Here is a 72089-nt window from a genome sequence, read left to right as displayed (position 1 = left end):
TCAAAAATAATATGCCAATCAACACATCTTTCTGGCCTAATACATAATGTAAAGGGAGAGTATCATTATACTTGTAAGGACTTTACAATGAATGATTTTGATAACTAAGGGAGAGTGCCAATCATCAATAAACAATTTGTTGCTTAAATATTCTGGACTGTCTGATGACATAGAGAGCAGCTTTTCTGATTACAATGCAGCTTGAGCTCTGAATCTGCTTGCAGCCCATGATCAGCCTCTCCCGCTGAGTCTGCTGTCTGATTGCCTTCTTAAAGGCATTTTATTGTTGATCACAATTTAAGTCAGTGTATTATTAATTTTGTTGGTAACTTGATTTGGACACGCCTTTCTGCCATTCTTGTTAAAATTCTCTGTAGTATTAACATGAAGGGAGCTAAATGGGGGGTGACAAATACATCTCAAGCATTAACTCCACAGGTGGTCTTGCTGAATGGCTTTCTTTAGTGTTCTCTGGAGAGTTATGTCACTTTAGTGATTGAAAGTTATTTTTTAGAAATGAGTTACCATTTCCAATGACTAAAATGTTATCTCTCACAAACAGTGCCACATCTGTAAATGATCTAATGCAGTATTGTATTCAAACAATATCAGATGGTACTGTTTTCAGCTTGAATATCAACTAAAAAGATATAATGGGGACTCCTTGATTAGTGAGACTATTAAGTGATTTTTTTATTACTATTGATCTATTTTTCTTGTTGAAATCAAAGTTAACTGCTAACTTTAATTTCATACTCAGTAAGAAATCTTTGTATTATGTCTACAAGTTATGTCAACTTCCATGAAACCCGGCAATAAAAATGTATAAAGATGTTATTATTTCATTTATTACTTTAATTTTAGAGGTAATACTAATTTAATAATTTTACCTTAAAAAGTTGAATAATATTAAGGAGCAAGTTAATGTTATAGTCAGGTCATTTTCTATCAGTCACTTTAGATTTATCTGTTATTTACCCTCCTCTTGCTTATATAAATAACAAAATAATTTCTAGTTACATACACATTTTCCCCTTGCATCAGCTGGTTTTCATATGTAAACTTGAATGTTAGGAATTATAGCAAATTATCATATTTTGGCCAATAAGTAAATATAAACTTACTTGTGAAATAATTTTTTACATGGATGTTAATAAGTAATATAAAAAGAAGAAAAAAGATCTTACCATCCATGATCTTGTGAAATCAAAGTTTCTGAGCTACATTTTCTTATCTTTAAAGTGGAGAGTTATCCTGTCACTAATTATGAAGATAAAGTTCCCCTAGAAGTACTTCATGAGATAAAATCACTATCTATGTGGGAATTCTTTTTAAATTTTTTTATTATTATTTAAATTTTTTTTATTTACATCTGCCATTTACCTTTATTTATAAATCTTTTGTTAGACAGACAGTAGCAAGCCAGAAGCTATATGGTTTTGATTCTTAAGTTGTCTTTTCACTGTTTATTTGTGAAACTAAACATGCTCTTTACTTGTGTTATATACTTGTGTTAAATATACTCTTTACTTGTTATATCGACTAAACATAGTCAGATATGTTCTGACTAAACAGATATATATCGACTAAACATAGTCAGATATGTTCTTTGTCAATGATGGATATAACTGAGTCCAAAGATAAAGTTATGTATGTTTAGTCAACTCTGTTCTTCCATGAAGGTGCTAAGATTTTCAAAACTAGCTATTATAAAAAAATGTTGTGAATGTAATTAGAAATGGAGACTAGTATATTATAGAGGTAATATAAATGATGCAGCTGCTATAGGAAACTCTAAGTTCCTCAAAAATTGAGAATAATACTAGTTGTTCAAGTTCCTGGTTCCAGTTGTTCTAAGAATTAACTGTGCCCCTAAAATTTCAGCTATAGTATTACTTACCACTGTACTCATATTAGGAAACTACTGTTCCATGTAGTGAATATGTATGCACTGGGTTTCTGCTATGTGAAAATAAGAACTTCAGTTAACATGATTCTCAAAATTTCTCTTGTGCTCAGATTGAAAAAAAAAAATTACTTCTGCTGGGAATGGAGGGAAGTCATTCTTATTCACTTAAAATGTGATTCCAGTTATTCTGCAAAAACAGCAAATTGAAATTGGAAGTCCGGTGTGATGCCTTATGTATAAATGATTGTATTGCAATTCAGAAAATGATGCTTATTGTTTGCATACATGGACAATGTCTACAGCTGTCTCATTTGGAAAAACACATACAAAGCAAAAAAGCAAAATCAACCAGTGAGGTAGGGAAAGTGATGGTCCCATACAACGCATCCACTTTCTAATCCCTAAAATCTTTAGATATGTTAGATTAAAATGTCAAAAGTAAATGGTCTTTGTAGATGGGACTGAAGTTGCTAATTATCTGACAGTAAGATACAAAGATTATCCTGGATTTTCCTGATGGGCCCAAACTAACTAAAAGAGACCTAAAAAATAAAAAAGAGAAAGATTCAGAAGAGGAAGAAGAGATATAACTATAGAAAAAAGTCCAGAAAGTTTCAACCTTGAAGTCTTTCAACATGGAGGAAGAGAACCTCTAAATTGGAAAAGGCAGGAAACTGATTCTTCCTAGGAAACTCCAGAAAAGAAAGCTGTCTGTCACCATATTGATATAAGTCAAATGAGACTTGTTTGTGACCTCTGATCTACAGAACTGTAAGGTTACAAAGATGAGTAGTTTTAAGCCAGTAATTTGGAGGTAATATATTATGGCAGTTTTAGAAAACTAATAAAACCAAGTAGTACAAATAATTCAGTGTAAATGTTGAGAAAGTTGAGTAATAACCATTATAGGAAATCATTTTTTTCTCTAATATTCAATGATAAAAAATAAATTTATTTTACCTTTTAAATAAAGTAGTATTTTTACAGTGTGGCAGAAATAAAATTATAAATGGAGAAAATTTGAACACTGAGATAGACACAAACATACAATGTGATATGTTAGTTGTAATAAACGGCATCATGGAATCTATAGAAAATTCACCTAACCCTAACTGAACAGAAAGAAAAGATACATGGAAACAGAAATAGTGATGTGAAAGTGGGGAATTTAACAGATGAAGAAATATTAGTCTGTAACATGAATGGGGATGGGATGTTGAAAGAAAACATGTGGAAAAATTGAGAGTTAAAATAAAACATTATCATCAAGAAATATGATAAGTTCAAAATAACTGCATCCAAATTGCAAAGTAGGATGACACTAATATGGAATCTTATAAAAAATGTATATTATAATCTTAAATCTTCACTAGTGCTTCATTGGTCCTTATTGGTTGCAAAATTAATTAAATATGGGTAGGTTAAACTAGAAGACAATGACTGATTTATTATAACAGATCATGAAGTTATCCAGTTTTCCTAACTGTGAATAGCTCACTCAAATTCCTACTGTCTGTATTTCCAAACATGTGTCTGTGCCAGAGTCCTATGAGATTGTGTCTATTTTAAGAAAGTGATGCCACCAAATTCATTTCTTTATAAACAAAATCAAAGCACATAATTATAATTTCAGAGATTTCCATCACATTAGCTATTCTGAACACTTATACCGTCATTCTGGAAATACCAGTTGCAACAGAAAAATAGTAACCCATTAAAATTGTGAGTCCCAAAATACCTGAAGCATCTGCCATTTAAGAAGATGAACTTGGAGGTGAAATTACACAGGAGATAGATTTGAATGACAATCCATCATCAACAGTAACCCAAACACATTAAGTGTTTTTATATATGTTTTTGAAATGTCAGGGAAGATGACACATTCCTGGGCCTAGTTAGGGCTGCCACCAATGGCAGCTGTCTTGTTTATCTTTCTTTCATGGTTCACTTTTCACTGACCAAAATTTTTGTAGCAGCAGATACTAGAAATCATTTAGAGAATGTCCCTGAGTACTTTATAAACATTGATTTCATGGGGAATGCTTTTCAATTTTGAGCATGCCCTTGGTATTTTTTAACTTGAAGCTACCCCATCTGTATGTCCACTTACACAAGCCATTTGATTGTCAAAATTTGTTAGTCAATATCAAAATGGATAATGCAAATGAAAGCTGGAAAGGAAGAACTGTGTGAGGTCAGGCAAATGTTAAGTTTGGGGCCAGTGTAGCATTATAGCAGTTATAAAAAAATCTAACAATGATTATGTGACCAAGAAATGAAACAATCTGACATCTGGAAGTGGATTTTTCTTTAACAACATCCATTCTAGAGATTATAATTTCATCCTTTCTCTTATTGCTAGGACTCTCCCAGCACGGGACCCTCCCAGAACTAGCAAAAAGAAAATTGTGACGAGGTATTTTCAGGGTAACTGGTGCTTTCCTTCTTTCCAAAATTTCTTTCTTTTTGGCCCTAATCTTTTAAGACTAGAGGTTGTATACTTCTTTGTATGTATCTTCTTCAGAAAAATACAAAAGAACCATTTTTTTCTTATTCTAATGCTTTATTTTCATTGAGCATATAAAAAGATTTTCTTGCTACTAAGCAAATTATTTATGGCATAACTGTTTGACAGAATAATATGATTTCAATGGCCAAAGGATGAGAAAACTGACCTTTTGTTAGAAGTAAAGGTTGGTGTATTATATCAACACTGTCAGCGGGATCCCTAGATCATTTCATGTATCTGTTTCTGTCTTCATTGAAAGCTTTTAATCTTGTCTTCTCATTGCAAATGACCACAACCTCAGCCCAGACATCATCATCATCAAAAATAACAACCTCTCTCTCTCTGTATATATGTATGTGTGTGTACTCATTTACGAATGATGGACTCTTAGATTGTTTCCGTATTTGACAATTGTAAGTAGTGCAACAATGAATGTAGGGGTATGTATCTTTTTGAAAAATAGCAACCATAACAATAGAAGTTCCACATACCTGGTGAATATTTTTTTACTGTTCTTTGGATTAATACCTGAAAGTGCAATATCTGGGTTCTATGACATTTATACTCTTAATTTTTTTTTGTATTACTTAAATTTCTTGGATATTCTAGTCTCTCTCTGTATGTATACATACACATATATTTTTCTTGCATTTCAGTTTTAGAAGTATCTATCCACACATATTTAAACTCATGATTCCTTCCTCCACTATGTCCAAACTACTGATGAACCCATTGAAGTCCTTCTTCATTGTTGTTGCTATGTTTTTAATTTTTCACATGCCATTTTGATTCCTTATTTGTTTTTCTATCTATTCTTCTTGCATGTTGCCCCCTTTTGCTGAATTAGAGCCATTAGCATATTGAGCATAATTAGTTTAAAGGCACAGTCTATTATTTTGAAAAGTTCTGCTGTTATTGTGACTGGCTCTGTTGCTCACTTTGTGACTTCAGGTGTGTTTTTGTCTTTTTGTTTACCTTGTGCTTCTTTTTCAAAAGCTAGAGGTGGTATACTGAGTAAAAGGAACTGAGGAAAATGGGACTTTCGTGTAGATTATTGTTTAGCTCGGCGTTAAACTGAGTTTATTGTTAGCAGTAGGTGTGTTGTCACAGACTAACATTCCCGATATTCTGTTTTAGCTTCTTTTTGTTTTAGGTTTCCCTTACACTTATTAAATAAAGCATGAGCCTGCAGCTCCTGTGTCTGTAACCCTCTGTTACTATACAGGCGATCTATGGGAACATTGTTTTGATAATTCAGTCTCCAATTTTTCAGTGAATTTAAGTTTTCTATTTCCCTTCCCAGTTTTAAAGGCCAGAGGGGTTAGGTTTGAGTATTTCTTTCCCTCTGGTTCGGTAGACTTTGGTAAAATTCCAGTTGTTTAGGTTCTGGTAAAAATCGTTGCCTTTGAAGGAAGGCCTTGTTAAGGAGAACTGAGAGTTCTGGGTATGTTTCAAAATAGTAACACTCCATGTAGGCCTGTCTGCTCTGCTGTTTTGAGGGCCGCAGTTTGTTGTGTAAGGACAATTCTCTGGAGTATCTAAGAAGAGTTGTTGATTTTCAGTTTTTCAGCTTTTTTCTTGTTGTGAGGAGTGAGGACCTGCAAATTCTTTACATGCCAGACTGGAAATCAAAAATCTATAATATATCTTAATGTTAAAAGTCACTATCCATCTCTGATAGTAGTTTGGACAGTTAGTTCAGCTGGCTAAGAAATGAGAGGAAATTCTGTGTGCTGAAGTACACCATATAAAAAATTACATGTATTTTTCACAAAGAGTATGCTAATGAAAGACTGTCTAGTGAGAAATATTTAGTGATCTGTTCAATGCATGATGCATATATGGAGTTGACTAATGCTTTCAATCTATTCATTCCCTAATTCTCTTCTACTTGCTGTATCACTTTGTAAGTGATTTCAAGTATGTGTAACTAGGCCTTTTATTATTAGCAGATTCAGGAGTACATAACTCTTTCTTTGGGTTTCCAACATAGGAACTTGAGGATATGGATTTATCTGAATTGCTTTCATTAGAATATGAACAGTCCACTGACAATATCATAGAATAAAAACTACACTGAGCACATTTTAAAATTAAAAATACATATTTGATTTGGTTATTCCTCTTTCAAGAATTTGCACTTGATACAAGTTCTCCAATAAGTTATTCTTAGTTTTTCAGAGAATCTGAGCTGGCTATTTCCCTTATCCTGATATAAAGGCTTGAAAGGGGTGAGATTTGAACATTTCCTTCCTTCCAGTTAATACATTGGCATATGAGTTCAATATTTAAGCATAAAGATATCTACAAGGATTGGCAACAATCTTGAAATTAATGTAAATGTAGTAAAAATGATCTAGTATTAATTCAAAACTGACTCGGTAAGTGTGCCATAGTCAAATTACTCTTACAACAAATCAACTGAAGAACCTGTTAAGTGATACCTAATGAGGTTAAGGGATATCTAACCTAGTCTTATTACTATAGTTGCCTATTCTTTAGACAGTTTATTAGGTTGTGTACTCCTAAACTAAATGTGTATTTATCCTATTATTTCAGTTCAAGTAAGACAATTTTCTTGTCTTCTTATTTCAATTTTTAAGTCTTTCATGTTCATTTCTCTCATAATGTGTTTAGGTTACCATTACATATCTATGAATAGTAAATTTGGATTTTTAATCTTCAAGCTTTCCTTCAGTCGATCTTAATGTTCTAGAACATGTGATTTGTTATTTTAATTACTGATGAATAGTATGAATTAAATTTGTTTCCTAAATATTATTTGTATTTATAATCTTTAGATTAACATACCTTCATGCTTTGGAAAAAGTAACATTTTATTTGACATTTTCAAAGAACAGAAATAGTTCTTTGCCTACTAACCTTTAAAAAATGATAAAGTGTAAGCTTGACGATGTCATGTTGACTAATCAAGCTTACATTCCAGCAATGACCCTTTCAATTTATATACTATTACCTTTAATCAGAACAAAGATGATCAGTCTTTACATTTTTAAAATAGACTTTTGAACTTTTTAAAACAATTTTTAACTTGTTTTTCCATCTAGACTCTTTCTAACATATTGTTTGACACTTCCATGTCTTTGAACAATATTATGTATAAAAGAATATTTATGATAAGGATTTATTTACATTATACCAAGTCAAAAAATGTTTAAGCTAAATGATCATAAAATGAAATAAAATGAAAATATATTGGGTGTTAGCTAGAAAGTCACAGCCTTCCATTTGTGACTTTTATTACTTTCATTAGCAAGTCAATGTTAATCATAAGATCACTTGATACTTCTTTCTTTCAAATGAACAATACAACAAACTAAACATTTTGAACAAGAACATTTAGTATATTTCCTTTCACTAGAATTTTTAAAATATTGGCATTTGAATGTAACAGCATATTGACCATAAAAGAGAAAAAGTGGAATATGGAGGTTCAGCGACTGAAGCTGATAATAATGAGTAGTAATAGTAATAACTCCAAAGAGACACAGAAGTTTAATATGAAATACTTTCTTAATAAGTACTTTATTCATTAACTCTTAAGAAAGAGTATAGATTGCAAGCATAGTAAGAAGCAAGGATCCAGAATCGTTCTTACTTTTTTTCTGATTCTCCAGTATATAAATAAACTCCACAGTAGCAGGAACAGAATGTGTTCTAGTCACAGCTGCTTCTCCAGTGTCTGACTCATAGAATGTTCTAAATAAAGCTCAGATAAATTAATGAAAGAAATTTTTACTAACCTGTTCTAATACCAGAAATTGTGATACTCAGTCTTCCCTGTCTCAAACTACCTTAATATTACACTAGAAGGTTTCTCTTTATTTATTGTTACTATTGAGTTTTTCCTAGAAGCTAGTCAAATTGTTAGGGTATATCAATTAATAACAGCCATAAAAAACTCAAAATTAACTCTCATGTCTTCCCTGGCCTTTGAACATATTCTTATTTTTTAAGATTTATTTATTTATGCATACAGAACTGTGGTGCAGGCCAGAGGTGCAGATGAGGTGAGAGGATTCACCAGGGACAGAATGGGGAGCAGAACAGACCTACTGACCAAATACATTGCTGAGGGGAGCAGTGGGCTGGTCAGGTGAGATCTGCCGCACCATGTGGATCACCATTGGGGTGGGGATGGAACTCATGCTGAAGTGGCTTTAGCTTTGCCAACAGGGAGGGCCCAGAACATATTATTTTTATTCAAGTGCAACTATTTCTCAGCCACTTGTCTTCTTTAAAACCTTCCAAAGTGTTTCTCTGTGGCACTGTCTGAACCTACTCATTACTCACTTTTTCATATATTTACTCCTTTGTAAGTGTGATCATATTGCTGGTTGGTTTAGGGTTGATTGACCCTTTTGCATGTGATTTGTTAGCACTTTTCAGAGATATACAAAGAATCAGAGTGAAACTATGTGTTTCTCTTCTACTGTGCCAACTAGTCTATTCTGGAAACAAAACAAACAGGACAGCAATACTATTTTGTGCAGATTTTATGTACAAAGGATCCCAACATCTTCACTGCAGTGGTCACAGTTTTCTCATATATTTAGGATAAATGTTTTCTATCCTATTTATTGCTGAGCTGGTATATACAGCTGGTTGCTTTTCCAGTTTAACCTGCTCATATACTCTTGTCTTTTACAAGATTTCATGGCTGTTCTTTCATTCCACTACATTTATACTAATACCAGGTGTTTTGAGTGGCAGACCTTTCTCAAGGTTTGGGAGCAGCAGAATGCAATTACCACATAGGGCTGGAAGTCATTGTAAATCCAGTGTTATACATCACTCTTTCTCGAAATGCACCATACATTTCTCAGAGAAGGTGATTTTTCAGTGCCCATTTGTTCTCTTTCACTCTGATCCCTTGTCAGTTACTAAAGTCTCTCTTTTTCTTTGCTTAGTTCTAGCCTATACAGTACTTATTCAGCAAAGTGTTTCTAGAATTCTTATGCTGAACCATGTGTCTAAACTGTATATCCTTATTTGAAAAGTCATAAGTGATTATTTTCTTACTTACAAATAAGACCAAGATTTATTTCCTTGCTCTGAGTACCTTAAAAATACAAGGAAACTTAAAACTCTTCTTAGAAAAACATTTCTAGGCAAAATGCTTTCGGAGGAAAGAGGAGAATAAGATCCTTTTCTTCCAGGTAAAATTAATGGCAATGATAGCATCAATGAAGTGTAGAAACATAGGTTCTCCTTCTTCTGTCATTCTTTTCATGCACTGTCAAGTATATTGAGTGCAAACATTTGAAAGATAATAAAGGACTACAAGAGAAGAAAAAGACTTGATTACCTGCTAGAAATTTACTCTGTGATTCCAGTTAATACTGGAATTGTTGAAGTGTCCCTGAGTAGAAACTCAATATTCTTATTCTCCAACTATCATTATCAGCTAAAAATCTGAGATAGAAAAAATACTTTGTAGAAATTTCCTTCCCAGATTATGTAGTTGAAGATAAAAGGAGTAGAGGATGATTCTAAAGTTTAAAAATGGTAATATTTATTAATTTACATGAATGAAAATATTATAAAGTCTTAGTCTCAAGTTTTAATATAATACCACATCCTTTTATTAATGTTTGCATATAGTGCAAGGAGAAAATCACTCCCTAGCCTTAATATACTTCTTTTTACACCAAGTTCTAACTTCTGAAATTGTAAAAGCTGTACAAGACAAAAAGCTTTTGATCTACTTGATGAAGTAGATCTGTGACCCTCAGTTTAAAGAAGAAACTGTTAGATCACCCAACTCCAAACATACTATTCACATCTTAGTTATAAACAGAAGTCTTTTTATAACAGCCTTTAATAACATTTGAATTAGATAATATTGCTAGTAAAATAAAACATTAATCATCTATTGGTTTTGGGGAATTAATGTCCTTTCTCTAGTTAGATGCTTACCTGACATGTCCCTCTATGATGGAAACAAATTTCTTCATTAATATCCACTAGATGACTCATAGTACTAAGTCTGCATTAATCAGTATCAATATGTAATGAAGAGGGAGAAAAGACAAAATAAGATTTGTTGAATCTGAATTGTAACTTCGTATGTTAACATTAAAAATACATTTTCCAAAATAAAGAGAATGTATTTCTTGAGAAAACCCCTATTTTTCTAAATAAAAGGAATATGTTAAGATTTTCAACTTTCTCTTCCCACCTGTACACATTTATTTCCCTATATCTGTACCCAAACTTCATTTTTTATGTGCCCTAAAATCATTAGTTCATCCTGCAGTGCTATTTTTCTTACCGAAGTGCTACCCATTTCTTAAATATTTTTAACTTCTCCCAAGCTCCTTACTCTCTTTATCATGAAATCTTCACAAATTCCTCATTTGAATATGTCCTTCTAAACATAACAAAAGAAAACATCCTCTTTTTATTTACATACTTTAGTTACCACCATTTAAGTAAACATCCATACAGTGCTAATCTTTTGCGTACATTTTAGATTTATTTTCCTATGCTTCATTTTTCAAATCACAATAATTTTTATTTCTTCCTTCCTAATTCTACTCAGTCCACCTTCATCAAGAACATTCATTCTCTAATCTCTGTGTATGTGACTCTACCTTGATCCTAGATAATATTCACAGAACTTGGCACTGTGAACCAATAACAAAATTTTCCCCATTACACTGTACTCCTTTTCCTTTCCAACAAGAGAGGTCACGAATGGCATTCTCTCTCTCTCTCTCTCTCTCTCCTCTCTCCATCCCTCAATGATTTTGCCCACTTCTACACTACTTTCATGAACCATTTATATGCCAAATGCATGAGACATTTCTACGTTTCTTGGTAAAGCATGAGGTAATGCTTTAAGTTTCCTGAAACCACTCATATGAGAAATGGTACAAATTGCTTATGAAACCCATTGAAAGAAAAATGAACCATTTGTTCAGAGTATTAAAGTGTGCAGGGGCAAGTATATTAACCATGGTCTTTCTAACAGAAGACTAATATATCTCTTTTATACAGAAAATGAATTTTGGATTAAAATCAGGTACATTTTCTATGTGTGTACTATACTTTTACTGACCTTTTGATGAGAGTTTCCACATGTTTTCTTTCATGTTATAGAAATACAGAACCTCAATATAAAACAACTTCACTTACGAGTTTAAGATTAAACAGAGGGGCCCAAAGTGTATGCAAAAGCAATAGTTTTTTTTTTTTTAAAGATTTATTTATTTATTCTTATTCATATAGAACTGGGGTACAGGCCAGAGATGCGGAGGGTGAGAGGATTCACCAGAGACAGAGTGGGGTGCAGAACAGGCAGATCGACAAAGTACACTGCTGAGGCGAGCAGCGGGCGGGTCAGGAGAGGTCTGCCACGCCATGTGGTCTCCTCCAGGGGCAGGCGGGAATCGAACTCATGCGGAAGTGGCTTAAGCTTCTCAGTGCTGTGCTTTAACCCGCTGCGCCACCAAGGAGGGCCAGCAATAGTTTGTTTTTAATATAATTCCTTATTATCTTAATTTTGCCTTTCCAAACACAGCATGCTTTTGATGAATTTCCAAATAGATAATCTATCAAGCAGTATTCAAACAGATAGTTTAAAAAACAACAAAATAATGATCCTAATCATGGAACACTTTCTTGATAAACAAAGATATGTTGCACCCATACATGAGTAAAATGAACAGAAAAGGTATGGTATGAAGTAAATATAGAAATCCAGAACCAGATCTTTCTGGCAGAGAATTATAAAACTTCAGCATTAGAATGGGTCATTTTATAGAGAATGAAACTGGGTAACATGACCTTGCCAATTCCATACTCACTCTGAAAAGCAGTGAAGTTTATATCCATTGAATCCTAGTTCATTGCTTAAATCTCAATAAGCAGTTACCAATGAGTAATAGTAATTTTTCTATTTCCCTACCAACATAAATTTAATCTTATGTGAACCAAAGTTACAAAAACTACCCTTTATGAATTTTATCTTGTGTGGTGGAACTATATTGATCCAATTAAGACAGTTGAGAAATGTCTGCAATTTTCAAAACATAAAAGTTGTGAAAGCTAGCATACTTTGTACTTTTGTTTCCATAGAGTACCTATCACTGTGCAAGCTATAATGAATGTTTATTCTCTTTGAGATTCGACTTCAAATTAGATGTTGCAATAGCCAAATTTTTTTTTACTAAACTGATCTGTAAACATGATAACTTTTATCATAAAATAAATATATTATTTTTATAATTTACTCTACATTGACAGATAGTATGAGCAGAAATTGATAAGGAAACATGATATAAAACGGAAACTTTACAGCTGTTTTGATCATCCAAATTCTAGGTGCTCATACACATTTTTATTTATAATTAGAATTAATTAAATTGAATTGACACATAAAAATATTTTAATGCCATCTCTTTTTTTTTTGTCTGTTTTTCATAAATGCCATTTTGTTCTATAGCCTTTCTGTACTCATCAGGATGAAATTACAACCTTATGATGCTCTCAAACATTATTTCATCATGGATTTGGCCACTTGACATGGAATAAGATAACATGTTTTACTTAATTGAATCCCAATTAACTGATAATCTATAATTAACTGATGTGTGTGTGTGTGTGTATTCACACACACACACACTTTATATACCTCTCAAATGATACAGCAGGACATAGGCATGCTTAAAAAAAACTGCAAAAGAAGACAACAAGACTTTCTGTAGGAATGTAAAATTCAAGAAGTTTATATCTTGTTATAATGTGTATACCTATTTATGGTTCAGTCAATCCCAGAAAGAAGCAGGAAAAAAAGTGCATGCCAAGTCTGTAGGTAATAAAGCATGTCTAGAAATAGTAAAATAAATCACCACAGGAAGATGAATTGTTGAATGAAAGGTGAGAGAACTTTTCCTTGTACAACAATCAGGAATTCACTGAACAAAACAAATTATCCCCTGTCAGCTATTTGAATAGTGGCCTTAGAGAAATAAAAGGATTTTAAATATAAAAGATGCCTATAAAATGTGTAGCAGCAACTGCTCTGCACATCAGCTGGCGTGATAATCAATTCCATATTTCTTAAGCTTACTCTGAAAAACATTTCATCACTGTACCAATTCTATTAAAGTAAAAAGACGCTAAAGCTTTTTGCTGGATGAGAGCATTTCCTTAAATTTGATTTATCTTGAATAAATAGATCAACATGGATTTGGAAGAAAGACCTCATTATTCTGTGAAGGTAATAGGAAGATGACCTAACTCAGAATTCCAGCTAACAGAAGTAGTACAGCTTTTATCTATGGATATTCCTCACAGATCAAATACATTGAGTTAGATTGCTTAAAATCACAGAATGTGCATTTCTTAAAAGATGCTCTGGCAATACTTTGACCACAGTTTTAATAAATATAGTGAAATTAGAATTTCTACACAGGATAAAACAAGTGCAAAAACCTTTGGATTGAAATACCAATGAATTCATGTCAGTTTCCATTTTTGTATATTGATGAATCCCTCATTTCAATGCTCTCAAACCACCGTTTGTTTCTTTGATACTAAAAAAAATAAGTCTCATTTTGTACCTATGAAGGACGGATACGACTTATGCTTGATTCATAAACTAAACTCACTGATCGCCCAGATTTGCCCCCATGGGTTTGGATAAATCTGAGCTTTGTGGCAAGCATTCAGTCACTGCAAAATAGATCTGGGTTTTCTGCCTCAGATTTAGTCTGACCTTGAGTTCTGTAGGACTCCTGAATTGACGAATCAATTATAGTGCTCCAAAATCACCTTGGCTCCCTTTCACACTCTCCTCCTTTCCCTCTTGTTTATGCTCAAATATACACAGGCAGCGAGACGGTGCACCGTGAGAGCCAGACAGGATGTCAGCCAGCCATGACTCTTTGAGCTAAGCTTCGAAATATGAAAGAGAAAAGATATATCTCCTGAATACTGTAAATGTCCTGCCAACAACCTCTTCCAGCTTCCTTAGTCCTGAAATCCACAATAATGTTTCCCTTTTTAGACTTTCTATAAAATAGGTTGCCAGGCCAATACTTCCCAACATTTCTGATATCCTAAAACACATGCTATGTAGATAGCACAATAGGACTTACAGAAGATCAAAAGCTTCCCAAAGCTTGAAGAATTGTCTCACTCAGTTTGAAATGTTCTGACTTAGACAAATGATTGAATGATATTTAAAATTTTATTTCATATATAGTGATTTTATATTTTGTGAGAGAATCTTCTATATTTTTGTCATTTCCAATATTTACCTATACACTACAATTTCTATGGGAGGAAGAGAGGGAGACAAGGTAGAAGGAAGGAAGGGAGAGATAGAAAGACAGAGAGAAACAGAGAGAACAAAAGAAAGGGATAACCAAGCTCCTATATTAACTGATTCTGTTTGATGAACAAATTATCAATTTTGATTGCTCCCTATAACCAAGATCTTTAATGTAATTTAGGATCATGTATTTTGTGTGAGTGTTAATCAGAGTGCAAAATAAAAAAAAAAAATACATAGTTCTCATTTGCTTAAAATTATCATAATTGCATTCTTAAAAGAGAATTCAGTACATACCCTATACCCCAAATTCCTACAAAACAGTATTATAACTGAGTGGAATGATTTTGCCATAGTCATAAAATGTTACCTCCTCTCCCCTCCTCAGTAAAGCTTCTGATAAATGCCTTCACTGAATGGTCATGAAATTTACACCTTTGATCCTTCTATCACAACTGATTATATAGTTTGTGTTCTGCAGAACAATTTCCATCTAATTATTACAATGGCATTTATCAGAATAATGTTCTTTGACATTTACCTCAAATTGTACTCTTTAGAATCTGTACCCTGTATCTGTTTTTTTTTTTACAATAACCTCAAAGTATTTGCTGTCATAGTAAATTTGTACATACTGTACATGCACTTTGAATAGTTTAGCAATTTCCTTTTTGAAGTTTGATAACTTTTTATAGGAATCTACAATACCGGTTTAAATAGTGTTTTTATTGACACTGACATACCTGTGCTAAGCTTCTCCATTAGGTAGAATGTGGGCAATTTTCTCATATACATTAATTGTAAAAATGTCTATGAACTTACAAGTATAGAATACATTTGAATTCTCCCTAAAAATATCATTATTTCAGAAAGAAATAATGAGAACCAACTTAATAGTTCCTGCTCTGTATAACAGGATTTTAAAGCTTGTTGCTTTGGGTTGTGCTGCTGCTGTTTTAAAAATGGCAATAAAAACATGCTTTGTCTTTTTATTACAATAGTATAAAAGAATGGTAGCATTCTGAATACTTCATAAATTTATTCTTTTGCAATAACAGAATTTCACAAAGAATCTTAGTCATTAAGAATATTTTCTAGCTAATAGTAAACTGCATGGACAACTGAAAGTCAAGAAGGTAGAGAAAGAACCATGAGAGTTCACAAGATTTGAATTCAACATACAGAATTACATTACTGAACACTTGTAATTGTAGCAGAAAGATAAACATTTGCCATGTGGTCTCTATAGTCCTTACAACTGTAAACAGAATGAGTACCTTTTTTAGAGGTCAAAATAATCAGATATTATTGATCAAATAACCAAAATGAATCATAGGTATGTAATTGCTATTTAAGGGGATGTGGAAAATAGCTATATCAGTATGAATAAACAACTTGGTCCATAGATCTGGGAAGATAATTTAGTTGAGCAAATGCTTACTTACATTATCCTATGTACTTAGTGTGATCTGAGTTATGACATTTTTCTAAACTGCTGTTTCAGGGTCCTGGCGAAATTCATGGCTTTACATAAACCTGGTGGAAAATTTATATAAATGACTTTTTTTTTTTTGCTGATTTCATTTCTTAAAGATAAAGGAAAAATATCAACTTCTAAATGTTCACCAGCAATGTTATGAAAATTCAGTGAAATGATGCTGTAAAAAAATTTGAAATGCATAATAAAACAATTTGAAATGCACTATTGAAAATTGAACTGCAAATTAAAATTATTTTGCTCAGTACAAATACTTAAAATTCTCATTCTTAGCATTTTCTCCCAGCATTATAGAAAAAATATATTTGGATTTTAAAAAAGGAATCAAAATCCAAGCTTTCCACTTGCCAAGTCTATTTAATTTACCTAAGCCTCATTTCCTATAGTTGCAGTAAATGCTAATAAAAACATATTCATCACATGGGTTGACATAAAATAGAAACATGTATGTAGAGCTGCTTACACTTAGTACGTAGCCAGTAAAAGTTTCATCTCTTCCTTGAATTAAAAAAGAAATTATGAGGAATCAGAATTAAACTAAACATGCCCTAGATATCTGCCTGTGGAATTGAGTTTATCAGACAGCAAAGTGGGGGGTGGAGAGCAAAGGTAGGGGGGTCGCAGTGGACTATGGGGGAGACTCTGGTGCCTTTGGTGGTGGCATAGCATGGTGCTATTCATTGGAAAATCTGTGAACCTGTACCCCTAAATAACTACGAAAAAATGTTCTTTTGACTAGGTGTGTGTACGTGTGTGTGTGTAGGAAGGCAACAAAGGACTTTTACAATTTGTCTCCACTTCACAGCAATATAAGGGAAATCACTCCCATACTGAATGTAGTTTAGAAACTTCTAGGGGTAGGTCTTGCACACCCATAATCACTTATTCCTATTTATCAACTTTATAAGTAAGCAGATCATGTTTATGCCTACAACATATTGTAGATAGAATTTTTTTTCTTCTTACATTTGCTCTTAATGACTGGTGCTATTCACCTAAGGATCCATTTTTACACATTATCTTGTATAGGACCAAGTAAATTCTTGAGATGATAAACAGAAGCAGTCATTAGATAATTCAAGCATCTTCTATATTTAGTCTTAGATCCCATTGTTTTTGTTTTACTGCTTTTCTTCAGATTTGCATACTTAATTATGTTTTGCTCAAGCTAATATTCAAATTATTGAATTATCAAGGGAAGGGGAAGTCACTTAGATTGTTATGTGACGTAAAGGAAGTCAGGACACCAAGACTAATAAGAAGCTGGTTTATTATACTGGTCTGTACATCATCAGATCAATATCCAAAGGCTGAGAGCCCTTTCAAAGACAGTGAGCACCCCTTTAAGGACATTATGGGCTTAGGTACATTTAGGTTTGTGCTAGATGGGTTAACTTTGTACTTGTTCAAGATCAGACATGACCTTGTAACATGAGTTACAGTCCAAGAAATGTAGCAAGTTGCTTATCACAGCACCCTGTGCTGTCTGGCCTATCACATCTTGCTTCAAGATGAGTGCTGGTTATTAAAAAATAACTGAAATTTTCACCAATAACATAAACATAAAAAATACAATTACATGCAATCTGTACATTATTTCACCCATGTGTAGTAAATGAAAGTTGAAATACCATTTATCAAAATACCATTTATCAAAAGTAATATATACATTTTAGCATTTTACTACTCAAACTCAGAAAGAATATCATGAGGTACTACAATTATGCCATTAAAGTAAAAACCCACCCTCACAAGGAAAAATCAGTTATTTGTGACAATGGAAAGCAGTGTTACATATATGTGTTTGTTTCACTGCTGTGGTCATTTCATGTGAAAAATCCTATCACAGTTGGAAATTCAGAATCAAGTTTTCAATTCCCAAGTTTTTGTACTGCTGTAGGAAAGGTATTTTGAAAAGGTGAGGACTGATGGAAAAAATAGAAAAGGGTGAATGGTTTTAATATCTGAATGGATTTTTGCATTCAAAATTCTGGTTTGAAAATTGGCTATGTGTTGAGTTATATGTTGCTATAACTAAGGTTCATATTGGTGTCCACTGGCCTGTACTCTAATCGACCTATGATCTAGCCAATAACACCATGGTATATCACAGAAAGCAAAACACATTTTTAATTCCAGGATTGTGAGAGTCATTTCACACTTAGTTAAAATTCCTCTGCCCAAAGTACAAAGTGATTGGGCAAATTTCCCTGTCAGCTTTCATTGTTTTTCCATGAATTACTCTGACTTTATTTCAATGTCCTTGAATACTATCCTTTGTTCTTGCTCTTATCTTAATTGTTCTCAAAGGCACTGCAATAAATAATCACATCTAAATAGCAGTAGCAAAGAAAGAATTGAATTCATAATGAAAAGTTAGAGTTGAGAGCACTGACATGAGGTACTTTGGTCTTCAGAAACAGAGGCTTCAGTTCTACTTCTTTGCCTCAAGTAGGATTGGAATTTTGTTCTCTTCTAGTTTCATTAGTTGTATCACTAACATAGGTAAGAACTGAGTTAAGGTCTCATAATTAGTTAATTACAAAAAATTCAAGTGACAAAGTACAATTATGTTTTCCCATAGATTCGAGTTAACCTAACTTTCAACATTCTACCCAATAGCTCTGGACCAGGAGCTCAAAGTAAATTTGGTGAAGTTCCATTGAGGCAGAACTAATTAAATTTTGTCCCAGGTTGTAGGTGCATCAAATATATTGATTCCTTCAAGCACTGAGGATTCTGGAGAAGGTCTGAGGTAATAGAGTTTGAAGTTCACTAATATATTGGTAAACTCTATGAGCTTTAACAATTTCTACCTGTGCTTCAATACAATAATATTTCAGAAAGTTCTGGGCTAAAGATTTTATTGTTGCTCTTTCCTAATAAGATTTAATGTTATGGTTCACGCACCAAAAAATCAGGATAAAATTTGTGCAAACTTATGAACTTCTTAGCAACTTGTGGAGAAATTGGGGGTAATGACTAATGGTGAGAGAGTGTAGGGATTTACAAAGGATGGAATGAGAGCTAGAAAAGGGAGATTAATTGGATACACTGCTAAGAGGCAAGCAGTGGATAAGATGTGTTTATCTGCAACTGAAGAAGGCTTTGGGGTTCTCCTTTAAGGCCTGTTTCTGCCAACTTTTCATAACTTTGGGATTTGGTCTCTGCCAGTTGTTATATGCTGGGACATCAAGCTTCATCCACCTTTGACACAGGACGTGTACTCGTTCTCTCTGCCCTTTTTCCACAGTCTTTGGAACTCTCAATAGACCCCTTTTGGTCATAAGGACCCATGTTCTGGTTCCTACGGTGACTTCATTGGTTCCTTTTTATCTTGTTATGGCAGATTTACATTAGGGAACTAGGCAGAACTCAGAGAGAAAGATCTTTATTTATACCAGCAGACCCAGAGGAGATCTTTCTCCAAAGTCTGAGCCCCAAGCAATTAGGTAACAGTATTTATTGCCTTAGCAGAGGTAAGTTTGCCCTTTGAAGCAAGCAGGGAGTACAGAAGCAGGAGACTCATAAGCAGTTATATAGGGTGCATAGGTAAGGTGTATGGCCTTGAGAACATTTATCAGCTACTCCCTGGAACTTTTAGTCTACGTTGAGACATTGTCTCAACATAGCTTCAGCTAATTAAAAGGTCAGCCTATATTTTTCTACTTCAAGCTATTTATGAGCCCCAGCATTTTCTGCTTGGGTACTAAAATTTAACCATACTGAATAATACCCTAACACAAGTCACATGGTGAAATCAGAAATTAGTTTATAATCACCAGTCATCTTCATTAATCTTTGAATTGTGGCATAGGTCTATGAACCAACTATTCTCATACATGTATTCAGATAAAGGAATTTTATAGCATAAAAACAAGCTTGTAATTCATTGAAGACAGTGTTAACTTTTTGATAACTACCAAGTTGGAAATTTCTGAACTAAATGTAGTGTCTGCATCATTTTTTTTTAAATCAATCTATTTATATTTGATCACTTATCGTATTTTGAAATAAGCCACAAATTAAAGCCTTGAATAAGTCAACTCTGTTATACTGAAGTTCAAACAGCTATGTAATCTTTTGTTGAGTAATTGTAGAGAAATACAGACTACCTTATGATAAGATTATTAGAGAAGCTTAGTAAGTAAGGTCAAATAAAAGACTGCTATTTTAGTTAGAAAAATAGTTAATGTCTTAATTTTGGAGTAAGTTAACAAAATTTTGGGGGGCACTTTGAATCCTTTTTATGAAAATGTGATTTCAAGAGAGACAAAAAGGTGCTAAAATTTTGCCCTTATCAAAATAAATTCCCCTTGATTAATTTAGTTGGCAATTTATAGATTAGGTTATACTTATAAACTCAATCTTATTATTTTTCAGACCACTATAAAAATTTGCTAATGTTTTAACGTAATTTTGCAAAATGATAGGTTATAAACACATGAGCATCTACGAGAAGGGAAAAACCTTATTGTCATACACTTGAGAAAATAACTCAAAATGCTACATAGATAAGTCTGAGCCCCCAAAAGGCATACATTGAATTTTTTTATTCATTTCTCAATACACATGAACTGTATTTTAGTTTTTAAATATATTACTTTGTTGCATTTGGACTTTGTTTAGTAGTCATTTTCAGCAAAATGGAAAGCTAGAATTTTCTTATCCTCAAATAATGTCAGTGCATAAGTATGAATTTCTTAATACAACAACAAATATATCAGCTCTATTTGAAGTACAATCATTGGATGCATTACTAGTGATAGAAGTTGGTTCAATTAGGAAAGTATCATTTTACTAAATAATGTTTGTAAAAACTCTTTTCTTTAGCAGTTATGTTTTTATTACAGATTTAGGAGATCTACCTGAATTAGCCATGATTACAATCCAAGAGAAAAATTAGCAACTTTGATTTTCCTTTTTACCATCTTCGCTCAGAAATGTATTTTACTCTCAAAGGAAGAAAAGTATACTCTTGTTTATGTGAATATGTTTTATATATACAAATCCATTCCCATTTTATGAAGTGTATCCTGTATCCCAGATTCCTAGAAAACACTAAAAATGAGTCAATGCATTTACTTGAACTTTTGAGTAGATAAAATAGGACATTGAATAATAGAAACAACTTAAATCATTGGACATTTAAACAATTACTAAAGTAAGAAAGAATAATATGGGCACTATTTAATTGAAATTCATCATTCTGTTCATTTATATTGTTGTTCCTATTATCACAGTGTGTGGTGTTAATGTTATATAAATTGAAAAATTTATTTGCTTAAGACCTAAAATGATGGCGGTGACTAGTTTACATTCATCAATCTCCATTTTCATTACTTTTGAGTTTCAGATAAATTTGATTCATGATCAGTAACCTACAGCAATTTCACTTGGATAGAAAAGATGAAAATAGAGAGATGAAAAATTGAGCTGCCAATGGTGTGTGGAAAGTTTCTTATGTACAGTTACTAGATCTTGTTGGATTGCATGAACAGCACACAAAAGAGGTGTCTAATAAAAATTGAGCAACATTGACTTATTGATTCTTAGTTTATGCTTCAACAATGTAATATTTAAATATATGGGTGACCTTATTTCAAGCATCTTTGGTATATGTAGAACAAATTTGTATTAAGAATCCTATTCAAAATGAATGCCATTCCTAGCTCATTAGAACATAAATGAAATGTTTCATTTAGATAATAATTAGAATTGGCAAGATGCTGGCATGAGGTAAGGCATTTAGTTAAAACATGTGTTCATATAGTCATTTAAAGAAGTTTTAAAGGTGTAAAAATTATGAAACAAATGAATATAATGCAGTAATTTGTTCATTTAGTCAACCAACATTTACAAAATGTTTAACGCATGAGAAATACATGGATACTTAGGTTAAGTGGTCAAAAATGACACTTCCCTTGCCACCATGATCTCTCAGTTTAATAAGAATTATAGAAAATAAACTATCAATTATTATCAAGTAAGATTAGTAAGGAAGAGATTTATGTGATGCTAGAAGAGAAGGTCAGATTACCTACCTGTAATTTTAGTTGTCAGAGGAATGTCAAGGACATTCCCTTATGAAAATGATTTCTACTCTAGACTAAAATAAGAGTAAATATCAACCAGACAAAGTAACATGTTTGTGTGTTTCAAGCAGTAGGATGAAATTGTGGGGCTTTAGGTCAGGGTAATAGAAAACTTGAGTGGGAAAAATTGAAACATGCTCTTCTTTCTAAAGGACAGAAGAAAATAAGACAATTAGAGAATGGAGAATGAAATTATGTCAGATCATGGGGAATTTATAAGCTACAATTCTTTTTTTTGTAACATTAAGTAGAGAGCACATCTTTAGAAATGTTAAAAGCTGACTTATGTCATTATTTTATAAAAATTATTTTGACTGCAATTTATAAATGAGGAGGTAGTAAACTCAGAGAGTGCAGGGAGATCAATGAGATGTGGTGAAAATTTGAAAGATGATTGTTATTAATATTTGGAAAGTAAACTAGAGATGAGATAAACAAATTTAAATAATAAACAGGTATTGAATAGACAAGGCATGGGTATATTTCAATAGAAGTGAAAGCTATGATCAACTTGATTTTTCTTCAGATGTTAAGAAGGTCAGTTATATAGATTTTTTTTTTTCTGGACTAAATTTTTGGGTTTATTCTCTGAGATTATCAGTGAGCTTAGAACTTTGAGTGTTTCCTAACCTGTCCTTGCCTTGTTTTTGAAGTTGGGATATTGAAAGTTACAAAATTACCAGTTTACTGTGATATTTTTAAAGAAAGAAATAATTGTGTAAAGCATATAGGTTAGTGCCAAGTATGTAATAAGAATTCAACGCATTTTAATTCTGTCATGTTTAGGCAGCTAAAGAACATGCAAGAAGATGTTCTCAAAAGTAGAATGAACATATGATTTAGGAGAGTAGCATTTTTCTGGTGATAGAAGTATTAATCGGAACATAGTTATTATTTGTTGTAACATTATGAAAGAATATATAAAGATATAGAAAATAAAAGTAAGATTTCCTGGAATGGCACTTTTAGAAGCACTGAATATGGAAGGAACAAAAGAGAAATAACAAAAGTCTAGATTAAAAATAAGCAATTGAATCTTTAGATGATAAAGAATATGAAAATAAAAACAAACATATCAAGAAAGATATGTTGCAAAGCTAAAATTCTAGATTTTCTGAATAAATATGTGTTTATCTCAAGGTACATTTAAAAAAATCACACAGGCTAATAAATGGCAGTTATTTTTAAAATATTTATTTATTTATGCATACAGAATTGGAGTACAGGCCAGAGGTGCAAGGGTGGTGAGAGGATTCACCAGAGACAGAGTGGGCAGCAGAACAGGCTGACAGTCGGATCACACTGTTGAGGGGAGCAGCGGGCGGGTCAGGAGAGCTCTACCGCGCCATGTGGTCACCTCCAGGGCAGGCGGGGATGGAACTCATGCTAAGGTGGCTTTAGCTTCCTAGCGCTGTGCTTTAACCTGCTGTGCCACCAGGGAAGGCCTTGGCAGTGTTATTTTTTAAGGTTTGGAATAAAATAAAATCAGTAATCAGTATCTTTTTTTTTTTTTTTTAAGATGTATTTATTTGTGTATACAGAACGGGGGTATAGGCCAGAGGCTCAGGGGCGGTGAGAGGCTTCACCAGAGACAGAGCGGGGAGCAGAACAGGCAGATCCACGAAGTACACTGCTGAGGGGAGTAGCGGGCGGGTCAGGAGAGGTCTGTCGCGCCATGTGATCACCTCCGGGGCAGGCGGGAATCGAACTCATGAGGAAGAGGCTTTAGATTCTCAGTGCTGTGCTTTGACCCGCTGTGCCACCAGGGAGGCCCCAAAATCAATATCCTTTTAATACATATATTTTTTTCTCTTGATAAAAATGTACTGCTAACTCATTTTAAATTACTTATCTTTAGTAATAATATTTTGCACTTCATACATTAGTCCAATCAAAATGAGAGAAAGAAAAATATAGAATTAATTACAATCCATATTTTTCTTTGTTCAATTGGAGAACACATTAAGATATATACCATTATCTTGACACACTTGAAACATTTTTTTTTTTTAGATTTTAGTGATTTATTTTTGGTTGGAAAAGCTGAGGTATAGACCAGAAGACAGGGGTGAGAAGATTCACCAGAAACAGAGTGGGGAGGAAAACAGATTTACTGAAATACACCACTGAAGGTTCAGCAGCAAGACAGGAACGGTCTCCTGTGTCATATGTGAGTTCGCTTCATGATCAGGGATGGAACTCAGGTCATGGCGATGATCATACTGATAATTAACCCCTAGGCTATCAGGAGGACCTCAAAACTCATCATTTCAATATGTCACTTTACCAAAATAATAATAATAATAATTCATCTTATACATTTTAGCATATGTGAACTACTTTAATGTACAAAATGTAAACAACTGTATGTACGTATATGCAGGAAAGGATACATGCAATCCAAAATGATAAAATTCTGCTTGTTAAAATAAAAAGAGACATGAAACCTAACAATGTTTTCTGAAGCGACTATGTAAGTTATTGATAGGTAAACATCGTAGTATGAGTTGCTGGTGGAAATTAAAATAGGCCATATAATTGCTAACATAATCAGGTTAATGGGTTAAATTCTCTCCTTGTTTATATGATAAAATGATACTACATCCTCATAATGTACTGCACATTGCAAAGCAAAATTCATTATAGACCATAACATAGCTCTGTTGTCCTAATTATAACTGAGTAACAGTGCATCTATAACAATGGGTACTCACTTACATACATCACTTAAGATCTATATGTTTAAATCGAGAACCTAAACAACAACATTTACAAAATAGGTTTTCAGTTAGACTGGGCCTCTTTTTAAAAGCACTTTTACTTTTTTACATAATCTTCACTTGAATTTAGCCAAAAGATCCAGGAAAGCTATTTTCCATATTCTTCAAAATTTCCATTATGTTTTGTGTTCTTTCACTAAGCAAGATAAATCAAGAGTCATGACCTGAAAACCTTTCCAAGTAAAAAGCTATGAATTTGTATTTTTTCAGATGAATTCTCTAGCTTGAAGAAAATATTGACAATACCATTTCCATCCTTATTTTACAACTTGTTTTCAATGATCTCTATTTTCATCATCTGGTTTTAAATTTTTAGAAAGGATAAGATGAATGTTTTGTGTTTCTGATCTTCTGAGAAATATTATTGTCTAACATGTTAGCCTTATGTGTATTTCCCTTTGATTAGTCAATCATAAGCCAGTTTTATGCTAAATTGATTTTTGGTCTATCTCTTGGTATATCACAATATTGTTGATCATGCAGTTTTCTCAATTAGACATGCTGTGCCTCTCTGTCCTACTGTTTTTCACTTTACTTATTGTACACACTTAAAAGATAATTATTAAGCAAAACAAAATGCTTTTGCTTCCCATAACAAATCAAAAGTGAAGTTAGGTATCTGTGATGAGAAAATGTGGGTATGCACCATAACTTTATTATATTCTATATTTAATAACTGTAGCTTTTCCCCATATGAAATAAAATAATTACTTATTCATTACCAAATCTGTGTTAAATATTTCATATTTTATATGTTTATGATGATCACATAAAATGTATGAGAATAAATCCACAAAAATTGATTATTAAACATATTATATTATGTACTGTTTTTATTAGTATGTTTCTATGCTATGGATATTTCCTAGAAGATTATGACAATAATGTAATAATGATTTTGTGTATATGATAAATTTTAATCTTTCCACCAGTAGCTGAACTGTTATTCTTAAATATTCTTTAAGAATTAATTGTACCCCCATGTTTATTGCTGCTTTATTTACAACTAGAAAGACATGGAAACAGTCCAAATGCCCAAAAGTGGATGACTGGATTAAAAGGATGTGGTACATATACACAATATATACACAATGGAATATTACTCAGCAACCAAAAAAAAAAAAAAAAGAAAGAAACACATGCCTTTTGTAGCAACATGGATGGAGCTAGAAAAGATCATGCTTAGTTAAATAAGAAAAGAAAAAAAAATACTGGATGATTTCTCTCATAGCAGGAATATAACAGACCAGGCGAGAAAATAATAATGATGAGTAGCTATATACCATAGATATTTTGTGGGGGTGGAGTGGGGAATGGGATCAAAACTAGTGGGGAGAGGGACATGCGCTGGACTATGGTGATGGCACATGGGTGATTTGGTGATGTGAAGTCCAACGGGATTGCAACTGAGATGGAAAAATACACAAAATGATGTAAAAATAAACTTATATTATAAAAAGTCAATTATAATATATATTTTTACAATCCACTGATTATATTAAAAATGATTAATCTGTTTAAAAAATCAGAAACAAGTTGCCTCTCTCCAATATATCAGTCTTAATTTTTAGTTAACAAGAATAATATGTGCCCTGTTACTTAAGCCAAAATCTCTTTTCTTCCCAGCTCTTAAAACAAATTCATATCCAAATGTATTTCATTTACCTATTTCATAACTATCAGGGGACCTCTTCCATTAGACCTTGAATATATGACATACAAACTGCTGTCGAGCTCACTGGTCCAGAGTCAGATGTCAGCCGGTTGTTGTCTATAATTCTAGCATAGGAACCCTTCTCTTATTAATAGAATGAATAGAAAGAGATTAAATATGACATGTTACATGCAGATTTAGTACAACAAGGAAGTAAATATGTAATATTACACATTGTGCATCCAGATTTTTTCTATAGCACATTCAGTGCAAATGTACATAACCAAAATTAACACAAGTTGAGTAGCAGAAAGAAACACTTAGAATTAGAATTACAGTATCTTTTACTACATTTTGAGAATAATGTTATACCTCAGCATTGCTTCTTAGTAAACTCTCCCTTAAATTCTCCCACCATCACTAGTTCTCGTCTTCATGTCCACACATTTTTGTGTTAAAAAACCCTTAAAATTTCAGTGCTTTTACTAAGTACTGAAAAAAAAATGAAATGCGCTACTTCAAATCAATTTACCTAAGGGTTACATTTTTACTAACATAACCAAAATATAAAAAGAGTGCAACATGGTTCCCATCTGAAAAATAATCCTGTATCACTGCATTACTTTTGCCATTGACAGTGATTTTTTAAAAAAACACTTCCTTGAGTATTAAACTATATAATGAGAACCTCTTTCCTGGACCATCCACAGAAGGGGAATCTGTATCACATTAGTTATAGCCTGTGGTCCAATGACTGGGCATAGGTCACTTCATTGGAAGAGAAAGAGTTTGGAGTTTGGTACAGAGAGGAGACTGTCAGTCTGCTGTCCTTTATGGCTTGCTGTGCAACTTCTTGTGAGTTAGACCAAACTTATCCCACAACAATGCAGAGGAGGGAATTCAGAAGGGAGCTAAATGGACACAGCTGAGAAATCCCACAATCAATTTCTTCTTTCCTGAGCTAAAAGGACTAATTTTTAACTATATAGAACTTCCAAATTAGAGTTATGGCAAAAGGATGTTTCACTTACAATGATGCAGCTATCTATACTACCCCTTATAGTAACCAGGCTAACACTACTGTAAAAACCAGGTGAACATTATTTGAAAAAGAGAATACAGAATCACTTTGACTATCTTGGAATGAAATATATTCCTCTTCTATCTGAACTACATTCATCTTTGATTTCTTTTAGCTCAAATATTGAAGAATGGCATCAACTGTATTAATTTTTTATCATTGATATGAGGGGAATAGGAGATTAAAAAAATGTATATATACCCAAATGTTTTTACATCAATATGAGAGAGCTATATAAATACCTACCATGCTTGTTGAGTCTACAGCTGTGTCTGGGCAGAGCTGATGCTTATATTTTTCTTCTTTTGCCATCCATTCTTGACACTCGGCTCTCAGTTCCATCATGGCTGGCTGTATTTTCCCATGTGATCGGGAGATCCAAGCTTCATTGCTAAATCATTCTAGATCATTAGCAGTACTATTCTATTTGGGTTATTACAATTTTAACGTGACATTCAGTACTTTGGAGATTTTCAAATAAAGTACTATAAAGAAAATATGAAAGGAGAATACTCTAAAGAAAGCACTTTGAATATAAAGCATCATTGAAGGCATTTGAAAACATAGGAAAATGATTGACAGGGTGGAGACCACTATAGGACAAATCTAATTGTAGAAAATGCTAATATGAGACTAGAGGAAGAGCAAGCCTTGGCTTGTTGGAGGATAAGACAAAACAGTACAAATAGTACATAATGAGAAGGGGGAAATGATGCTGTATGAGGTGTGAAAAATAAACTCTACCCAGAATGAGTAGGGTTTCCTATACCAGGATAAATAATCAATAATTGTTATATAAAATTTATAGGGAGATACTATTTTTTAAGCATGTGAATGGCATGATGCAATTTACAGTTTAAAAAGCCCTTTTATGATTGGATTCAGTAATCTAAATTTTATCAAATTTAGAGACATAGAGACTAGTCAAGAAACACAATACTTAGTAGATTCTAAAAGAAGTGATGATGGTTTAATTGGATGTTATTCTTTGAATTGCAAAAGTATCGTATACAAGATAGATTAGAGGTAGAAAAAATAAAGCTTATTAATGTAATGAACTTAGATGTGAGAGGAAAATGAGTCAAACACCCTCATTAGTTTTTGCCATGGGTAACTTTTTGTTTTGATATTTACTGAGTCTGGATTTAGAATAGTTTTGATAAAGAATTAAAGGGATGACATATGTTTGGGGAAGTAGGTTATTATATAGCATCCCAGTGAGTATATTCATTCACTTGAATCATATAGAAGTTTTACAGGATGAAAACTGTCAAAAATTTCAATTTCATGTCATTCTGTTACCTAATAGTGTGTTGTTGTGTATATGAGTTCTGTAGTTCAAAGAAAACTCCAGATTAAGAGAGATTTGAGAAGCAGTGGCATATTGAAGTTATATAAAGCCATAAAACTAGATGAGATCATATAAGAACAAAGTGTCAAATAAATAAAAAAAAAAAGCCCGTAGGTGTGTTAGGAGCATAATAATATTTATAGATCAAGAGTAGATGGAGAAAGAAACTCAGAGAGAAGAACTGAAATGAGTAATTTTTTTTTTCCTAAACAAAGAACAAAACATATTTAGGAGTCTGATTTTTGGCATTGTTATTTTTCCATTCCCTGTCACATTAATAAGATAAGTATAATTTTTGAGCCATTTTGATTCTGAAAAGTTGGTTCTTTAACAAAAGAGCCTTAGTAAGACTTTTCAGATTTTCACAGCCCTAGAATTTATCTAGCTGAAATATTCAATATTTTATATGTTATTCTAACTTCTACCATGTATTCCATAAAGTATTTACAGTTTAGGTTATATTATCTTCCTATATTATATGAAACAATGAATTTGACATAGTTTCCATTGATAAATGATACAGTGTCAACTGAGCATTTCACTTTTCTCTTAGTTTCATAAGGTGTTGACATTTTTATCTTTAACTTCAATAACTCCATCTCGGGCAAGTGTTTACTTAATTATCTTTATTTAGACAGCATATTTCAAATTCCTTATATTGGATTATTAAAAATAGAAATGGAAACTAGGAATGACAATAATTTATTGAAATGACATAAAATGTCCCTATGTTAAATCTGGATAACCAGACTTCAAAATAAGCAGGAACAAGGTAACTATTTAGCAGACAACAGGCTACTGAAACAAATGGGTAGCGATCACTGAGGTATTCCCGCATTGGAAATGCAACACTACCATTTCCTATAAAGGCCATCTGTCACATTAAGTAACATCTAACTTTTCTTGAAATGTGGTCTGTCTTGATATCCCATGCCTGAGAAAGAAATATTTGACTCATCAATACAAGCTCTTATATCTATGACTACTAATTGTAGGATAGTTCTTTTTCCTACTAGATATACCATTAAAGTTGGGTTCTCTTCTAAATTCAAGATGATGTATTTAAATGATGAATGATCATTAAGTGAACAATCAACACAATCAGTAATTTCCCCAACATTTGCACCAATTCCTCCTTTGAAACTAGTGGATGCCCCAGGGCATTATTTGGCTCCATGCACATGTGTTCCTCCTATGTACTCATGTTCTCTGAGAGTGAAGATTAATAATCTCAGTCTTTTTGCTGTTTGACCAATTTGTGTGAGAAGCTATGTTGGCCAAGAGGCTATCTCAGCTTACAAATCAACACAAAGATGGTCAATTAAGCAGTTCAATTAGCATTTTTGAAAGATTCTTTTGAAGCCAGACTTTGAAATCAATAGTCTAGAATCATAGGGGTAAGAATTAATTAGTCCCCAAGTATATATAGTATAATTAATTTTCGATCCTTTGTTACCTACTGTATTTTACTGTAGAAACAAATTTTCCAAATATTGATTGCTGGTTTAAAATATATTTTACAGTCTTCCAGAGCATCACCATAACCTTGGTAGGGCCCTGTCTCACATACTAAAACTTCAAAAATTCAAGGGTGTATAAAGTCATTCATTCCTCTGTAACAGAGTATGCAAGAGAACTTCTTTCACTATGAAAATAATTATTTGGTTAGGAATGTATTTAAGATAATATAAAAGACATATGTATGAAGTAAATAGTGCTTGATGAGTGATAATGGGCTGAAAAATAAAGGAAATATAAATTTCACCATCAGACTGGTATGTTGGTACCAGTTTGGAGATATCTAAATCTGGGGCCTAAACCCAGCTGTAGTGAGGTATAGGAAGTAAAATATGAAGAACTGCTCTATATACTTTTTAATATTTATTTATTTATGCACCTCTTATTTATATCACCTCTGAGGCAGGGATGAACTCAAATGAAGCGGTAGAGGGCAGCTTTCTAGTGCAACACTTTAACCTGCTGTGCCTCCAGGGAGGGCTCCAGGAGCTTTATTTTATTTATTTTTAAATTTTTTTTATAAAGATTTATTCATTCATACAGAACTGGGGTACAGTCCAGAGATGGGGAGGGTGAGAGGATGCACCAGAGACAGAATGGGGAGCAGAACAGGCAGATTGACGAAGTACACTGCTGAGGGGAGCAGCGGGCAGGTCAGGAGAGGTCTGCCACGCCATGTGGTCACCTCCCAGGCAAGCGGGGATCAAACTCATGCGGAAGTGGCTTAAGCTTAGTGCTGTGCTTTAACCCGCTGAGCTACCAGGGAGGGCCTAGAGCTGTTATATTTTATTACAATTTTGGTATTGAATGGGAAAGGAAGAGATGTTAAATACAAGAACTATTCAAATTGGGTAGTATTATGCAGTTCCCCTAATTAATTTAAGCAACAGATAAAATAATTCCTATAAATAATGAAGAAGTCACCAAATGGGAAAATAGTAAGACAAAAACACTGTATTTCTTTATTTCTTCTTCCTCCCTCCCTCCCTCCCTCCTTCTCTCCCTCCCTTCCTTCCTTCCTTCCTTCTTTCCTTCCTTTCTTTCTTTATCTGTTTGTTTGTTTATCTATTGTTTGTTTATTTAGGTCCATTGCTTTTATGAGATAACTGAAGAGCACTTAAAAATAAAATTTAGTTGGGCCCTCCCTGGTGGCACAGCGGGTTAAAGCACAGCACTAAGAAGCTAAAGCCACTTCCCCATAGTTCTATTCCCGCCTGCCCCGGAGGTGACCACATGGCGTGGCAGACCTCTCCTGACCCACCCACTGCTCCCCTCAGCAGTGTACTTCGTCGATCTGCGTGTTCTGCTCCCCACTCTGTCTCTGGTGAATCCTCTCACCTTCCACATCTCTGGCCTGTACCCCAGTTCTGTACAAATAAATAAATCTTAAAAAAAAAAAATTGAGTTGTCAAATAACAAGTAGTCTATGCTTATCAGTGTTATCTCTGTGGTTACAGAGCTCCTAAATGATCTCTATTTCCCCCCACCTCTTGAAGTTCATATCAGTAAGCATCCCACTCGCAGCTTGTTCTAGGGCTGACTTGTATAACCAATAGAATAGGATAGATAGTCTATGAAAGATATATTGACTCCATATTGGTTTATCTCCCTTTTTTTACATTGCTCATTGAACAAAGGTCAGCCATGAGAATAGCTCTATGCTGGAACCCATATGATGAACAAGTGCTTCTGATACTGACAGAATGAATGTTCATATCTCAATTGACTGTAGTCAAATGATATTGGCTGACAGCCTAATGAAACTTTTTAAGAGATCATGAATTGGTGTCAGTTATCTAAAGTACTTTTGGAATCCCCAGTCTTAGAAATTGTGAGATAACGTGTTCATTGTTTTAAACTGATAAATTTTGGGACAGTTTAATGAAGCAACAGTTAATAAGTATATCTTTTGAAACTCAATTAAGCTTTATTGGTAACTGTTGCTATGGGCCCGTAGCTTTCTGATCTTTGACTATTGTCTCTTTATAATACCAACTTTAATAATGATGATAAAATTATCAGCAGTAAGTCAAAGGAGGTGGAGTAAATCTTTTATAGAAGTTTTAGTATATCACAACAAGAAAAAAAAATCAAAGCATAATTAATGCCTCCTCAGATAAACAGAGGGCCTTGAAAATATACTATAAAATTATTTGATATAATTTATTTAAAATTGAGCTAATGGGTTCATACTGGCTTAGAAACATAACTAGGTGCTAAATGCCCCTACTAATATACCAAATTAGATCTAAAATATGGTTTTTATCCATGAATTATTTAATGCCAGTATTATATTTTTTATATTTTATGTGAGTTGAATTTTCTTTTACACTGAGCTTGAACATTTGTAGGACAGTGCATACAAATGTTTGCATTGTTTTGACATACAAAAATAAAATTGTCTGTACTTTTTTCCTGTTACTAATGAAGCACCTTAATTAAGTTCTTCTGTTGTGGATGCATAAGTTGTTGTGTAGGGCAGTTATTTACCACCCAATGAAGTTTTGCAAAGTATACCAGTAATTCAGTTCAGTAAATCAATCTGTTCAGTGCTTTACTCTATATAGGCCCACTGTAAATACTTTCTGAATGGAGTTTAATTATATTGCTAACTCCTAATTGACAAAGTTTTTTTTTTTTTTTCTTTTCTTATTTTTTAAGTTGCCATAACACCTGAAATGTCTTTAGGGAGAATTTGTTTTCCCAAAGACTGTGTGAAAGAAAAATCACCTAAGAGAGAGGGTGAATTCCAAATGCCAACTCCTACAGTTTCTGTTTTAAAGATATTTTAATCATTATAAAGAACCACTTAGGACAGATATAAATACATTTATCTCTTCTGCCATGTCTACTAAACAAATTAGCTCTAAAATACCTAAAGTCCCCCTCAACTGAATTATGATAACTAAATAATTTACAAGTAGGTGTAGGTGTATGTGTGTTTATAATATAAAAGCTGAGGTAATGAAAAAAGCCCTTTATTGAATTTTTTTTCTTGTACATTTTAATGTGTGTTTTAGAAATTGGGTAATATACATGAGGAAGTACCTGTAAGTAGCAAAGAGGCCCAGAATCCTTGATAAGTTTAATATATTTAGGGAGAAACATATTTCAATGATAATGGCACATAAGAGATCATAGCACACATGTATAATATACTTGAACATAATAGAATACACACACACAAATACCTTGCATACTTTAAGACAAGTGAGAGAAGAGAGCACACTAGACAACTAGTGTTTATTCGTCCAATCTAGTCTTTGACCAAATACAAAAATTTGATGCAAATTGGATGGGTGGACTAGAATGCATGGGTGGAAATGAAGACGGGTCCAACAAAACAGCTACCTTTCATCTTGCTGTAAGTCTACTTTTATGAAGGATGTAAGTATAGGGAAAACTTATAGACAAATGTTTCCTATAATTATATGATCATAGCATATAGGATCATAGCATATAGGATCTGGCCTTCGGAAACAATGGCTTCATGTATTTCCATTTGATAATGCTAATTTTATATTCCCCTTGAAATACATAACTGAAGAGAAAATGCTAGATATTGCAATCAATAGGATTTACCAGTACTCCCAATAGCATAAGACATAAGATCATTTCAGTTTTTATTTGCTCACCTGTCAGGGTTTTCAGGTACAGCTATTGTTTTTTTAAACATGACACCTGCTTCTAAAATTTTACAGAATGTTTGCTATGCTAAATATACTTAAGCTTTTCAGGTTTCTGCATGTACACTGAAGATATGTGTTCTGTGGTAAATAGCACTAGGGACAGGTGTCCCAAATTAGCTTGGTAAGTTTGTCAGGTTGAAAACAAAATACTACCATGTGCCTTTTGCATTTTAAAAACCTGACATGGGCTATGCTTCAACATGATTAAATCTGGAAATCTATTTTTAAGTGCTTCCCTTCTCTTGCTTTTCATTCTGATGGAAACCCTTTTTGCTCCCATTTCTAGCAGTACTATTCCTTACAGGCTCATGAATGAGAATGTTTTCTACCTAAAAAAAAAAAGTTTTTTATTTTTTTAGAGAACTTTTGGCTTGAGATTGCCATTACTCTTTTTTTTTTTTTTTTAAATAAGGGTTTCTAAAATTCATTTTGCATAGATCTGGGGTGTAAGCCAGAGTATGACATAGGGTGGGGCTGTGGTAAAAGGATTCATCTGAGACAGAGTGGGGAGCAGAACAGATATACTGAAATACACTGAGGGGAGCAGCAGGTGAACAGGAGGGGTCTACTGCACCATTGAGGGTCAGCTTGGAATCAAACTCGGACCCTGGTGGTGACAGCAATGAAACTTAATCCTGTGCCACCAAAAAGACTCTTGCCTTAGCTCTTTGAATAACTGATTGTAGTTGAAGTTATGTTAATAACTTTTATTGACCTACCAATTCACATTTTAATTTCTGCTTGTATTTCTTTTATATTTTATTTGGACACTTATGTGTCTGCTTCTTTAACTAGGGAAGATTTGCCAACAGCAACACAAGCAGACCATTAACAAGGATTTTTACATTCAACCAGTAGTCTGCATTCTGTGTTCCTAACAAATTAGAATTATGTGCCTTTGAGGCAAAAGCTGATAGAATTGTCTGTATATCTCTGTTATAGCACCATGTGATTGGATTTTATATGTGTGTGTGTGTGTGTGTTAAAGGACTATATATATATTCAATATATGACAAGATCTGGAGCTAATTCATGATACAAATTTTAAACTTTTAACTTGTCATTTTCCTTTACTCTTTTTTATTCATTATTGCTGAATCCTTTATATATTTTCCATTTCAGGTATCATTCATATATATATTTGACCTGAATATACACTTCTGAAACCATTAAGTGCTGGCCTTATTTAAACCTTGTTTTTATTTACGACTCAAAATGAACAAGATTATTTTTTAATTGAAAATAACAGAGAAGAGGGCCCTCCCTGGTGGCGCAGTGGGTTAAAGCACAGCACTGAGAATCTAAAGCCGCTTTCGCATGAGTTCGATTCCCGCCTGCCCCGGAGGTGACCACATGGCGTGGCAGACCTCTCCTGACCCTCCCGCTGCTCCCCTCAGCAGTGTACTTCATCGATCTGCCTGTTCTGCACCCCACTCTGTCTCTGGTGAAGCCTCTCACCACCCCTGAGTCTCTGGCCTGCACCCTAGTTCTGTATGCACAAATAAATAAATCTTTAAAAAAAATAACAGAAAAGAAAATGTTTTAACTATAATTTGTTTATTTGACCTCAGCTGGCCTTTTCCCATATAGGTGAAGTAAGATAAAACTTAATTGTTGAGCTGTTGGGTTTGAAAGCTTCTCACCTGGAATGGCATTAGAGACAATAAAAAAACAGAAAACAAAACTTTAGCATGTAATATTGTGCATTTGTATTCCCTTTCAATACACATTACTTTATGTTGGGGACTCTTTGTTCCCCGATCACGGATTATCGGGGTCAGAACAGGCAGGGTCTCTAGGTGGGAGCAGCGTTGGTGTCCGCACCAGTGAGCAGAGATTCCTAAAAAAAAAGGGGGAAAGGAGAAAAAGGGGAAAGGGAAGCGAGGAAGACACGGTAAAAGGAGTTGGGTGCAAGTCTTCCTGCTCTGCCTTCAGCAGAGGTTTATTTTATACATTAGGAGCAAGCAGTGGGATGACATCAGCACATGAACTGGGCTGAGAGATTACAATCATCTCTCTCTCTCTCTCTCTTTTTTTTTTTTTTCTAACAATAGTTTAGGGTCGTATTGCCCTTTAGCTGAGATATAACATTTATTATTCTTAAAATCAATCTATTGAAGTTAAGATAGGTACATAAATTCATAAAATTTAAGGTTAACATTGTTATATTTACTACAGTGTGGATTGGCTAAAACAAAGTCCCTTTAAACCTTAAATGCTATTTAATGATCTTCATTCTTATTGAGACATCCTAGAGGGTAAATAAAGTTGAGGACTAGTAAAGGTGGAGGCTGAGCTGGAGATGTGAAGGGGGATAAGGTGAGGTCATGGGTCAAGGAGAAGTTGTGAAAGAGGGTAAAGTAAGGTCGAAGACTAGGCTGGATGAGTTTTCTGATAGATAAATCACTAAGGGAGATAATAAGATTCCTTATTTAAAGACTGAGCAATACAAGCTTAAGTAAGAGAGTAGAGTGATAAGATTTGGGTTCTGGTCCGGGCAGTAAAATAACTTTAATTATTTTTTAGCATGTTCTAGTACTGCCTTGTCTTACAATGTTGATTGTGTTAGAATTGTTTTTATTAATCAGCCAGTTGTAATATTATTTTTTGGTTTCTAGAGGAATTTTCTGTCTCACCTGAGCCAGGCAGGCCTTATGAGGCTAAGGCAATCTGGTTGTAAGCTGATGGTTGCTTAGAATATTTTGATATTACAAAAAAGGGAGGTAATAACATAAGTTAGCACTGAAATTCTGATTTTTAAGAGCACTTCTGTCTTTATCCAGAATATGTCAGTCGATAGAGATTGCATAGCATGTGTCAACTTTATAAAATGCAAATATTTCTAATATATCCAATTATTTCTAAGATAGGAAATGTTAATTCAATTAGGTATAGTTAGAACCAAGACATTTACAAAAATAAATAAATAAAAGCACTTGCAAAATTGTAAACAATGAGGAGAAAAACAAGGGATTTGTAAAGGTAAATTTAAAAGTGAGCACACTTGAAAGTTGAGAAAGACAGAAGGAAAATTATTTTCAAGGATCAAAATAGAAACAACCATGTGTACTTTGTTTTTGGAGCTCTAGATAGTGGAAAAGAAAAGCACTAAGAAAGCAGGTGTTGAATTAGACAAAGAAGTGAAAAAAAATCTGGAAGCATGAGACTTTCACTAATTTCAACCCATACATGAATGCCTGGATAATTTGGGATTCTAGCCAAATGGAATGGAACAAGGCAACAGAAACGAATCACGCTGTGCTTCACTGAGGATATTAGCAGCTTGATAATTGTGCCTGAAATGCTTTCCTTTGTTTCTGTCTAATTGCCATTAAATTCATCATTTCACACAGAAGTGAAAGCCAAAACTCAAGGAACACTTTGAGTAGTGTCAGTTCATTTTAGGACTTGTTTTGTCTGCTTAAAATCAAGCCAATTTTTCCACCTTATAAATCACCCATCTAAAGGAAATTATTTCAAATGACCTGAAAAATTGTAGGAATGCTAGGAGATTACTACTACTGCCCATTTTCTATTAACTTTTTATTCCTGTTGTGAATTTTGAGAAACATTTTTCCCTTTTGAAAAATGGGGCTATAAGTGGGGAATAATGCCACTTTTAATGTAATTATAGTGAATGGCCATTGAACTCAACATTTCTGATTCTGTGTTCTTTCAGTCATTCAGTATTATGGTAATAATTAATTTCTCATTCACAGACAAGTCTTTAAATTCTGGTTGAGGAAGGGCTTTGGCTATATCTCCAAGGCTTAGATGGGAGAGATGGTGCTCTCTTTCCACTGGTGTTGCCACCAGATAAAGATGGTATATATACTCAGTATATGTGCACAGCTTCATCCTGGAAATTCTAGACGTGGGAAGAAGGTTGTGGTAGCAGTTAATAACAGAAAAACAAAGTGAATTTTTTCCATCTCAGGTCTACTCCTATTTTCCTACCTTTTGGCAAGAAATATAGCTGTAGCCTTAGTAAGAGAACTGAAACTTTAGTTGTTATTTCTAGCTGGCAGCAATACAAAATAACACATCTATGCTAAACAACAGTGTGGCCAAGTAAGTCTCCACATTCCTTCAAATCTTCAGATTTTCTCTGCCAGTTCTGGCACCTGCACCACGTACAGACCAACTAGCCCTCAAACTGAGCCCTTTGCAATTTGAGTTAAACATGTTACAAACCCAAAGGATTTAGCAATTATTTATTTGCCTAAAAAGAAACTGACTTATTAGCTCTTATTGAATATGCTTATCTAGTTAAGTTGTTAGTTTGGAAATATGGTATTTTTCTTTATTTGAATCCAGTAAACCATATTGCTCTCCTTTGCAATTTACTCAATTTGTGGTATTGCTCTCTGCATATGATCTGGTTTAGAACTGAAGATCATGAAAATTGGAGAGTTTACACCGTAAGCTACTTACAAGAAAGGAATCAATATTTTCACAGTGTTAAACATACTTGGAGATTTTCTGCCCTATCAAATTCTTGTGTCCCTATAAACCTTTTGATGAAAATGACTTTTATAAGACCATAATTGACTCATACGGAAACCTCTCTCAAATAGTACACTGTGTTATGGCCAGCAGTTTCTGAAATGTGTGTAGTCATACTTTATTACCTGAATGAATTCCTTATTTAAAAATAATCATACATATTACCTTGTATAAAATCATTTCTCCCCAGCCTTTTCAAACCTTGTAAAAGTTTCATCTGGACAGACACAAGAGGTCCTTTCATCCTTATTTCGCTCACATTCCTTCTTCCCTCTCTCCTTCCCGCCTTCTTTCTCCTTCTTTCCTTGTTCTCTGTCCTTTCCCTTTGGTTAATATTCAAATTTCCAAAAGTTCCACTGTGCAAACTAGTGAAAATCACACCTCACTCTGAACAGAAAGAGCTAGAAAGGATTCTTTGCTTTAGAGAAGAACACCTACAAAGTAAAACACTCTGCTTACTATAACCTCATTTCATTATGGAACTAGGTAAACTTTCTAGGGGTAAATTGTAAAGGAAGAAATGAAAAATAGCTACTACATCCTCCTGAATCTATAATCCACAACTTCCCTCTACCCTGTGGGGCGGTGAGTCATTATTACTAATGGTATTCAAACATGAGACAGAATACACATTTGAGAAGGGATTATTTAAAAGCTTTCTGATGTGTAGTTAGTTAGAAAATGTTTTCTCGGCCCTCCCTGGTGGCACAGTGCGTTAAAGTGCAGCACTGCCAGCTAGCTGCAGCCACTTCAATGTGAGTTCAATCCCCAGCCCCAGAGGTGACCGCATGGCATGGCAGACCTCTCTTGACCTACCTGCTGCTGCCCTCAGCAGTATACTTCTTCGGTTAGCCTGTTTTGCTTCCCACTCTGTCTCTGGTAAATCTTCTCACTACACTTGCACCTCTGGCCTGTACCCCAGTGTTTTGTATGCATAAATAAATAAATCTTAAAAAAAAAAGAAAACTGCTCTTTCTCAAGGCAAGGGAAATGTTGGTCAATTCTTTGTTATGGATTAGAGAGACAAATAAGAACTTTCAAGATTACTGTTTTGTTTACTATTTCTTCTATTTTCCTCACTAGGAAAAAAGTATCTCTGAATAAACAATTTAGGTCATGAACTATAGGTTCATATTTCTGCTGGTTGATGAGGAATATGTATGTACCTAGGCACTTTGAGATAATACTGAGATAATTCTGAAAGGGTAATTCAACTGTGGAGTTCCTGAGTCTTCTAAGGCTACCTTTGGCAATCAGCTTTATGTTCTACCCAACCCTGTCTCCTTTATTTCCTTTCTACAGGTGATTAGAAAATTACTGCCTAGTGAGCTACATATATTCTATTTTTTATGCAAAATTCTGTTGCTAATAGCCTGATATAGATTTCTTTAAGAAATCAGAAATCTGAAAGAATCATTCAGTTTATGTCTTTTGGTTGCCTTTCATGTCTATAAGACCAGTGTTGTGAAGTTGTTCATTTACTTTCAGGGGATACTTGTAGCAGTGTAAAAACAAATCCAGAAATCTATAGTGGACACTAACAAAAATAACCACAACGCCTCATGTTTTGTTCCAATTCTTCCACTCCCTAGCTGGAGAACTTGAAGAAAAGTTACCTATAACAGTTCATGTCCTAAACAAGATATAACACAATACCTACCACATATTATTTTGTTGCCAGGAACAGCTGATTTGTGTGTTCAGAATACAGCAGTATCAACGATTGAATGCCAAGTGTTAAAACCAGGGAAATAATTTAATATCTGGAAGGTACCATCCATATTGGTGTAGGCTATCCTCAAATCTACCACTCTGATTCATGGACTGCACGGGTTTATAAGGTGGCCTAATTGCAGAAAAGCAGAGATGCTAGAGGACTCATTGTACAGGGGCTCAGAGCTGGATTCAGTTGATGGGAGAAGAAGGGAAAAGGATTCCTGTGTTCAGAATTTGTCATGGATTTTCAGACTCTGGAGAGCAGTGACGAAGAACTAAGGACCTGGGCTTCATCATCTGTGTAATGTTCCTCTGGTTTCCTGAAGAACAGTCCTTATATCCCAGCTATGCATTTTTTCCGTATAAAAACAGAGAGGTAGGGTAATGTGTGTCCAGATGATGGATAGTGGTCTGAGACTGATTGAGTTGCACAGATTTACCCTGTTTGTCTTATTTAGTTACAACTTCAGCACTTTAGTTATAAATCTATTTCAACAAGGCTTTATGCTAGGGGTTTCTAAGCCTAACTGAGGTATAATTGATTAAAACACACACACACACACACACACACACAAATATCACCTTTTTGACACTCTACAGTGAAATGGTTAAATGAAAATATATAGTTTCCATCTAATAGAGATACCAATGATTTTTTTTTTTGAAATGTTGATAAGAGGGAAATAAGAGATATTGGAGCTTTGCAAGCTCTCTTTTTAAGAGGTTAGATAGAATAGTGATAAAGAGCAAGGGCAGATGAATTAGACTGCTCTGGTTTCATGTTATTCTAATTGCCTATAAACATTAGTCCAATATACACTGTAAAATAAAACAAATGATATGTCTTGCATAAAATGATATATGGGAGTTCTAATGAATTAATAAGATCACAGTATTCAGCTCAAACCACTTGAAATTGCTTCCTTCCTTCCATCTTTCCTTCCTTCTCTCATAAAATATTTTGATGAGTTAATTTACATTTTATATTAAGAATAAAGTTTAGGTTTCTACCCACTGGAGACTGAGAGTCCAATGAAGGGAAGAGAACTTAATCAAAGATTAGTGGTCCATATAAAGAAGCATACATAGACTTTCAGTTGTGAGCTACTGTGGAGGACACAGCTTCATGCCTATAGTGAGGATTTGTCAAGAAATATCATGACAAAGTAGTAGGTGAGTTATAAGCTTAAGAAAAATATAATGCAATGAAAGAGGGAAGTCTCAGAAAACTGAAATCTCAGATCAAGGAGGATCAACTAACAAAATATGTTTCATCACATGCCAGGAGTATATAACCTGAACAGAAAATTGTCAGAGAAAAATAAGCAGGCAGCACTCTCCCAGGTGGCACAAGGGGTTAAGGCACAGCACTAGGAAGCTAGCCTGAGCTGCTTCAGCTTCAGCATGAGTTCAACCCCCAGCCAGGGAGCTAACCCACATGGCATGGCAGACTTCTGCTGACCCATCCACTGCTCAGTCAATCTGCCTGTTCTGCTCCCCACTCTGTCTTTGGTGAATTCTCTCACGGCCCCTGCATCTCTCTATGCATAAATAAGTAAATCTATTAAAAAAAAAAAAAGCAAGATGCCAAAATGTAGGTCATAGAAGAGACAGATATTATCAATTATTAAAATTAGTTTAACAACAAACCTTATTTTTTTAACTATATAACTATTTTCTAAATAATGAAAGATTATTAGAATTTAATGCAAACTATAAATCATTTTGTTAATTATCTCTGTAAATAAAATTGCTAATGAAGCATATAACCAAAATAAACAGTTTCTATAGAAACGACAGTGAGCCAGAGTATTTGCAAGAGGAAACAGTTAAATGCATTGCATAATGGCTAACACAGGTTAGTCAAATTTCATTAGAAACACAATGTGTATCCACTGTTTCTCTACATAGTTTACATCTCACTGGATATATTGAGCATCTGTAACTTGTGTTATGGTCATGGTCATATTCAAGTGTATGGAAAGGTGAGAAATTCACACAAATTCATTAGCAACACCTGGGACTCCAGGGTGCCAAGCAAGCATGTTAGTCGGGAAAGTGGACTGGCTTAAGAATAGCTATTAAAAAACACAGTGACTTCTTACAACCTTGCTTCACAACAACTATTATGAAGTACTCCTGCTGCCAAGTGTCAGCTTGTTACCAGATGGAGGCTCCAGTCACAGAATGAATGGTCATCATGAAGCTCTTCAGAATACTGCATTTGACTATGACTAAGATTTTATTTGTGAGCACAATAACACAAACTGGTTTCACCCTCCCTCCCTCCTTCTTTTCATTTTTTTCTTAAACAGTTTAAAATCTAGAATCTTATGGTTTGACAGTATTACATGTAATTTTGGCTTTGGTTTAGAGGTATCCAGAGTTGTGAACTATATTGGTAGGATATTCAGTGACAGAGCAACACTTTCAAGGTTCTCAACTAACTAGTGGATATGTGGATTCTGAGTTATTTTACTGAGAGAAAATTGGTCTAAAGTTAAAAGAGATGGCTGAAATTAACAAAAATATGTTTTAGTTTAGATAAATTGCTGACAACATAGTTGTATGTAAAACTCTACCAACATATTTACCAGGTAATAATTCTATTTTCTTAATTTAATCATATATCAACAACTGTACAGCCAGAAGCTCTATTTAGAAACATAGGGGGTCAGCATTAATTCTTTCTCTTTCTTGGTTAATCAAGTCATTAAGACATGCCAGTATTATTTGCTAACATCTCTTTAGTTAGTTGGCTTCTCCTCATCGTCACTTTCACTACCATCATTCATGCAACCTTTATTCCTCACTAGTACACATTTAGGTCTCTGTCCTCTCCTGTACTCTTATGTTTTCAGTCAGTTAATTTTGTAAAACACAAGATATAAATTATATAATCTCACCATTCATACACTAAGTGCTTTAGTAATTTTCCATTGTAGATAATAACATCTTCATGGAAATAATGTTACTAGTCACCAGCTCTCCCTTGTGACAGTGATGTCCTTGGATTCATTTCTAGTCATAAAATCCTCAGTCAGTCTGATCCCATACTGGTCTTTTCCTATTCCTTCATACATCATCCTCTATACTATTTGCTATAATCATTTTCATAAATGGGATTCTCTTAATCTCTACCATCTTTCATTATTCTCAGTGTCCACTAGTTTCATCCTCCAGATCCCAGCTTAAACCTCATCTTTCAAAAATAGTTTTTATAGGACTCTGGAAAGTTGATCTAACTAAACACTCTATTGTCAGTCATGACCTTTTTTACATTTTTTCCTATTTGATATATCTTTTTGCGTATTTATTTTCTCTGGCTCCCTCAATAGATTACATTTTTCATCAGAGCAGTAACTCCATCATTTTTCAATGTATATGTTATGCTCTGTGTTGTCACATACAGATGATTAAAACATCTTTCCAATAAATATGTGCATGTATATGTAATTCTAAATGATATATAAATATTCTACTCTTCTTAGAAACTAGTATGTTTTAACATTGTGGCCATGAAAATAGTGGTTCTATTTGTTCTGTGATTCAGTCTGACTGATTTTTGATCATGTAAAACACTGTTTTTTTAGTTCATAAGTTTGTACATAAATAATAGGCTGCTCTCAAATCATGTTAATATTTCCTTCAATAGCAGGGTCATGTGACATTTCTGTGGGTATCTCTTCTTCCCTCTTCCTCCTTTTGCTAGCAAATCATTACAACTCCATGCTATTTTTGGACTGTATTAGTTATCTCTTGCTATTTCAAAACTAGTGTGAGATCTAGAGGCTTGGGGAAAAAAAAATTGTATCTCAGTTTCTGTGGATCAGGAATTTTAAAATGTTTAGCTAGGGAGTTATGATTCGTGCTCCTTCAAAAGTTGCAGTCAAATTGTCAGCTTGGGCTATAGTCACATGAAGTCTTAGCTCACACTAGTGAATCCCCCTCTGTTACATGTCATTCACATGACCTTTGGCAAATGCCTGGCTACTGTCCATGTGAAGCTGCTCATCGTCTCCTGCTTTGCCCTCACAAATGGCGGGTAGCATCTCCCACAGAGACATAAAAGAGGATTTGCTTATTGGGGACATGTCATCTAATGTGGTTTCCGATGACTTCCCCAATTCTAATTCACTAGGTCTTACAGCACTATGGGAACTAGATTCCTCATCCCTGGGCCATATTTACCTTGAGAAAAACAATCAAAAGTAGGACATTTATTTTTCTGAGATTTGGGTAAGTTGGCTCCACAGCAATCTTTTGGGGACTAAATAAATTACAGTTTGTATTGTTTCTACACTTAGCTTATTGATTACAATTTCATTTTCATTTTTCTATTAAAACTCCTCTAAAGGCCTTCTCTGGTGGCACAATGGGTTAGGACGCAACACTGCAAGTCAGCCTCAGCTGCTTCAGTGTGAGTTCGAACCCCACCCCGGAAGTGATCCACATGGCTCGGCAGACCTCTCCTGTCTCTACCGCTGCTCTGTGGATCTTGCCTGTTCTCCTTCCCGCTGTCTCTGGTGAATCCTCTGTATGCCCCTGCACCTCTGGCCTGTACCGCAGTTCTGTATGCATAAATAAATAAATATATATATTTTTTTAAATGACACCCTAAATTTAAAAAAAGAAAACTGAAAAACAAAACTCATGTAGAGTAAGAAAATTTAAGCTTGAATTAACTTCCATTCCAATCCTTTATGTACACCAGCACATTTGGCAGTTGTAGTTTCTATATTTTCCTTGTCAACACAATAACAGGTCTTTCATTTTGCCTTGAAAATGGATGTCATTTTTGCTTTTAGAAACAGCTATATTATGGTTCCTATCCATTAGAGATGCATCATTACAAATGATTTCCTAGGATATTTTCCAGGGGACCAATATTTTTTAATAAAAGACAAAGTGATATCCTGCTGCTTTTTCATCATATGGCTTCTTATTTGTTCAGTTTTTTTTTTTTTCCAAATTTCTTTTCTCTGAAGTTATGCATGTTTACAGAGGTAAAAGGTTGGAGTACTTCTCTCTATTAATGTAGACTTGGATTTCTATAAGACTAGCATACTGCAGTGTTCAATTTTCCACCATGTTACTCTATTAAATATTGGTAGTTGCTTCCCAATGGTATCTTCTTCCAAAATTGTCTCTCAGTGGGATTTTGAATAGCAATGAGCTGTGTCATTAACCTTAATCATGAAAATATGTCCACTGCATCTAAAGATAAATACTTTATTTTGTGATGCAATATATTAAACATGAGTATGGTTAGAAATTTTTTTATTTATTTAATGATTTTTAAAGTTAGGGAACAATTGAAATTGCTCTTTTAAAAACAACAATTTTGGAAACAATAATTAAAAGCAATCTTTATTTGATACTTATAATTAAAAAATACTTATGATTCATCATATTTTTGTACCATTTTAAATTTGTGGAAAATTCTTGACTTATATATTTATGTTCTTTCAAATAAAAATGAATATTTATTTTGAAAGGATAAATGAAGCTGTGTCTCAAAGCAATACTATAATCTCAAATTCCTAACAAAAGATTGGGCATAGCAAATAATAAAATAAAAATGAAATGTTTATGCTGCATTCCTATTTTAATCTAATTGTCAATTATTGTAACTTCACTGGTTAATATCTAGGGAAGGGTACAAGATTGTGTAGAAAAATAACACAACACAAAATAAATCCCAGCTCCACAATGTATTTTATAAGAATAAGATAAACAAATTAATATGCTATATATTTCATCAATTTTGTAATTTGTTCTAACAATTGACTAAACATTTACTTACATTTGGACTTTTCTAATGTCTGTGTCACTCTTTTTTTTTTTTTTTTTTACTAATTCCATCTCTTTGTCCACATAACAGATGTTACCTGTTGTTAAGTTATTGACATGTAGGTTAAGAAAGTAGATTTTAAAATTATCGTTATATATACATTTGTCTAATGAACAGAATGTTGCTTTAAAATTATATTATAAAAACATTTTCAACCACTGAGCTTCAGATCTTATGGGGACTTTCTATATTTAATTATAATTGATTTTGATTCAATTCTTCAAAATAATTAATTTCCAAAGGGCAATAATTGTAGGAATAATTGTAGATATTTACATGACCTAAGAATTACTGTCCATGATTATGCCTATACTTAAGTAATTTCAAACCATGTCATCACTCTCTAAGTATGTGGCAAATGATCTAAAATTTGACAGTGTATATTGGAAGTATGCAAAGTATAAGTCTGAAGCCAACTCATAAATTATCAATTAAAAATGTTATCAATGGCATACGCTTAAGTGTTAGAAGAGCTGGATCCTGCAAATAATGTGCAAACATATGAGCCAAAAGTGAACAAAAGCTAGAATGAATGTGATAGACAAGTTCACTTGAAAGAAATATATTTCAAATGGTATTTATGGTTTATAGGAGGCAGTCTGTTGCTCTTTGAAATATCATTAAGATCTGTGAGAATTTTGAGACACTAGCTCCAGAAGTTTTGCTCATTGGAGACCACCTCCTTTACATATATATGTATATATATATATATATATATATATATATATATATATATGTTGCCTGTCATGTATACAACCATCTACTGATATTAAAGTCCTTGATGTTGGGCTTCAATGAAATGTTAGTTCATCTTTTTTTCTGTTCTCATTGACTTTGTGAAGTCACCATCCTACTTGCAGAGCTTGTTCCGGTATTATTGGCATTGATTAATCACATGTATATAATGTTAATTACTTGGCTATTTGAAGAATATTGGTTCAGTCTTAAGTAGAAGTATGGCAAATATAGATGATGGAAGAAGATCCCTTGCAGCCTGATCAGTATTCATAGGTGTATCTGGGCATGGTGAGTGTTTAATAATAAGTGGGCTCATTACTAGTGAAGTAATTAGGACTATACATAGATACAGTCAAATTCAACTTTTCATTGTCCCAAAGCTTGCTTTTTTCATATAGACGAAGATATATGTAAGTTATTTCTATTTATAATTATGTTTGTAAGTATATATTACTATGAAAAAAGTCCATATAAAATGAATATACATTTTATGATTTGCAGGGAAATAAATCAATAAATATCCTCTTGATATTATATATCTTTAAAAATGCTAAATAATATACATAGGCCCCTGATGATATAGCCTTCATCTCTAAATGCAATCCATTCAGTTTGTCAGTAAGATACTTCTTGGAAAATATCCCTATAGGCAAAATGGGAAATTACATATTTGAAGTCACATTATAGATTTACCTCTATGGTTTATAGGATCACTGTAAGCTCTGTGATTCTATTTCTATATTTCACCATACTTACTTATTCAGAAAAAAATTCATTTTAATGGCTTCAGGGTAGCTATAGAAACATTATCTATTTCATTTATTCTACAATTTGGTCTATAAAAGCAATATATTATTTTAAAAATATTTTTAGAAATATTATCTATTCCATTTATTCTGTATTTTGGTCTATAAAACCTTTAGGTAGTTTCTTTAGTACTGAAACTCAAATATTTTTATCATAAACTATCAATGGCATTTTGATAGAATATGATTATTTAGCACTGTAGGTAAATCATTACAATCTAAAATATATGTGCCATTTGATGACCTAAATATGCATTTACTTAAAAGTAGCCTAATATTTCATATTACCCTATTATCTTTTGAAGCTATAGTTTTTACTGGGTATTATTAGCATGTCTGATGGTATTTATTTCTCTCTAAATTGCATAATGTAAAAAAAGTAACTATCATTACAGTTTTTTTTCTTTAAGTTATTGCTGTAGCTATTATTTCCACATTTACATTTCCCAATAACAATAGTATTAAAACAGAATAGGATTCTGTGTATGTGATGCAGATATAACTCACACACCACATAATTAGCTCTTTTAAGTTTAAAATTCAATGACTTTTATCACAATATTCACAGTTGGATATTCACCACCATAATCAATATTTAGTACCATACAGCTAAATCATTTTTAGCAACACCTAAAATAGTTGATAAGGAATCTGCTCCTTTTAATAACAGTAAAGAGCACTTGGAAAACAATATAATAACTTTCCTTTAAAATGACCACAAACTATCTCTGGAGTGGTCATATGAATATTTAATTGTGAAGATATATAATTAAAATAAAAATTAGCAATTAAATCAAGTTATCTGATCTTGAATGAGATGTATCAACATAATTAGTGGCATTCTTTTAGTCAAAAAGGCATTCTTTAGTACTTTTCCCACTGAAAAACAACTAAAAGTTATCTAAAATCAGGAAACAAAATCAAAGTCCATAGTCTGTCAATTGAAAGGGGAAGGGGGTACATGTCTGTTTGCTTTCTAAGCAAAAATGACCATCCCGTGATCTAGTCATATCTGCAAGTCTGGAATGTTTTATAACATTGATAGAAAATCACTTCTAGGGCACTGTGATGCATGGATACTAGTCTGTCCCCTATAAGGTTTTCTATATTTGAGGCTATTTTTTTTTCTCATTATATCCCTGATATCTCGAAAGTAGAACTCCTAAATTCACATTAAATATCTATGCCTTCCAAGAAGAAAGAGGATGTTTAACAGTATCTTTGCCACTGAGGAAATATAGAGAGTTAATTTCCCGAGAAGAATCGATATATAAATACAGATGTTTTCTACTAACTGACATGCCTGTGGGGAGGGATGAAAAATCGGGAGGGGCGTGGTCAGTCTTCTGAATCACAGTGATTTTGCAGAGTTGGATTTACAAAGCAGTATTCCCAGGGCTACAATTAGGGATCTTGCAAAGCCCATAGTGCACATGAGGTATAGATGACTCATTATACATCTTGTTAATAGCCCAACTCAATTATTACCTGGGTTGTTTTAGACACTAAATCACCCATTTAAAATGTATTAGGAGCTGCAAATCACATCTTAAAGAGACAAATACCTGCATAAACATTGCTGCAGTATGGATTGTTTTCCCCATTTACCCACAAGACTTTATGATGAGATTATAAACACTAACTTAGTGTGCATTACAATAATGTTTCTCAGTAGTAGGAATCTCAATATTACCTTGATTTACTAGTTTATTGAAGACTAAACATGAAGCTTTGAACTAAGTCTCTGAAACTGGCAGTGACTTCAGGGTATAATTTTTGCCAAAGCAGCCGAGTCATATGACATCAAAGTGGCAACACTGATATCATCATGGATTATAGACCTCCAGAAGTATTTTCAAAGTAGAACATTCTTTATTCAAAAGTACTCAGTTTTAGGAAAGCATCTCATTTTTTTTTAAAGATTTATTTATTTATTCGTACAGAACTGGGGTACAGGCCAGAGATGTGGAGGGTGAGAGGATTCACCAGAGACAGAGTGGGGAGCAGAACACGCAGATCTACGAAGAACACTGCTGAGGGGAGCAGCGGGCGGGTCAGGAGAGGTCTGCCAGGCCATGTGGTCACCTCCGGAGCAGGCGGGGATCGAATTTATGCGGAAGTGGCTTTAGCTTCTTTGTGCTGTGCTTTAACCCGCTGCGCCACCAGGGAGGGCCACATCTCATTGTTTTAAGGTAAACTTATTATTTGATGAAATATATTTTAGTCTCAGAATTTTAAAAATGTTTTTTTTTTGTTTTTTGTTTTTTAAAGATTTATTTATTTGTGCATACAGAACTGGGGTACAGGCCAGAGGCTCAGGGGCGGCGAGAGGCTTCACCAGAGACAGTGTGGGGAGCAGAACAGGCAGATCTACGAAGTACACTGCTGAGGGGAGCAGCGGGCGGGTCAGGAGAGGTCTGCCGCGCCATGTGGTCACCTCCCGGGCAGGCGGCAGGCGGGAATCGAACTCATGCGGAAGTGGCTTTAGCTTCTCAGTGCTGTGCTTTAACCCGCTGCGCCACCAGGGAGGGCCTAAAAATATGTTTTTAAATAGTGAATTAAAATAGACATAAGCAAGCACTTTCTGAGTAGGAAATCCAATGGCAACAAGCCTACACAGATATACCACACTTCACTAATCATCAAGAAAATAGGTATTAAACCATAATGAGATGATGTTTTATGAGCACTAGTTTGGGCAACACCAAAGTGTGGGCAAAGAGGGAAAACAGAAACCTCAAGCGCGAATGCTAGAAGTGTTATGTATATAACCATATTTGGAAGTGATTTGAACTTTTCTGATAAAATTGAACACATGTATAAACCATGACACAGCAACTTCAATCAGCTATATAATATAGATATATATTTTACATATAAATTTATTCATGGCAGCATTATTTGTAATAAAAATGGAAACATCCAGCTTATATATTAACAGAAAGTTGAAAAATTAAGGTGTTTATATCTACTGCTAAAATAGAAAACATGGAACAGATAAACAAGAAAATTCAACAAACTGAATCTTAGAAATATAAAGTTGAAGAACAAAAAAAATCAAAATATAATTTATTTATGAAGCTCAAAAACCAAAGAATGTTTTTACCAATACCTATATAAATGGTAATATTTTATAAAAGTAAAATGTGTAGGAGTAAGTTAAGGCTCACTTGAGTTGAGATTTCCATACCTTAAATAATCAATCAAGGAAAGGTGCTAGACCCTCATAATGCATACGTTTCACTGATGGCCATCTCTTACATATTAATATGATGCAGGTTTTGACTGTGGTCAATGTACATAGAAAACAATATACATAACTTATGATTTACAACAACAAATCTTTATTTTTCTTGTCCTCTTTTCAGTGGGTAGACTAAATTTGGTTATAGTCTGCAAGTCTGGTAGGATTCTGTACCACGTGTCTCAATCTGGAAATAGCAGCAAGAGTGTAGTCTTCTCATGTTGATGATAGAATTACAAGATGGTAGAAGTGGAAGTCAAGTAAATCACGTATACTTATCAAAGTTGCTGTCTGACTTATGTAGTCTAACTTTCTACTGGCCAAATCAAATCATATGCACAAAATACAGCATAAATTGAACAGGGAAATATAATATTAAAGAGGGACAGCTCAGTGTCACATTTTAAAGAGCCTGTATGTGCAGTTCTGTAACAGTGAGAAAGTAAAGAATGGGGAAGTTAATTGCTTTATCACAACTGGCTTTATATCTAGAGGCAAAGAAGCAATTCTGAATGAGAATGTCAGCATCATTAGTGTCTGTTCTTCCAGAGTACTTCAAAGGAAAATGATAGAATTAGATCAATTACTGCACATGAACTACTTCAAAACTCTAAAGTGTAATTTAAATTTAAAGCCCTGTATATCTTCAAATAAAAACAGAAAAAGTGAACAAATTGATTAAAAGCATTATCACATATACCAAGATATTTTCATTTAATCTTGACCTCTGGAAGTAGCCAAAATTTGCAAGAACACTTGATAAATGTTACTCCAATTATTAAAGTCAACTCCACTGAATTCCAATAAGACAAAGTGGAAATTTGTCAGTTATCCAACTTGGATAATTACATTTATCAAATTTACTTATGTTAACTGCCTAATTCCTAAAGCGACACTTCACTTCCCACCATGAAAACCCAAATGTGGCACATTCTATTAAGAGGCAGAAAAAAGTCACTCTGTGTTAAATAACTCCTTAAAGAAATAGTTCAGGGTTTTATTGACATGGAGAAAGTAATGTGGAAAACTGAGATAATTATTTAGATATATCAATTGAAAAATAATACTAACATTTGCCCCAATTGCTCAAAAATTTTGGACAATTAAAATTAAATATAAGATGTCAGAAAAGCTCTTTCAGAACCTCTTAGCCAATTTCTGAATCAATTTATGCCAAAGTATATTATTTAGAAAGAAAATTATTGTACTTAATAGTTCATGGTGATGTAGACTTTGTACGCCAAACACATCTTCTACTTTACTTTCATACATACATTATTTCTATTAACTGGGGAATATATTTCTGAGACAAAAGGCCCATAATTGTAATTGTATATATTTTCCATTTAAAATCACCAAATATGAAGGATGAATAAAAGTAACTTTGCTATTATAAAATCAGATTCATAAACAGCTTTCGTACTTTTGACTATATCATAATGCATGATATAGTAGACAGAATTTTTTCTCAGACCAAATCATTGGAATTGTTCATAGTGTTGGGAGTGACCAAAGATTTACTGACAAGAACTGAATTAGGGCAGTAATGAGTTGAGCCTTGCATCCAAGCTTGATAGGGTGACAATAAACTGACGTTGCATCCAGGATGGGGCTAGCTGAAGGTGATAAGAAACTGGGCCTCACATCAAGGACACATCGATGAGTCGATGAGTCGATGAGTCACCCCTTTGAAATCTGAGCTTAGGACCTATATAAGAGACCCTTCCCCGTATTGAGTTGGCAGTATTGAGTTGGCAGTAGCTATGGAGCCCCGGGGGGCTATGGAGCCCCGGGGGGCTCCGTCTCAGCTGCTGTCTTGGGAGCAATAAACTCTGCTTCCTCAGCCTTTCTGCTTCCTGCCTTTCTTTCTTGCTGCCAGTCACAGAAGTTGGGACACATCACAAAGCAATGCAAGTCACCCACATATAAGCTGGACACCAAACTAGAATGAAGCTAGAAAATAAAGATGCCCCAGTATACTATAATTCATATAATTACTTTAGCTGTGTAAACTACTTCCAATTCATGTACTTTTTAAAAAAACAACTTTGAGTAAATAATAGAAGTTAGCTAGATCCTTTATAGGTTTTATTTCATTGTCCCTTCCCAACAACCTGATTAGCTATAAGTTATTTTAGCAAGTTATTACCAATATATTTAATTCTAACATATAATAATCAATATCATTAGCATCTTATATATATATATATTCACTTTCATAGTTAATGTATGATTATGTGTCTGTTGTATTAGGGGGTGAATTATGCAGCTAAATTGCCCTGATAGTTCTCTAATGCGATATATACCATAAATGAGAACTGCTGTAAATTGTAAACTAGGAATGAGTTTATAACTGTTGTGCATGTTATGAAGGCTACAAAAATGATATTATGTTAACAGAGTGACACAGGGGATCTGTTTTATAATGTTGTCTTTTAAAGCCTCACTGAAAAAAGTGACTTCTATACTGAGTCCTAAAGGATGAGAAAGAACTGATCATATTGTCGAATAAGAGAAAATTGTTCCAGGTAGATTGACTATTAAGTAGATGGCAGAGTTTAGAATAAGCTAAGTATGTTCTAGGAATTGAAGGAAGTTTGATATAGTTAGAATTATTATCTGAGGGGTAGGGACAGCATGCTGTGAAGTTTGAAATGTTGGTATGGCATTTGGCTTTAATTTTTAAGTGCTTGGGGAGCTACTGAGTGATTTTTATGCAAGGGAGTAGCCAGATAGGTTTTTAAAAGCTAAATAGAACTATGGAAAGCACAATTGATGCTATTGAAGAAAAGAAAATGTTATTGAAGGAAGAAAATGCTATCCTGAGATTGCAGAAGAAAAATGATCAATATATAATGCATCTTTCAAAATGAAGTACCAGCACTGATGAGATTTTTAAAAACTATCTTTCATTTCCTTACTCATGAGCCTTCTAACAGAAGGGAAATGGGAGGGACAAATAAGAGAGGGAGAAATGATTATTTGCTATGAAGACAAATTGATTCAATATTAGAAATTAATGAAAAAGATGTCATATATATTTACTCTATCTAAATAGACAGAGTTTGGGTGAAAATTAACTATGGATATTATAAGGGTGTCTTTAACATCCCATATGTAAAGACATAGATGTTAATCATAATTTTCCTATCAAAAAGTGAGAGATAACACCCATTAACTTTGAAATTTTATGTAATCATATTAAATTAACACAAAGGCTAAACACTTCTAGAAGATTGAGATAAACACTGATTTTTGAATCTTAAAATGTTTTTTTAATTAATTTTCAGTTTATTGTTGATGACAAAAGAAAATATAATGAAATTAAATACTATCTAGAGATATTTAATTGGAACCTGAGTCATACATAAAGATAATTGGTGAAATTGGTAAAAGAATTGCCTTTTTTTTTGTACTTTGATAAGACATTGATCATCTCTAACCTTTAACATTAGTACAGTGCAAGAATATTTAAAAGGACAATAATAAGATAGATTTATATAAATTCTGTTTAGCTCACACAATTTGGACAATTTGTAGATATTTATTTTCCCACTAAGAAAACACATTTAAATACATTCTAAGCATTCTTACCTTATCATCTTGTTGCTGGGAAAGTATATATTATTCAATATAATTTGGCTTATATGCTTGGCTACTCACTGATATATGTTTATACTTTACATAATGAACTCTAAATTTATTTACATGAGATACAATATATGCATTTCAAGTTCTTTATGTTTTAAAAAATAGAAAATATTTATGTATAGTAAGCACAGATACATTTTATGACATATGAATTAACATTTGGAAACATCGTATACATGTATCATTTTTATTTTACAACAACCAAGGATCCTAAATTATAGCTGTTAATCCCATCTTTCAAATAAAGTCATTAAAACTTACAAGGACCTGAGGTCTCAAAATGAATTAGAGTAATTTTCCTAGTCTTGGATGAATTTTCCTAGATTATTATGATTACTAGTTACTGTGTAGATAAATTAGTTCTCCAACTTTACAGGTTTCATTACATAAAATCTTACTCATTTATTAAGAAATTGTTATCTTTATATACAGATTTTCAAATTCTGAGTAAATAAACAGAATAAGTAGAAATAAGAACAAAGTTGCAGTTATTATGAAAATACTTTGGAAGGTTTCGCGTATGGGGTGAACAACAGTGGACTGGCAGATCCAGAGAATGCCAACTCCAAAAGTGAATACTGGAAGATGAAAAATAACCATATCTCTCAGGAATGCAGAATCTTCAAAAAACTAATAAATGCAGTTACTGCAGGCAAGGTGATTGATTTAAACCTGCTTCAGAAAGAATTTGACCCTTACACTTTCTTCCAAATACGTGTGATTGGTTGATTGCCTTTTCCCACCCTGTTAAGAGCTGGAGATGTGGTCTTTTGAGAAGGAAAAGCATTCAACAAATGGATGACCACCGCTGAACTGAGGACATGATTACAGTGCCCAAATTAGGGATTTAATGAATATAATACTATATGCTGAATACTGACAGACTCCAAGTGTCACTAAGAGCACAGGAGCTAGATCTTTATCATTCAGGCAGAATACTGAGAGAATTTTTACTGTGAACTCATTATTATAAGGCAGAATGAAAAATTACTGATACCAGGAATTTTTCAAAATATAGTCCAGGTAAAGTATCCACAGAGATGCTCAAATTTATCATAAACAACTAGTCATTCAAGGACTTAGATTCAGTTTTTTTGGGCAGAACTTCGTGAAAAATTGCACTTAGAATATTGATTTGGGGAGAGTTCACCCTGATAGGTACATAACAATAAAAAATAGTTGAAGGAGACAGAATTGGACAGAAGGGGAAATTCTCATGGTTAATTGAGAAGTTATTCAGAGACAGTTACCTCAAACTCAGTACAGAGGATTACATGATAGTCAAGAAAGCAGTATCTTTAAATTTGCTTAATTCAGGACTCTCATACTGGTTAAATTAGTCCATGGAAGAGGATTCAATGTTAAAAATACAAAGCTGATACCACTGAATTTAACAGCCCACATTTCTAAAGGCATGGCCTCTAAGTTTATCCCAGGTTGCCATATTAAGATTAATTGCAAATTTAGTTATGTCACCCAGTGGAAGTGTTAGTTCTTTGAATCTGTTACCTTTCTACTCCTTTGACTTAATTCCAGGGCATGAGATCCAAAAAAGTGTTAGTAAAGCTACTATTAGCTTACTATTAGCTATTAGATGGACTTACTATTACTACTAGATGAACTTTGAATTTAGAAATTCTGGGTTGACCTGTTGATTTGGAAAGTCCAATAGTATAATGTTAGTAAGGATCCAAGTAGCTAAGAAATGGAAAAAAGTAGTTAGACAAAATTATTACAGACTAAGCACTTGTATAATTAGATTTCTGTTCAGTAAAGGGAACAAATCATGAACATATTCATTCCACATGGATATGTCAGAGCAAGAAAAGAAAATACATTCTTCCCTTTCTGTTCATATAGAACCAGCACCAACTAATGGCTGATACCTGGATAAATAACCCACACTTGTTTTCTGAAGAAAAGAAGATTGAATTCATGTTTATTTTCAAATATTCCCTAAAGACTTTACCTGAATAGTCTTGGGGAAAAGTGTGATTGTTCCCATAATGACTCAGTGTATATGCAGTTGCAACTATTTCTGATTTAAGTTTTATACATTATGATTATCATTTTGGTACTCTCTTCTTGTTTCCTCAAGTTTACTTGATAGATCCTTGATAGATATGCATAATTTTTATTAAAAAAGTCATTGTTTACTCTCCCTAAAAAGTTTTTCTTCTTCTTTCTTTCTTTACTGTTTTTTTAAAAGATTTATTTATTTATCCATCCAGAACTGGGGTACAGGTCAGAGATGTGGGGGGTGAGAGGATTCACCAGAGACAGAGCAGGGAGCAGTACAGGCAGATCCATGAAGGAGGTACACTGCTGAGGGGAGCAGCGGGCCGGTCAGGAGAGGTCTGCCACGCCCTGTGGTCACCTCAGGGCAGGCAGGGATGAACTCATGCGGAAGTGCCTTTAACTTCTCAGTGCTGTGCTTTAACCAGCTGTGCCACCAGGGAGGGCCGCCGACTTTACTATTTTTTTTAAGTAGGAAGAATTTCCTATAAATGTTCATAATGGATCTATAAAATAAAATCGTTAGATCAAACAAAGACAAAAAGAAACTGTTTTAATGATCATTCTCAGAGTTTTCCTATTATTCATTGCATGACTCTCACTTACCATATACAGTCTCTTTCATGGTATATAGATTAATTTTTAAATTAGGTGCAAGGAGAAACCAAACTATTCGGTCTCAAAAATCTTACCTGAGTATCTAAAAACAGCTAGTTAAATGCCATATGATATGGCCCATTTCTTTCTGCCCTTACATACTTTTAAATAGTTCTTAACCAAGATTTAGGGATTCTGTGACCCTGTAACAGGGTGGTCCCTAGGAAAAGGGTTGAAAATTCTTTATAAAAGTGTTTGTCTATGTGATCTGTTGAGCATTTCCAGAACAGTTTGCTGCTAATCTTGATGGTTCTCAATTTCTTCCTTTTCTGTCTTTTGTGGCCCAGGTTTTCCTAGGCTGCGGTAGTGTAACCTTAAAGTATGTCCCACCTCTAACGTCACTTGGTCTTCTTTTCCTTCCATTATATTTTATGGATTAACCTAAACATTTTATTTGCCTGGGGGAACTATGACACAATTCATAAAGTGGAAACAAGGGGTATCTATGACACAATTCACAAAGTAGAAACAATTAGTGACTGAGATGACTCCTAGTGAGAAGAGATGAGCTTGGAATTTAGGAATTTTGAGTGTAAATGCTTCCACTTTAAGCTATTGACTCATAATTTCTCAATGGAAGTCATTTACATATTGTTAGCTCAGTTTGAAATGACAATAATTTGACTTCCTCCCTATAGTATTATTCAGTGAGGCATTATATGAGAAAATTTCAAGGCTCTTTACTGAAACCTAGTAAGCCAAGTAATAATTATTTTTCTTTCCTTTTCTCACTCGGTTAAGTATAGTGTTTTAACAATATCTGAGATCTAACCATATTGAGTCACTATGCAAAGTAACAGAACTATTAGAACCCATTTTTTCCCCTCCCTAGACATCTGTGAAGAATTTTATTGAATGAGATTTACATTTGAGCTATTATTACCCTTGCAAGATAAGGATAATTGACTAATTTACAGGAAAGCAGAACATAAATTTTCAATTTTGGTAGACATATAGAATATAACAATTACACTTCAGTCATATATACAGCACACAATGAGTACCAACAGCCATAAGTATTAAACGCTTCAATAATTTACTACATACTCTATTCACACTTTCTGGCCAGAAGTTTTTTTTAAAAAAAGAACAGTGCCTCTTTCAATATAAACTTTTGTCAAGTTATTATTTTAGAGAAATCTAGAGAGAGAAAGCTAAAAGTAATTGCTTGATTTATTGCTGAATGGCTGATTTCAGGTGAAAGTAGAATAAAAATCAAATAATGTACCAAATAATTTAAGAAGTTTTTTATTATGTATAATTACAACTCTTTGAATTTTCCAAATTAAGTCTTTCTTATCCTAAACAAAGGTGCATCAAATAGAGTATACATAAATGTTGAAGTATGAAATCATATACCTGTAACCTACAGAATGTTACAAGCCAATGTTACTATAATTAAAAAAAAAATGTAGTTCTAAATTCTAGGCATTGTGTTATTGATTAGCACACTCTTGGAAAGACAAACTGGCTGGACTATATTCATCTCTATTTAAGTTTTATTAAATTACCAATTTTGTTTGTGGGCATGAGAAATTATAATTAGTTAAAAGTATGTTTCAAATGATTGTTACATAATTTTATGTTCAAAATAACTTTGAATCAACATGTATATAATGATAGAATTCTAGGATAGTCTTTCTTCCTTAATCAGTTAAATCTAATTTACTTAAAACTCCTCTAATCCAGAATTTAAGAATTTCCATTTTACTATACATGTTGACTCCAAACCAAATTACTTTCTTACAACAAAGAATTAGCTATATATATGTGGAGTTCTGTAATATGGAGTTCTGTAATGTGGAGTTCTTACTTTCACAGTCATTTTTCTCTAATCCTGATGAAAACACTTGTGTACCTATTTTTATTCATTTTATTAGATTGCATTTATAATGCTTTATTACTTTCAGAAAAATGAGAGAATAAGGCTGATGGTTCCTTTATATTCTATACACATTTCCTTGATATTAACAACTTACATTGGTGTGATATATTTGTTTTCAACAAATGATCATTATCAGCACATTATTATTAAGTTCATAGTTTCACTGTATTTCTTTAGTTTATACCTAATGTCATATTTTTTAATTCTAGAATCCTACCTAGGTTTCTACTGGCATGTCTAAATCATTAAGGATTTTTTTATCATGCTATATAAAGGGTTTATAAAGACATAGTTTCTACATTTTGAGCAGAGTGCTTTTAACAAAATAATTTCATATGTTAAAAATATAAGGTTGATTCTTTGGTTGATACTTCTAGGCTTAGAGAATCAGACAGAATAATCCTTTGAAAATATCCTCTTGATATGATGACAGTAGAGATAATGGGTAGATTTCAGATATGACAATTGTCATAAATATCACCATAAATTATATTACTGTAATAAACAGACCAAAATGAGAAATGGATAGTGACATACCACAATATGTCCAATGAATTTTGTATGTGTACTTTACAGTGAAAAAATATAAGCATGAATCAAAAAATATACAAGTTCTTTGAAATACTATTTTTATAGTTTTTTAGTATTTAATATGCCTTTGGACAATTAAATGGGCAATTAGGGATTTGAGCCATTTCATGTGTTTTAATAATAAATGCTAATTGAGAATTTACTATATACAGTAAGAATATTGAAAGAAGAGAAGTATCTTTCAAATAACAAATTATAAATACTTATTAACATTTTTGTGGTTATATTTGAAAATGTCCATAATTTCTTAAATTACAAGCAACTACAATCACAAAATTATTTAGAAATACTTTGACATATTTCAGATATATTAAATAAGTGCTTATTATCATTGAAGAACAGTTAATATGTGTAACACTATATTTACTTATTAGAATGTGTTTAAATTTCCAAATGATAAACTTTTCAAAGTCGTTTTGCTGGATGAATATTCCATGCTATCCAGAATACAAAGTGTGTTAGTTTAAAAATAAAATTTAATCACTTTTTCTTGAAAAATAACTTGAAAGATCTGGAGGAAATTTTTTTTATTGCTCCAATTCACACCTGTCAAAAATCACTGGTTTCTATGAAAGGAAAACCAGAACTGACAGATTTGAAAACAATTCCTATATATGAATATTCAATTGCATTCTCCTGCTCACTTAGATTAATCATACCATAAATTGTCATTTAAATATTTTAATACACTAGTTTATGATATTTAATGTTAAAGATAAATATATATGTTAAAGATAAATATATAAGAAACATTTTTTCATAGTTCTTAGAAAGTACACATGCATTACTAATGAAAATAATATAACTCAATTTATGTCATACCCAGGGCCCTTATATTAGCAAAAAAAATCCATAGCCTGACAGATATTTGTCTAGCTATTTTTTTTTTTAAATAAGTGTGTTGCTTTACATAGGTAGGACATTTAGAACTTTGTTTCAAAAATTCATTTGGATTCTTTCAATAAACCAATTTATCATTGCAGTCCAGCTTTGGTCAAAGTGCTTTGTAAATCTGTGAACACATTTTAAATACAAAAGATAATGAAAGACCTTAAAAAAACAAAAAGAAAAGAAAAGAAATGGTATTTAGACAATGGATATGTTTTTTTTTTTTTTAAGATTTATTTATTCATACAGAACTGGGGTACAGGCCAGAGATGCAGAGCGTGAGAGGCTTCACCAGAGACAGAGTGGGGAGCAGGACAGGCAGACTGACGAAGTACACTGCTGAGGGGAGCAGCGGGCGGGTCAGGAGAGGTCTGCCACGCCATGTGGTCACCTCCGGGGCAGGCGGGGATCGAACTCATGCTGAAGTGGCTTAAGTTTCTTAGTGCTGTGCTTTAACCCGCTGTGCCACCAGGGAGGGCCAATGGATATGTTTTTAATGAGTTACTAAATGTATAGTAGTGTAGTTTTGCCATTTCAAATTATGGGAAAAAATTCCACAGGTAATTTTTTTAAGTCAATATTTTTTAATGTGTTAGCCAAAAATTCATATATAAGGGGCAACCTAGTAAAGGGGATCTCAGCCTAAGGGCGAAGGCAACTTGAATCAGTCAAGTGCTGGCTTATAGAGTTCTGTAAGGAGAAAAATGCATTAATCCTTGCCATGTCTCAGAGTAAAATTTATAGTAACACCCAAACAGCTTGGGAAAAAACAAATAGTTTCTCCTCATCACCCAAGTGATAGCAGCTGCTTTGTTATATTTATAGGGAGGGCCAGAATGGAGAATAATCTGTGTCCACAACTTAGAAGGTCTCAGATTCCAAGTTAGCACTGTTTCATACAGTGAAAGATGGTCAACATCTTCTACAGTTGAAGATGGTCAACACTCAGCAGCCTAGAATCTGACATGGCTGTTCTTAATGCAGAGAAAAGATTCCTCCTTGTCCTGGTAGGGTACACACATCATACCATCACAGTAGGATAATATTGAGGTTCGAGTTTCTCTGTGTGAAAGGCACTCTCCCTGTGGGCATGATAGGAGTGACACCCTATCATGAGAGACAGGGATTGGAAGCTTTGTAAATACGCTCTGCTTAGTTCACTAAATTAGTTGCCTAAACCAAGGTAGTCAAGAATTTGTTGTTGTTCTGTGTGTTCTTCACAGGCTTATTGTTTCTTTGTTTTAAAAAAAATGATAGAAACTGGTCATTCCTGAGGCTCCATGCCTTATGGACCTCCATATATATAAGAAACTAAACTTGTCTTTTCTCTTGATCATTTCTCTGATTTTAATTTATTTGCAGGCCAGTAAAAGGGGACAAGATCCATGAAAATCTCCCTGTTAATCACAAAAGGAGAAATCACTGTGCTCTTTGTCACACACATCAAAAAGGGTGACCTAAAAAAAAAGGGGGGGGGTTGAGATGACAATGCGGTACAAATTGGACACCCTGATTCTGAGAAGCCAATTTAAAGGACATTTATGGGCTTCAGTTTACCCCTCAGAGGCATAAGGAAAGTCTCAAATGTCAACAGCATTTGGAGTCAATAAATAACTGAAGCATGATGGCCACCCCTAGAAAACAGGAAAACTACATGGTGTTGCATATTTAAATACATCTATCTTTTATATATCATTCATATTTACTAAAAGCATAAAAACTGAACATTTTATCTCCCTCATTAAATATGTAATGTTGATTTCTTCAACTTTTTTAATGGGATTAGTATTTTCACTTAATTTATTAATAGAATATACATACCAAAAGAGTTGAGGTGCCAATTCTGAAATCAGAAGTCCTTGCATGCTTTTCTTCTTTCAAATCCCCAACTATAATGTTTGTTCAGATGCCACTGACACCAGAGACATTCATATGACACCAACCAAAAGAAAACCAATTTGTATTTGGTTGTTGGGGCCTTTAAAAGAACAGAACTGCCCAGCTGTTTTCAACTCCAACCAATAAACTTATGTGAATTAGGTTTTTAAGCCACTGCATTTGGGTCTGGTGAATTACATGGCACAAAGTGACACAAACATTTATTTCAGTAGTAGAATGGGTATTCTATCAAGGGATATCTTTAGTATATAAAAAGAGTTAAATGATGTGACTAATAAGAGCGATATTTAGACATGTTCAACTAAAGGTAGTTTTTTTTTTTATTTTCAAAATTAATCATCTGAAATGAAAGAAAGGGATTTAACAACTCTGTTCTAGATGTAGATATTTGGTGTATTCATTTTATTCTTTGTAGAAATAGCCCTCCAGTATTGCAGCAAAGATTAAACGAAGTGCAAGAAATGTAGTAGTGACGTTAATAACACTTATACATGTACTTGACTATTCTTAATGATTTTATGCATCTCAAGCTGTGATTTAAATAACAAATGATTAAAAACTGTCTACTCATTATTTTCTTTTTAATTGCATAATGAAAGTCAGTGACCTACAGGAAGTAATTCAGTGAATTGAGACAGGTTTATAAGTAACAATACAACTGTCTTTAAATTTACCCCTTCGTTTTAATAGGGTTACACTGACTCTTAATGACAGAATTATTTTTTGTTGTTGTTCTGAACTTTATTACTTAATAATTACAGATAAAATGTTAAATTAAATATGTACATACTTTTTAGAGATTTCATAAATAAAACTTTCCTTGTTACTTAATTACTTTGACATTTATGCATTATATGAAATTAAAAGCAATATTAGATTTCTTAGGTGAAAGAATTCTCACTTTCAAAATATGTAGCTCATGTAACACTGACAAAAATGCATATACAGGCCCTCCCTGGTGGCACAGCTGGTTAAAACACAGCACTAAGAAGCTAAAGCCACCTCAGCTTAAGTTCAATCCCCACCTGGCAGGTGATCCACATGGCATGGCAGACCTCTCCTGACCCACCCGCTACTCTACTCAGCAGTGTACTTCGTCAGTCATCCTGTTCTGCTTCCCACTCTGTCTCTGTTGAAGCTTTTCACCGCCCCTCCACCTCTGGCCTATACCCCAGTTCTTTGTGCACAAATAAATAAATCTTTAAAAAAATTCATATACACTTAAATATTAAAAAATCATATAATATCTTTTATCTCACACCTGATCTATATTATTTAAAGATAAAATAGAAAGTGACTATGTGTCTTGTATATCTGATTTAATATTACTATTCAACCTTGTGAAGTTGGAATAGTTTTCAAATCTGCTTAAAAATATTTAAGAAAATGGCATTCAAAAAAGAAACCAGATCTTGCTTTAGGCAGTATCAAACATTACAATACATATACTTAAATTAAGCATAGTAAATTATTTTCTCTAAAAATATTATGATTCATTTTTAGAAAGCTTTTTATATTCAGTATAAAGAATTCTGATAATATATATGCAAATAAAAAACAAATCAAATCCCACCACTGAATAATAGCAAGTGAGTATCATTCCACATATCCCTTTAAAAATAAATAGCAAGATCAGCTTTTTTCTATCTCTTATAATATTTCAGTGTGGGCCCTCCCTGGTGGCACAGCGGGTTAAAGCACAGCACTAAGAAGCTAAAGCCATTTCCGCATGAGTTCGATCCCGCCTGCCCGGGAGGTGATCCACATGGCTCGGGAGACCTCTCCTGACCCGCCCGCTGCTCCCCTCAGCAGTGTACTTCCTCAATCTACCTGTTCTGCTCCCTGCTCTGTCTGGTGAATCCTCTCACTGCCCCTGCACCTCTGGCCTGTACCCCAATTCTGTATGCATAAATAAATACATCCTTTTAAAAAATTCAATGTTAATGTACGTAATTATACATATACATATACCACATGCAAACTACATATACATACACAACATACATCTACATATATACAAAGACGGCACTGAGGAAATTCATAATATAATGCCAAAAGAGTCACTTCTTCCCTCTGCATTATTTTTAGCGTGGTTGCCACTATTCTAAACCCTTCTATCTTCAGTTCATAAGGAAACCACCTACTTAGTTTTGCTCTATGTTAAGTTAAAAGATTTGGTTTTTATGTTTTGCTGCTCACCAGTGTGAATCATAAGAGTTAGGTCAGAAGTCAGGAATATTTTTCCAAAACCCTTTGATTCTTTCAATGGCAACAATATTTGGTACTAGGTTAAGTTCCTTTTATCATTTGATTGTTTATTGGCAACATTTTTATTGAGGTTATGGGAATTATTTCATTAAGTATTATGGTAAAGAATATTTTTAAAACAATTTAAGTAATACAGAAGTTGATTGTTAATATTCAATCAACATTTATTAGATGGATTCATTTACAAATCACAATGGCAATATACATAAATGACATTGAGTGTTAGAGACATAAATGAATATTATAAAGTCTGGATAAAAGGATAATCTAGGTTAGCATTTAAAAAAAAAAAAAGTCCACATTGTCCAGTACCTGTGCATATGTATTCCTTCTAGTATGTTTGTTTTGATGTCCATTGCCCTTTAATTTTACATAGAACTTACTATGAATATCTGCCCATTTTTTTTTGTTATTTTCATTGTCTTTACTTTATCGTGGTTATAATTGTTATGGAAAAAACAATGTTTATCTTATCCAAAGCTTAATATTACTTTTGGGAAAAACTGAGTTGAAAAACTGCTATCAGCCACAAGTAGTTTTGACAACAAAAATTCTTGAGCAACTAAGGGGATAATTAAGTTAACTTCTATTTAGGCAAAATAGAGGGCTAGAATATGGTAAATGAAAGTGAGCACCCTCCATCCATCTATTGTATCTAGCTCATTCTGATTGGAAGTTAAGCCAATGCATCAAGCAAGGCAGGTCTCTGAGCTGAATCTTTTATCTTGGAGATACTTAACTGGATTTAAATTTTCTTCTCTCATTTGAAATGCATTTTGGTTTCTTGATTTGAATTGTTATTAATTAGAGAACATGATGCTAATTTTCAGTTATCTCAAATAGTATGCTAGTTCATTAAGAAAATTAGTTAATGAAGACTTGATTCTGAAAGCAATCACAGAATTTTCAGCAGTTTAGGATATAAGGTTAACTTTACATACAGGCTAACAAGTAGTCCAGACAGAACATCAAGGATGTTCTTAGAAGACCAGAAACTCCTGCGTTAGAGACAAGACTTTACTTACTTACACATCACAAGTGATAAGAACCCATGTTTCTATTGCTTTCTCCAATCTTGTGTGCTTTGGAGCAGGGGGCGCAGATACAGGCTAGATAAATGCACACACCAGGGCATTATTTTTACTATGCTGGAGAATAAACATATGTCATCTGCTCTGCAAGAGATTCTACTTCTACCTTCCAAATTGTTTTACTATGTACAGAAACTTCAAAAGACAATCCAAAACAAAAGCTGTTATTGTCTCTTGCATTTAACATAGTCAAAACCTATGGAGAACTGCCTCTCAAAAAAACTTAGGTTTTTGAGCAGAAATGATGACAAGTCAACACTTCTGATAAAAGTATAAGCAATATTTAATGTAAACTATAGTACAAGTAAAGTATCAGAAGTCAACACTTCTGATAAAAGTATAAGCAATATTTAATGTAAACTATAGTACAAGTAAAGAAGTACATATTAATAAGTTAAATATAGATATTTAATTGATTTTCATCTGGTCGTAGATATTCATGATTAATTAACAAGAGCTCCTAAAGTGAATAGATTATAGATAACAGAGTATATAAACTTCATTTTTGGTATGTAGAGGTAATTGTAACCCTAGATATACCCATAGAAATAAAAGTCAAGAATTTTATATGTCCCGGAATTTTACCTCATTTATGTGGTAAAAATGTGGACTTTCCCATTTGCGTGGCTGCTCTGGACACAGAAAACTGCTGGGTCAGAGATGAAGGGAAGCTTATTTGGGATGTCAATAGCAGTGGAGTGTCAGTACATTTTAGGTAATTCTTCAAGTGTCATTTCTTGCAAGGTTTTGTGAAAAAACCAAAAGATGCCTATGCACAGTGGGTTTCCTTGGAAGAAAGGATTCCTGAACTTTGGGAGCCTATATAATTAATAATGGTCTGTAAGTATGTCTGTCCTTTGTGTTATAGTGAGGTGGTATCTCTGCTTTGAAGGCTGTCCAAAGCACAAACATCCTTAAAAAGAATCTAGAACAAAGTTTCTCACTTGGAAGACATACAGAAATGAGAGGGATCCTTGGGAATTTATCTCCCAAAAGTGAATTATTGTCAGTCAAAAAGAAGAGGAAGAGTGGAATAATTAAAGGATATTGGTGTAATTGGAAAAGAGATTCCCAAAGTCAAAAATATATAAAAATAGATACAGATAGTATCTTGAAAAGGTATAGTTTTTTTCTTCCTTACTTCATCAGAATATATAATGGTAGATGTATTGACAAGCATTGTTTTTAGGCCAGTATTAATATATTGGTTATATAGAAATGTTACTTAAGACCTTGCAAGTTGGTAAATATAAATGCAACAGACTATGTGACTGCAAGAGCATTCATCATTTTTTATTATACTTAAAATCTGTGATCAGAATATGATTCAATATAATATAATTAAAATATAAATCATGAAGGTCTTCTTAAAAGAGTAATATTTGAGGTCTGAAGGATGACTAGGAATTAACAACCACAGATTAAAAAATGACACTAGGCAAAGTTAAAAAAATGTCTAAACTTAATTAATAGTGAAGATTGGAAATGGAATAAACGTAGGTAAATCCAATATGAATGGACCAAAGTGGAATGGAAGATAAGGGTAAAAGGGATAAGCACAAATATAAGTTAAATTCTTTGTAATTATTTTTGTGATCAGTTATTTTCCATTGGAAATCTCTTTTTCCTAGTCCACCTAGAATAATATATTAGATCTTCTTAATTGATGATCTTTATGTTGACTGGTTTGTTTGAATTTATGTGTACATTTAATATATCTATGAATGTTTCTATGTGTCTTAGAAACTAAGGTTGGGGGAAATCTGTCATGTTTGGAGCCATGAGTGGAGTCGTCAGTTCTGTCCTATTTTTACAGAAGGTTTAACATGTGAAGATAAACTTTCTTTTATTGCTTAACATGTTTATTTTTTGTGATATTGTAACTTTTCCTAAAATTCATTTATTTTGTGGATACTTTCAAATGTATTGTTAAGTTATCCTACTATAATCACATTTACATGAAATATATTTATGATCATAAAATGTATTTCACAAATATCAGAAGCATATCTGATAATGATTTCCTATTTTTTACTTATTTATTTTCTTGTTGTAAATATGATCAAGTTTTAAAATTTTATTGCTTATTGAGTTAATTTTGGTTTACATCCTTCTTCATATGCCAGGAGTATAGAATCCCTCCTTTAGTGCCATAATGCACTAAAGACCAAATAATCGAGTCACCACCAGAAACTGTTGTACCCCTTTTTCTCACTTGTTCATTTCTAAGTAAAAGATTTTATGAAATATTATATATATATAAAGATATACTTAGAAAATGTGTACAATGTTAAAGGAATGCATTTAGAACAATTTTATGAATACAAATACACTTGTAATCAACATTAACATAAAAATATAAAACAATGAAAATGAACTTCATATGGATCAGAGATTGTTAAAAGTTAAACCACAGAAATCATTTACAACTTTAGAGTGAAAAAGGCTTTCCAACTATATCTCAAAATCCAGAGGCCATGACAAATTGTATAAATTTTACTACACAGAATGGTAAACATACTTTGATTAAAGTATGATAAATTCAAATGGGAAAATATATCTGTAGTCAGTATCACAGATTAAATCCAAATATATTAAAGTATAAAAATATCCATAAATCAATATATAAAGTGTTAACAATCCAGTAGAAAAATAGGGAAGTCACATAAACAGTTCAGAGAAAATAAAATACAAATGATACAAGCATAAGGACATATCCTCAATCTGTCTCATAATAATTTAATGTAGTGTTACGATTATAGTGAGCCATAGATTTATCTAGAGTATAGTGAAAATCAACCAGCTTAATCATACTCTCTATTGGCAAAACTATATAAAAAGAGGCATTTTTATGTATCTCTGTGGCAATATTCATTGGTAATCTCCAATGAATGCCATATAAACACAGATGCAAACACACACAAAACAAGAAATGCTAGAATTCTACTTTTAAGAATTATCTTACTGCAGTAATTACATACCTATAAATGACATACAGGGTTACTTACTGTAAAAATATAGCTAAAGATAAGAAACAAGCTAATGACTATTCAACAGGAAAGGAACTGGAAAGATATGAAAGATATTCCTGGTTGCTGAGTTATTATTCCAAGGTTGGTGAAAAAATGTGATGGCAAAGGGATTAGAAAAAAGCTCACATATTTTCACTGTTAGTTGAAAATAATATTCATGAAGAAAGATAATATATGATAAATATTTTTTTCAAGAAGGTAACACACCAATATATCAAACTGTAGATCAAAAACAGAAAAGTACTCTTGACCCTGAAATGCACTTATGTTTTTGGCAGTCAGAAACCACACCCTAGGTTTTACTACTCAATTATTACTGACAGTGTATTTTAGTTTTACCTATATGTAATTTTTTACAATATAAATGATAATCATATGGTGCCACGGACCAGCGCAACAGGAGCAGGAGACAAGTTTCAGGGATTGCAATTCTGGTGCGAGGTGGACAAGGATGAGGTTGAGTGACACACACGATTTCTAGGAGTGCATATCTGAATTTATTTTTAAGAGTGCAGAGCATTTATACAATTTTTCTTGACAAGTACATATGGGGATACAATGATTCTTTCAATAGAACTGTGACAGATAATACATTTTTTTTATTGTTTCTGAGATGTCATCAGGGGCCGGAAACCAACCTGGGGCCCTGAGAAACCGTTGCGTATTCAAGGTTCAGTGGTGCTAAACAAATACCCTACCTATCACTTTTGCCTTGCTAATCCTTTTAATTGCTCCCTCCATTCTTTTCACAAGCCACCTGGTATACAGGAGTTAATAGTTTAATAGAATTAAAGATTATAGAAAAGTTTCTCAGAATTAAATCAGTATCGAGAACAGAGGAGGCTACATTCCTTTCAAGAGTATCATTAGAACGAAGCACAGTGTTCATAACATTTCTTTGGTTTAGTATGTTGTGTGTCAGCAGAATCAGGAAACAAATCAAAAGTTACAGTGACCATTCAAGAATCAGCTATTCTTCTATTCTTGGAGGGCCATGTATTCCTCCTGTGTTCCCAGTACCTTGACCATGCCAAGCTCTAAGGATTTCTCACTTAGGCGCCAAGGGAGGGGACGTGGCAATATGGTATGTGAATCTTTGTGTGTGACTTCATTCATCCCAGGTTACATTAGTGATGTTCTTTTGTATATTCTACTTGTTAGAATTTCTCATTCCTTTGCAAATATTTATGATTCTATAGCATGAAGATATTCCAATATGTTTATTCATTAGAATTTTGAAAAATATCTTAATAAGTTTGGTAGAAATATCTTGATTGTTCCCAGTTTGGGTCTTATGAGAACAATTTAGAATATTTATATTGTAAAAAATACATAATGCTATGCTGACTGTTCTAGTAAATTGTTTTTTATGGAAATGTGTTGCATATCTCTGGCATATAAGCCAAGGAGTGGAAGAGCTGGTTCTACAGATATATCTGTGCCAACAGAAAACATTACCATTTTTTAAATTTAAAGTACACAAGTTGAAATAAATAACAGCAGAAAAATTAAGAGACCATATCCGTTCATGATCTAAAGATTTACTTTTTCAGTTACCTCAGATTCTGGTAGTTATAGAAATTTTTTTACTTTTAGCAAAAGTGTCTCTTGTTTATTTTCTTGATGCACATCAAAGCTTCCCAGATGATTCAAATGATTAATTTTCTTTGTCCATATCAATGAAAATAGGTCTATGGTATTCACTTAACCAGATAACATTTTGATGATGTAAGAATAAATATGAATTATTTTGATAGCTGAATTTTGATCACACAAATAACTGGCTTTTTTTTTTTTTAATCTTCCAAGTGACTCCATGAGTCATTTCTTGGGAAACATTATATATGTGTTTGATTATTGAGGTAGAAGCAACAGACTATAAAGTTTCCTGAACACACTGTTTTATTGTGTCATCTTTATTGGTTTTCTAAGCCATATGATAGTTTCCAAATCATTGAAAATTCTTCTCTTAAATCTGTCTCTGGAATATGGACTTCTCAGATTCAACTGCTGGGAAATATACTGTTATTTGCTATCTCTATGCTTCACATTGAATTTTGTTACGGTAACTTCTTAATGTTATAGGAAGAAAGAAACATGTCTACTTCTGGAACAGCAAGTTTGAAGTTACGAAAGTGTCAGTGAATTATTTTATCTGTACATTGAATCCATCCAACTAGCTGAATGTTTAGTAAGAATTGACTCCAAACACTATAAAATTTTACAACTATATTGTGCCTTTCTTAATGTTTTATTGAATGAAATTAAAAATTTTAACATATTCCTTTATGTTGGAAAGAGACCTATGGTAAGGAAAAAAAATATATATATATATATATATATATGTGAATATTAAAAAATCGGGCCCTCCCTGGTGGCGCAGCGGGTTAAGGCACAGCACTAAGAAGCTAAAGCCACTTCAGCATGAGTTCAATTCCCACCCCAGAGATGATCCACATGGTGAGGCAGACCTTTCCTGACCCGCCCGCTGTACTCCTCAGCAGTGTACTTAGTCAGTGTCCCTGTTCTTCTCCCAACTCTGCCTCTGGTGAATCTTCTCACCGCCCCAGCACCTCTAGTCTGTACCCCAGCTCTGTGTGCCAAAATAAATCTTAAAAAAAAAACCTCCTTAATTATATTTGGGAGGCTAAAAGAGAATTATTTTATTCATTTAGATTCAGTACACATTACAGAGTCCAACTGCAACAGGTATGTTTTGCATCCCTAAATAGGAGAAATACAACTCTGCTACTTAAATATGTAGCAGGTAATATGAACATTTTTTTTAAAGATTTATTTATTTGTGAATACAGAACTGGGGTACAGGCCAGAGGCTCAGGGGCAGCGAGAGTCTTCACCA

This window comes from Condylura cristata, unplaced genomic scaffold, assembly GCF_000260355.1.
Source record: "Condylura cristata isolate star-nosed mole 26May11 unplaced genomic scaffold, ConCri1.0 scaffold00009, whole genome shotgun sequence".
NCBI lineage: Eukaryota > Metazoa > Chordata > Mammalia > Eulipotyphla > Talpidae > Condylura > Condylura cristata.
Note: the sequence above shows the minus strand (reverse complement) of the source record.